The sequence below is a fragment of the Talpa occidentalis genome, unplaced genomic scaffold (genome assembly GCF_014898055.3).
Source record: "Talpa occidentalis isolate TD23 unplaced genomic scaffold, MPIMG_talOcc4v2.1 talOcc4.13, whole genome shotgun sequence".
Lineage (NCBI taxonomy): Eukaryota > Metazoa > Chordata > Mammalia > Eulipotyphla > Talpidae > Talpa > Talpa occidentalis.
In genome coordinates, this window is record NW_023601322.1 from 43668213 (window position 1) to 43736346 (window position 68134).

At 41.1% G+C, this 68134-nt stretch overlaps 1 protein-coding gene and 2 pseudogenes across 2 annotated transcripts in view; all 3 read left to right on the plus strand.

Moving 5' to 3' along the window:
* The window catches only part of LOC119243171 (myosin regulatory light chain 12B), a 22106-nt gene extending 20410 nt beyond the window's left edge, over positions 1–1696 (plus strand). For both annotated transcript variants that reach the window (XM_037508785.2, XM_037508786.2), the window contains exon 4: positions 1168–1696. In XM_037508785.2, coding sequence (XP_037364682.1) covers positions 1168–1340 — 173 coding nt within the window. In that variant the 3' untranslated portion in view covers positions 1341–1696. The remainder of the gene's footprint in view (positions 1–1167) is intronic.
* A 2589-nt stretch (positions 1697–4285) lies between these two features.
* LOC119243919 (U6 spliceosomal RNA) lies at positions 4286–4381 on the plus strand (annotated as a pseudogene).
* Positions 4382–6601: 2220 nt separating this feature from the next.
* On the plus strand, positions 6602–36428 carry LOC119242814 (farnesyl pyrophosphate synthase-like; annotated as a pseudogene).
* Positions 36429–68134: the final 31706 nt, after the last annotated feature.

The following is a 68134-nucleotide window of genomic DNA, read 5'->3' on the forward strand; positions in this document are numbered from 1 at the left end:
CCAAAAAGGATAGATAATATCAACATTGACAATCCTAGTTTTTTCTCATTTTAAAATGTGTAAAGTCTAACTAGTCACTTTTCTTACTTTTTTCCTTTTCTATCAGCCCTCAACTGAGATGCCCACACCACTCCTCAGATATACCTTGCACCCTCCTGTCCCCATCTCTACCTTTAAAATATACCATTCTTCTTGCACAATTGCTCTTGACAACACTACCCTTTTTTGAGTGGGCTGCTTCCCATTCCCTTAAAAATGTCTGAAATTCAGGGTTTTTTTTCTTCCTATGGAAAACGCTTGTGTCAGATTAATTTTGCAAGCATACAATTTATTTATTTATTTATTTTAAAGATTTATTTATTTATGCATACAAGAACTGGAGTGTAAGCCAGAGGAGTGTGGAGAGTAAGAAGATTCACCAGAGAGAGTGGGGAGCAGAACAGTTAGATCTACTAAAAGACACTGCTGAGGGCAGCAGCGAGTGAGTCAGGAGAGGTCTGCTGCGCCATGTGGGTTGCTCCCTGGTGGGGTGGAGATCGAACTCATGCTGCAGTGGCTGGTAATAGCTTGATAGCACTGTCTTTAACCCCTGCGCCACCAGGGAGGCCCAAACGTATAAATTATTAATGAGTTTTTACAAAATGTAATCTAATATTAGTAAAGAACACTAAAAGTAAGTGAACATCATAACACCATTGTTGCATGTTTTCGGGCCTCCCGGTGGCGCAGTGGTTGAGCGCTGGGTTGCGAAGCTGCCCGCGGCCTCTGCGGCGCCGGTTCTATCCCCGGCTGCTCCCCGGCTACCTGAGGAGGGCCCCACATGGCGCGCAGACCTCTCCTGCCTCCCGCTGCTCCCCTCAGCAGTGTACTTCGGTCCTTCTGCCTGCTCTGCTCCCCGCTCTGGCTCTGGTGAATTCTCTCACCCTCCCGCGCTTCTGACTGTACCCAGTGCATGTATAAACAAAACAAACAAACAAACAAATAAATAAATAAAACATGCCTCTATTAAAAAAAAAAAATAGTTGCATGTTTTCTTAGTTTACTCATTTAATTTGTTCATGTGAATATGGATATTCAGAAATATTTTATAAGATTGACCCAGTTTAGAAATGGACCATTAAAATGTCAGGAAATATTCATGACTCCCTTCTCTCTTCTGCCTTCCAGGCACCATTCAGGAAGATTACCTGCGAGAGCTGCTGACAACCATGGGAGATCGATTTACAGACGAGGAAGTGGATGAGCTGTACAGGGAGGCACCGATTGACAAAAAGGGAAATTTCAATTACATCGAGTTCACCCGTATCCTTAAACATGGAGCAAAAGACAAGGACGACTGAAAGAACTTATGCTAAAACCTTCCAGTTACTGTGTCTTAACTGTTTTATCTCCCTCTATCTCCCAGACACTTTCCCCTGCCCTCATAGACCTGTTGCATGCAGCTTAGTTTCACAGCTTTGCCTCTTCTTTTTGATGTATTTATTCTAGATCTTTCTGCTACTTAGCACTTGTATAATCAGACTGCAAATGGGGATGAGGTTGTAAATTGTATTGAAAAAGAGATTTTGAATAAAAATCAACAAATGTGAAAGCCTAGGAAAATATATTTTGGTATTTCTGGTTTTGCTGGATTTTTACACTTTTATATAATAAAAATGCTATTTTTAAATAAAGATTATGCTGGCTCAAATGGAATATAATAGAAAGTTAAACAAGTGGTAGTTGGGGGTAGTTCTTTTTTCAGATTTTCAACTTAATACAATTTAGATTTCAGGGTAGAACTAATTTTTCATATATGGAACAGTGTTCTTCAGAACATTGAAGTACAAGTTAACATAATTATGCAGTAAAAACTAATTATGCCTTAGTTGTTTTTCCTAGTAAGTCAAATTTTTTAACTATTGAATGATAATGGAATGTAGCTGAGAAAACATTCAATGTTTTCTCTAAGATTCTAAGATGAGACAGAATTTTGAAGAAGAATTATTGAACATTTACTGTGTATAAAACATTGCAATATGATTTCATTAATCTTCCTTACAACCTTGTGAGGTAGATTATCATTAGCCTAGTATTTTAAGGGGATTGGGGAACATGGACTCTGCTCCATGAAGTTGAGTAATTAATCAGTACCTATTAGTGAGAATTTTGGCACTGGAACCATTATGCTGTCCTTATGAAAGACCCCAAATGCCTAAAAGATCAAGATTTTCCCTGACATTCTAACATTTCTGTAGTCATTGAAATTGAAGATAATTTGGGGAAATTACTTGAGCAGAATTTTGGAAAATTCTGGGTAAAAATGTAGAAAATACAAGATTGTAAGAAAAATAATCTTTTGAAGGCAGTTAATGTGGTATAAGCTGTAGGAAAGGACTGGACAACAGACAAGGCTGCTATGAGCTCATTTAAAATCCTCAGGCCAACCAATATGAAAAGTAGAAGAGAAAAATCTAAAGAAGAAAAAAATTCACTAAAAATTTACCCTATGCTCAATACCCATTCCTGCTCTTAATGTTGTATTGGTATTTTATCTGCTTAAAATCAGTGTATTTATATTTAATATCTGTGCTTTAAAACAGCGTAAAAAAGAAATCCTGTTACTTGCTATCACTTACATTTTCTAGGCTACATTTTTATCATCTTTAAAATGAGAGCACTGATCCACTCTTGTGGTCTATTGCAATCCTTTGAAGTTTATGAGAGCTTTAACACTTGTTATCCAATCCTTGCTGCCCAAAAGGCAGGTAAGGCAGGTGTTATTCCACTTGAAAAATGAGAGCCGAAATTTAGAAAAGCCAAAACACCTGACCAAGATCCCACAAATACAAGAATCTTCATCTGGTTCTCTTTTCCACTTAAAAGTCACCATGCGGTGTCAAAACCAGGTGAAAAAACAGTATGTTCAGGGATGGAAAAATAGAGTGGGATAATCTTGGTCATCATTAAATCATATTTATCAGTCACTGCTAGTGTTGGGGATGACTAGGGGGCAGGACAGACATAGATGCTGTCCTCTTGGGATCAGAGAGGATTAATAAGCCATCTCAAGTATTAGGCAACGATGAACTGAGCAAGTATAGCAGAAGGCTTCTGAGATGTGACATTAAGCTGAGATCTGAATGACAAGGAGGTTCCCATGTGACAGGCAGGCCATGGCAAGAGCACCCAATGGGAAGGACAAGAGGATGGTAGTTGCTGAGCACTTAAGTGCAGATTTAAGGCTTTGGGCAGGGAAGAAATGAGCTGCTTTTAAAAACTCAACCTTGATGTGTATAAGACAGAGGGCAAGTGTAGAGGCAAGAAGGCTTCCAGTTAGGTTATTTCTTTGTCCAGGTGAAATACAGGGGCAAGTTGGATTTGGGAAATTGTCGCGGTCATAAAATCTCACCTAAGCTCCAACCCTGCCTTTGTTACCATCGCTCTGGCATTATTTTAACAGTTAAAATAATCTGCTCTTAAACCCAGATTTGAAAGACTGGAGGGGGTGGAGCATTTAGATTTTCAAGATTAAAACAACAAAAAACCTCAGTTTCTTTAATGTTTTTTGCTAACCTGACATATCCCAGTAACATACCTGTGTTACCTATATTATCAATAAAGAGCATTGTAGAATTCAGTGCTATAAGGCATGTAGGTTAGGAACTTGTTCCTCTCTGGTGTCCAATAAATATAACAATGTAAACTCGCGACTATTTAATATCTTTCTCTTTTTCAGAACCACATAGTAATGGTCTATGTTGACAATTGATCCTTTGGCCATAGCAGTGGGAGTGTGTGTGTGTGTGTGTGTGTGTGTGTAATCACATCATTTAAAACTGTAGTGAGCATTTACTATGTGCTGAACATGTTCCATTACCACCTTTGGAGGTAGGTATTTTTATTACCCCTTTTCAAAGATGAAATTCCAAGGAGTAAGGAAGTAACTCCCAAGGTTATACAAGTAAGCAATGGGACTATAATTTGAGTCAAGCCCCAGAAACTGTCCTCCCAGGAAAATAATTTTTGCAAATAACACCACTAATTTCATGGACCATCATAGAGCAGTTTAAAAAGAATTATTACATTTCATCCTCAAAATTCTAGGAGATCGCAGGTGAGAATGCCAAGTTTCTGCAATTATCTGCCTAGCTCAACTTTCTATAACTAGTAGTATCGGCACTAGAACAAGCTTCTGAGTTTTTAAAGTGAGATAGGGTGATTCTTATTATATATCTAGAATTTCCTAATTAATACCTGTAGCCTAGTCAAAATTTTTTCTAATTTATAAATTTATGTAGTAATAGCTTCAGCAGCTTGTACTAAAATTGGAATGATACAGAGATTAGCATGACTCCTGTGTGAGGAAGTCATGCAAATTCATGAATCAGCCCATATTTAAAAGAAAATTATATACGATATATAGCATAAGAAATCCATTAATGTTTACAAAAATAAATTATATTTAATTACACATTTAATGAATGATTTCGCTTGATGAAATAATTGTACTAATAAATTCAGTAATATGTGAATAATGAATTTGAATAATGAATTTGAATCATTTGAATAATGAATTTCCTTGATTATAAATTTTTTTACATTTTCATGTTTTTGAAAGCAGAATATTATCAATGTCTATATTTAATATTATTTATTCTAAAAGGTAATTATATTAATGTTGCCTCAAAATTGATAAGTATTAAACGATATGAGACAATCTCTGAAATGCAACAAACTACTGAAACATCTAGTGTGAATAGACTTCATGAATATGTCATCTGGAAAATCTGAATGAATATATGAAAGTTTATAATATACTGACATTTTGAAAAAAGGTTTCTCAGACAGAAAAATACTGAGGCTCACATATTCCACACATCACATTGCACTTGGAAATCTCTTAGGTGAATTTCTTTCATTACAGAACACTTGTTAAATAATTTTAGAGACAAAAAATAGAAGCGCCACTAGATGGCACTATTATTCTTAGCACTGTCATAACTTATTTCATAATGAACTTGAAGGTGATAAAAGCAGCCTGAGAGCTTTGGTCCCAACAAGGCTTTTACTTTGTCAAGGTTGTTTCTTAAAGAGAGAAATGATGACAAAGTCGAGAAAAGTGAAATTCGTACTATTTCATGAATCCCTAAATATAAGGAGTAATCTGTAAGACTTTTTCACAATGTGGTCAATGAATCAATCATTCTTTCACTTACAAATATATATTGAGTATCTGGAAAGTCCCAGAATATTTGTTGTTTTAGGATTTATTTATTTTTATGCATACAAGAACTGGGGTACAGGCCAGAATTGTAGGGGGTGAGAGGATTCAGCAGAGACAGTAGGGAACAGAACAGGCAGATTGAGTGAAATACACTGCTGAGGGAAGCAGTGGGTGAGTCAGGAGAGGTCTGCTGCGCCATGTGGGTAACTCCCTGGCCAGGGATCGAACTCATGCTGCAGTGGCTGCATATAGCTTCATAGTTTGTGTCTTAACCCCCTGCACCACCAGGGAGTCCCCCAGAATCTTTTTGGTGAAAGTAAAATCCTGGGCCTTCCCCTTCTAGGGCCTGACTCCTTCACTTACAGACCAGAACATCTCATTCAAGTCATTACTATTATTATCACTTCTATTTTATTTTTTTTTTTAATTTTTATTTATTTATACAAGCACTGGGTACAGTCAGAAGCGTGGGAGGGTGAGAGAATTCACCAGAGCCAGAGCGGGGAGCAGAGCAGGCAGAAGGACCGAAGTACACTGCTGAGGGGAGCAGCGGGTGGCAGGAGTGGTCTGTGTTCCATGTGGGACCCTCCTCCGGTGGCCGGGGAGCAGCCGGGGATTGAACCAGCGCTGCAGCAGCTGCGGGCAGCTTCGCAACCCAGCGCTCAACCGCTGCGCCACCGGGGAGGCCCTATTTTATTTTTTTTAAGATTGATTTATTTATAGATTTAAGAACTGGGGTATAGGCCATAGTTGCGGGGGGGGGGGGTGAGTGGATTCACCAGAGACAGAGTGGGGAGCAGAACAGGCAGAATGACTGAAATACACTGTTGAGGGGAGCAGCCAGGTGAGTCAGGAGAGGTCTGCGGTTCATATGTGGGTCAGTTCCCTGGCATCAAGCTTGTACTGCAGTGGCTGCTGATAGCTTCATAGTGCTGAGATTCAACCTCTTGTGCCACCAGAGAGGCCCATTTTATGCTTATTTTAGAGAAGTTTACAAAATTAAGTGTGTTATTTATGTCCGGAATCTTCCAGATAGCAAGATGAATGTCCACTTACTGAAAGGCATCTTGAGAGAGAAATTTCCACTTCTCAAAATAGAAGACTAAGACCCCAAAGTCTCCCAAATCTCCCTTTGAGTTATCACAGCTTGTGTGGCAGGAAAAAACCTCCTCATCTAGGCTCCTTCTGAGCATTATGGCTTCAGCCTTCACCATAGTTTGTCAGGCAGCAGAATCTACCCAACTCCAGAATTTCTCTCTTTGTCTTTAAATTGCCCTTGAGTTCAGCTCCAATCTCTCCCTTTCCCCGTTGCAGTGTTTTCATACCTTAGGGGCCCAAACCTTGAATATAAATACAAAAAGACAAGAATCTGTAACCTGAGAAGCAAACGGAACAATGCTTACATTCATGGGAATAAATAGAGCAATCTCAGGAAACAAGGTAATGGCAAATTTTAGTCAGTGATTCTAAGAAAATTTCCCAAGCAAAAGAGATTTTGGGGCCTCCCTGGTGGCGCAAGAGGTTAAGCGTCAGCAATAGGAAGCTGTCAGCAGCTACAGCAGCAATCCCCAACCAGGGAGGTGACCCACATGGCTCAGCAGACCTCTCCTGTCTCTCCTGCTGCTCCCCTCAGCAGTATATTTCAGTGGATCTGCCTGTTCTGCTCCCCATTCTCTCTCTGGTGAATCCTGTCACCCCCCACCTCCCACCTCTGGCCTATACCCCAGCTGTAGTATGCATAAATAAATAAATATTTTTTAAAAAGAGAGAGGGACTGCCTGGTGGCGCAAGTGGTTAAGTATCAGCACTAGGAAGCTATCCACAGCCACTGCAGCTCGAGTTCGATCCCCGGCCAGGGAGGTAACCCACATGGCGCAGCAGACCTCTCCTGTCTTGCCCACTGCTCCCCGTAGCAGTGTATTTCAGTCAGTCTGCCTGTTCTGCTTCCCACTCTGTTTCTGGTGAATCCTCTCACCACCCGCACCTCTGGTCTATACCCCAGTTCTTCTACATAAAAATAAATAAAATCTTTAAAAATAAATAAAAACCAAAACATCTAAGAATCATCATAACAAAATAATATATTCTATAAGAGAGAGTAATCTAAAAGCAGTCCCCTAAAGACTGATAACTGTGCCATCCTTAAATTCTTGATCTGCCTCACTTTATCTTCCCTTCCTAACTATCCACCACTGGACTCCATGCTCCAAGCCTTCCAGAGACCATTTAACTAGTTCCAACAAATGTGTAAGGTCAAATCCCAATAACATAACCTCGTCAGGCCATACATAATTTTGCCAGTGATAATGACCCTGGACAGGGGCTATGCACAAAAGCTTTGAGCCACATGATGTCAACCAAACCTCTGACTGTCCCCTCCCCCCCCGCCCCCGCCCCTTGAGGGAAGAGGGGCTGCAGATTGAGTTAAATCACATGGCCAAGTATTTGGTCAACCATGACTACATAATGAAACCCCAATAAAATCTTTGGACATGGAAGCCTAGGTGAACCTCCTGGTTGGTAATCATATAGCATTATGCCTGGAGGGAGATGGACCCTGAGGTCATGGGTGCCTTACATTTGGGCCTTCCTCACTCCCCTCCCATCGTCCCTCCCCCCTCCCCTTATCTTATGCATCTCTCCATTTGGCTGGTCTTTTTTTTTCTTTTTTTTGAAGATTGATTTATTTATCATACAAGAACTGGGGTGTAAGCCAGAGGTGCATAGTGAAAGGATTCGCCAGAGAGAGTGGGGAGCAGAACAGGTGGATCTACTCAAATACGCTACTGAGGGGAGCAGCGGTGAGACAGGAGAAGTCTGCTGCACCATGTAGTTCACTTCCCTGGCTGGGGATTGAACTCTGAGGATAGCTTCATACTGCTGAACCTTAACCCCTTGCGCCACCAGGGAGGCCCCCCATTTGGCTAGTCTTGATTTGTATCTTTTATAACAAAACTATACTTACAAGTATAATGCTTTCCTGAATTTTGTGAGTCATTCTAGCAAATGGGAGAGGAATAGTCCTTGACTATGTAGCCTGGGAGCTTTATAGCTTTATGGGTAACCCACAAGACTGGGAGCTTGTGGTTAGTGTGTGAAGTGTAGGATGTCTGCTGGTGAACCGTGTCCTTGTATTCCAGGAGTTTGGGGCCTGGCTGCTGGCTGCTCATAAATCATAACTGGAGAGATAAGAGACAGGTTGGTGGAAGGAAATCAGGTTTAATCAGGAGCTAAGAAACCTGAGGACAGGGCAGACTACCCTCATAATACCATCACCCCAGACTGGGGAGAGGCAGGGACTTAGTGCGGTAGGACTAAGGAAGTGGGGAAGCCAAAGGGTCTGCTTCACTGGATTTCAAAGAAATAGATAGGATTTTCCAGGCACTGCAGTCACAAAATTTTATCTTCCAAGTTTGGATTGTCGTGGCGCCCATGGGAGGGCTTTTTACTAGGAAACTGTGGCTTAACTCTTGTCTTGCTCCTGCATCAGTCTTGGTCAAGCTGACCTGGTCTAGAAAGCTTCCAGGTAAGACTGAAGCTGCTGGTCCGCAGACCTCACTCACACCCGCAAGCGAGATTTCCTACAGCCTGAATTTTGATGACTACATCCCCATGTCCTCTGTCCCCTCTCAACTGATGTTTAGATCTTCTACAGTAAGTGAGGGCCCTCTAGATATAAAGAAACCTTCTCTTGTGTAACTTTTAATGTTTATTCCAAATTCTATATTTAAGGAATCTGAAAATTTTATGCTAATTTCTTTACAGTGCTGCCCACTCTTTTCTATATTTCCTCCAATTTAAATTTTAGGCCCAGAGAATTATTCCACACAGGGCTGAGCAGGCACAGAGGTTAGGAATACCCAGCAAATGACAAAGATTGAGAAACACTATCTAGGAACAGATTACTTTATTCCTTCCTCAGAATGAACATAAAGAAATTGAATATTTGCATCCAAATAAACAGGATTTCATCAAGCACTTCTGCCAGATTGTCAAGGTGCTGACTGAGGATGAACTGGGGCACCCAGAGACAGGAGATGCTATTGCCTGACTCAAGAAGGTCCTGGAGTACATCACTACTGGAGGCAAGCAGCACGCGGCTTAGCAGTGCCGACAGCATTCCAGGAGCTGGTGGAGACAGAACACAGGGAGCTGAGAGTCTCTGGTGGACCCTGGCTGCGGGCTGCTGTGTGGAACTGCTCCTAGCTTTCTTCCTGGTGTTAGATGGCATCATGGATTCATCCCTCACCCAAAGTGTGTGGCCCTGCTGGTACCAAATGCTGGGCATAGGTTTAGATCCCATCAATGATGCTGTGCTTCTGGAAGCACGTATCTATAGCCTGCTGAAGCTCAACTGCCAGGAGTAGCGCTGTTACCTGAACTCGATGGAGCTCTTCCTGCAGAGTTCCTACCATACTGAGCTTGGACAGGCCTTGGACTTCATCACAGCCCCCCAGTACAATGTGGATCTTGGCAGATTCACTTTATTTATTTATTTATTTATTTTATAGAGGCATGTTTTTATTTATTTATTTGTTTGTTTGTTTTGTTTATACATGCACTGGGTACAGTCAGAAGCGCCGGAGGGTGAGAGAATTCACCAGAGCCAGAGCGGGGAGCAGAGCAGGCAGAAGGACTGAAGTACACTGCTGAGGGGAGCAGCGGGCTGCAGGAGAGGTCTGCGCGCCATGTGGGACCCTCCTCCAGTGGCCGGGGAGCAGCCGGGGATAGAACTGGCGCCGCAGAGGCCGCAGGCAGCTTCGCAACCCAGTGCTCAACCGCTGCGCCACCGGGGAGGCCCTTAAAGAGATAAAAATCTATTGTCAGGTACAAGACTTCTTTGACCTTACTGTAGCTGCTGCTGTGTATGTGACGGGGCTCACTGGGAGCAGGAGCATGCCAATGCCAGGGAGAGCCTGCAGGAGATGGGAGAATTCTTTTAGATCTTGGATGATGACGTTGACCTCTTTTGGGATCCCAGGAATAGCAGGATTAGCACTGACATCCAGGACAACAAAGGCAGCGGGGTGGTGGGTCAGTGACACCAGTGGGCTTCTCTGGAACAACACGAGATCCCAGAGTAGAATAACCGGCAGAAGGAGATTGGGAATGTGGCCTGGTGATGGCACTATTTGAGATACTGAAGCCGCCAGCTGTTTTCACACAACACGATGAAGACAGTTAAGCTATCCTTTTATTTTTTTTTTTTTAAAGATTTATTTATTTATGCATACAAGAACTGGAGTGTAAGCCAGAGTTGCTGGTGGTGAGAGGATTCACCAGAGGGAGTGGGGGGCAAAACAGGCAGATCTACTGAAATACAATGCTGAGGGGAGCAGCTGGGGAGACAGAAGTCAACCACACCATGTGGGTTGCTCCTTGGCCAACTGGGAATTGAACTTGTGCTGCGTGGCTGGCAATAGTTTGATAGCGCTGTGTCTTTAACCCCTGGGCCACCAGGGAGGCCCAGTTAAGCCACCTTGTGAGTTGCATTGAGCCCTGTGCTATGACCCTGCCCCTGTCTGTCTTCCTGGGCTGTCACATGAGCTCCACAAGCAAAACAAGCGACCTAGAGACTATGAGGGTAGGGAGGAGAAGCTCTCAAACGAGTGCCTAACTTTAAATAAAAAATACGTAAGTAAACTTTGGGCCCAATTTATAACAATTCATTTAGTAAAAATACATTTCTCCAGGGAGAAAGAGCCCTGCAATATGCTTGACATGGCTGTACTTGGTTCTGGTGGACTTGTAGCTTGATATGTGGTATTTCATAATGAAGACATTAAAGCACAGTGTTGAAGCACTCCAGCGAATTCAACCTCTGGGAAAGAGTGTGGTGTTTATGATTTTATACTTGGCAACTTCAAGCATCAATTATGTTGGATCTTCACACTAGATGACCATAGAATTGCCAGGCTCTGAGGGAATTGGACTTTGGACAAGAAAAATGGAAATAAAATGTGTAAATTATTTACAAGCTTCATTACTTTGTTTTCAGTCATAAAGCCAGACTTTACCAAAAAAGGGTGAAAGTGAAAATAGAAGAATTTTCGGCACAGTGGTGAGAGCTTGCTGGGCCACCATGTTCTGTGCCCTTGACCGTCCTCTCTCCTTGTCCCGACTGTCCCTGGTTTGTAACTCTAGTTTGTAGCAAACTTGGTTGTGAATGTTATCTTTATGTGGGCTTTGGCTATTCAGAGGGCAAACATGGGCTTTCAAGGATTTGAGGCAACCTCCTGGTTAAAATGTTTACATTACTTCCTCTTTACAGCCATATAAGCCACTGCGCACCTTGCTTTGTACTCTGCAGATAAGATTCCAGTGCTTCTTCTTGCCTCCATCATTTCCTTCTGATTCTGCCAGCTGGTTCTTTCCTTTTTTTTTTTTTTTTTTTTAAGATTTATTTATTTATGCATACAAGAGCTTGGGTATAGAGTGGGGAGACAGAGTGGGGAGCAGAACAGGCAGATCAACTGAAATACACAGCTGAGGGGAGCAGTGGGAGAGTCAGGAGAGGTCTGCTGAGCCATGTGGGTCAGCTCCCTGGCCGGGAATGGAACTCAGGCTGCCATAGTGGGCTGTCACAGTGATAGCTCTGAAACTTAACCCTCAGGCCACCAGGGTGGTCCCCTAAAACCTAAACAAGTTTTACAGATGCTCTGATGAGTACTGTTTCCCCTTTAAGCCCACATGGCATTGTGTCAGAGATGGAATATTCAATACTCTAAGCCAACGACATTTAGTAACCCAGCAACCCTTGCCCTCCTCCCCGCTCTGTATATACCGGGAAGTCACAGAGTGCATTCCATGCTCCATTTGAAATACTTTCTGAATTGTCCACTCCTTTTTCTCTTCATTGGGTCCAATATTGAGAGCAAGGGGAAGGACTCAAATCAGATTGCTGAGGTTTGAACCTAGGAGTCATTAAGTATACCATTTTGGGCAAAATTGCAAGCCTCTTTCACCTTCGTTTTTATCACCTATAAAATGGGGATGGTATTAGCACTCACTTCAGAGGGATGTTATGAGTATTTATTATAATCCATGGTAAGCTCTTAGTATAGAGTGTGGCTCATTTTAAGTATTAGAGACACTTTCATCATCACTCTTTGTCCAAAGTTTGCTGGTGAATATTCTGCCTTGCAGCAGAATCACGGAATTGGCGCAGGCCATCACAGCTGACATGATACTCTGCCGTGTTAGGGTCTCAAGCTCAAGTTCACAGGGGAGGCGCTCACAGTCCAGCCATCACATCTGCTTTCCTACCAGAAAGAGAGAAGAGGAAATGCTCTCTCTTCATTAGTACTTTATCGCCCGGAGCTTGAAACCTATGGGATCACAGGCAACTAGAAGCGAGGCTTGGAACTTTTTTCCCCCTGGGAAGTGAAGATATTGTTTTTTAACTAAGTAAGAGGAGAAGAAAGACAGGGTGTACAACTACTGGTGTGTGCAGGGAGGGCTGAGCAGACAGCAGAGGTGAAGCAGAGCTTCAGCCACAGGCTCTCGGGATTGCCAGACCTGATGATCGCCCTTCCTGCTCTATTTGGGTTAATGTTCCTGGGTTTTTTCTTTATTTTATGTTTTTAAAATTCCTGCTTTAAATTGCAAAACTCATCACAGTGTACTAACAAGATGTATTTACTCATATTCTAACTTGTCTCCGATTTAGAGAAGCGTCATGAAATCTTTGTTTCTGACCAAGGAAAAACGGAGCGTGTATTTCCTGCTATTCACCTCTGCTTCACCTGCCTTTTGCCTCTCCCTGGCGGTCACACCCTCCCGCCAAGTTGGAGGACAGAAAAGATAAAAGCAGCCGCTGTGTTTTGATAATCTGCATTGGTGGGGGAAGGGCCTTCAGGTATAGCATCGTGTGCGTTTCTTCATTTTTCATTAACTTCACTGGATTTTAAGGGGAGATTTTGTAATCTAGCTTCACAAGTCTTTCATTTTATCCCAAAGTTCTCTTCAAACATGTATTTGTAAATCGAGTGGGAAAATTTGTCAGAATAAGAAAAACTCATCTCTTTAATGGCTCCCACACACCCTGCTGGAAGCTCAGGTTATCCAGGCTGATAGGTAATGATTCTTGCCCAAAGACAGACAAGTATATTCTTTCTTAGGAAACTAATTACCAAATCATTTAGAAAATTAAAATTTTAACAAGAAGTGATAATACACTCCTTTGCTATGTTGTCAGCTATTTGTCAATTTGTCAGCACCTAACTCTGTTGTTTATGTTAATTCGAAGTAGTTTTCCCTCAATATATGGGAGACATTTAAAGACACTTTAAAACAAACCTTCAGGGCAGCTTCATAAACAACCTTACTGATGGGTTTTTCTTGCATGATACTCATCTTTCGTATTTTCCTTCTTAGCCAGAAGTCCCCTAAAAAGACAAATTGGTTTGGGCCTTCCTGATGGAGTAAGGTTAAGTCTCAGCGCTACCACCTCTGCCTGAGTTTCATCCCAGCCAGGGAGCCAACCCACATATGGCACAGCAGACCTCTCCTGTCTCGCCCGCTGCTCCCCTCAGCAGTGTATTTCAGTAGATCTGCCTGTTCTGCTCCCCACTCTGCATCTCTGGCCTTACACCCCAGTTCTTCTATGTAAAAAAAAAAAAGACAAATTGGTTTATAATGATGGTTTGGCTATTTTCAAAGGTATGATTGGGAGTAAATAATAGGAGTGAATAATAGTAATAATCATAGCAAATATTTAGTGAGCTCAGCCAATAATACCTTTGCTTAAGTAAAGAATAGTGTTGCGTAGAAACAGTATTATTTCGAAATTGGACTCCACCACCTTAGTGTGAATTTTTCCCTGTGCTTTAATCGAACGTTTATGATATAGACATTTCCCCCCAAAATTCATTGTGCAGCACAAGGTACACAGAGCTGTCCTACATTTCTTCCTTTCTTCTCCACATTCCTCAGAGGAAGACAAAATGCTGCTTCCCCACTTGGAGTCTCTGTTTCTATTATCTCCACTACTCTTCTGTGTCACCAAATATACTGTAATGGTTGGTGATCACGGCAACTTGATTTTTCAGTAGCACTCTTCAGTAACTATAATTTTTGGGGTGCAAACTTTCACTTTATAAACTCTATTGCAATGTGTAGAAGTAGGCAGGGAATTTTTTTTTTATTCCAGGAAGTATAAACCTTAGAGGGTTGTGTTGGTGGTTGTGGTTTTCATATCAGCCAGGGCCATGAGAGATGAGTTGTAGTCTTTGTTTTTCCCAAGCTTAGAATTCCAATATATAGGAGATTGGCTATAATCAGCAATCTTTGCAAGAGCAGTGATTAATTCAAATCCTGCCATTGTCAAATCTTGATGCTGGGAGCCATCACACCTCTGTGAGAGCAGAAACAAGAAAGGAAACCTGCGTCCCCAGCCCAGCCAGCCCACTACACCTAAGTGCTCACCATGAAAAGATGTGGTATTTCAGTAAAGCCTCTTGTCTCCTAATTTCTTTCTTTTTAATTTTTTTTAAAGATTTATTTTTATTGGGCCTCCCTGGTGTTGCAAGGTGTTAAGCACCTAAGTATGAAGCTATCTGCAGCCTTTGCTACACGAGCCTGCCAGGGAGCTACCCACGTGGTGCAGCAGACCTCCCTATTTCGCCCACTCTCCCCTCAGCAGTGTATTTCAGTCAGTCTGCCTGTTCTGTTTCCCGCTCTGTTTTTGGTGAATCCTCTCACCCACCAGACCTCTGGCCCGTACCTCAGCTCTTGTACGCATAAATAAACAAATCTTTAAAAAAAAAAGATTTATTTTTATTTATTTATTTTTTTTTTAGATTATTTGTAACCTTTTTTTTTTTTTTTATAGAGGCATGCTTTATTTATTTGTTTGTTTGTTTGTTTGTTTTGTTTATACATGCACTGGGCACAGTCAGAAGCGCGGGAGGGTGAGATAACTCCCCAGAGCCAGAGCAGGGAGCAGAGCAGGCAGAAGGACCGAAGTACACTGCTGAGGGGAGCAGCGGGTGGCAGGAGAGGTCTGCGGACCATGTGGGACCCTCCTCTGGTGGCCGGGGAGCAGCCGGAGATCGAACTGGCGCCGCAGAGGCCGCGGGCAGCTTCGCAACCCAGCACTCAACTGCTGCGCCACCGGGGAGGCCCAAAAAGATTTATTTTTAAATCGCAGCCAGCGCTTAACCACTGCGTCACCAGGTAGGCCCTGTTTTGTACTCTTTTCTGTCCAAGTTCTAGCTTTCTGTAAGAGTCTGGGATCAGGGTCACTGTTTGCAGAAGGCATGGTTTTCTTTGCCACAGCCAGCTACAGCCTATTGAAAGTGATTTCTTAGCTTCCTTCAGCATAGCTGCAAGTGTTTTAGAATTGGAGTTTTCCCAATACCCAGGTCCCAACACCCCAGAGGGGTTTGCTCTGGTTGGATGGGACTGCATGAGGTCAACTGACAGCCAGATGACCAAAGTTTGGATCCACTTGTACTTCATCAGGAGCTGCCTGGTCCCTGGTCCACTAGTATCCAGTACCAGACTTTTGGAGCAGGGCCCAATATCAGCATCCTTTAACTCGGCGCTTTGAAATTCCAGAGTAATTACCCCCAAACTTATTTTTTTATAATTTTTCAAGTTAAAAAAATTTCTTCATTCCCAAATTTTCAACAAATTCCATTGTAGGACCTTTCTTCCTAAAGAATTTATGCTCAAACTACAACTTTACTGCAGTTTTTCCTAAGTGTTAAATAAGAAAAATAATGTTTTAAAATGTGTGATCTTAGATACTATACACACATTTTGGTGACTGTAGAAGTATGCATTAATCCTGAGTAAAAGCAGTGAGAAATTGTAGCAAGTATGAAAAGTAGAACTTAAGGCAAAAAAAAAAGCCCCTCAAATTCTTTTCCTCCTTCCGCATTGTTAGTTTCCTCTGATCTTTAGAGCATGCCAAAAGTTCCAGCACATCTAAACTATTAATAAAGGTTAGAAAAATTCTCCTTCTAAAAGAAATGTATTAAATGTAAGATCTTTCACACAATAAGTTTTTACAAGAACACAATGAACAAGGAAGATAAATTGAAATATAAGAGGATTTTTAAAATGGAGTAGATTAGACACTCTTGGCCCCTAACCCAGCCCACTACCTTAAATTATCAGCTGATTTTTTTTTTTTTTTAATAGCCAAGGCTTTCCAATTAGTCTTTGGTGTTAGAAGCCAGAACTGTCATTACTTTTGTGAGGTATTGATGGGAGGTAGGAGAAATGCCTGATCTGCATGGTGGCTCTGGGGTGCCGTGTGTGTGTGTGTGTGTGTGTGTGTGTGTGTGTGTGTGTGTGTGTGTTTGCGTTTGTGTGTGTGTGAGAGAGAGAGAGAGAGAAAATTCATCAAGCTAAATACTTATGACTTGGGAACTTACCAAATGTAAGTTACATCTCCAAAATTTTTTTTTAATGAATGAAGACCTAAACTAGTTTATTACAAGGTCCTCAGAACATTTCTAGTCACCTTGGTGCAATGCTCTGTGCTGATACCATCCCCTGCACCATACTTTGCTTGTGTATCCTGGTGCCAGTGAATCAGGTGAGTACCTGGCCTGAGCAGTGACCTCCTTTGTGAGGAAATAATAGTTTGTTACAATGCATTTAGTCCACTTCAAAGTTATTTTTTAAAAATGTAATAACTAGGGGCCTTCCTGGTGGTACAAGGGGTTAAGATACAGCACTATGATGCTATCTGCAGCCACTGTAGCACGAGTTCGATCCCCGGCCAGGGAGGTGACCCACATGGCACAGCAGACCTCTCCTGTCTTATCCACTGTTCCCCTCAGCAGTGTGTTTCAGTCAGTCTGCCTGTTCTGCTTCCCACTCTATATCTGATGAATCCTATCACCCCCCCCCACACACCTCTGGCCTATACCCCAGTTCTTGCATGCATAAATAAACAAATCTTTAAAAAAGTGCAATAACTATGAGGCCATTTGCTTAAATATGTCATATATGGTATCTTTCAGGAAATGGTTATTTAACAATTAGATCTAAATTAACTGAAATTTCAGGTTTCCCAGAGACTTCGAAGTCAAAGTAAAAAAGTTAGTAGATTGACCAGAGATCAAGGGCCTGATTTCTCATCCTGGCCTGTTACCAGCTTACACAATGAATTTTCCCAAGTCAGCTGAACATACTGGCCCTCAGTTTTTTTATTTAGGAGATAAGATAAAATATTTTGTTTACATCATAATTTATTACATCAGTCTCCTACTAGTAGATGATTGAGTTTTTCCAAGACTTTTGTCATTACAATTAATGCAGCAATAAATAGGTATGTTTTTGCAAATACCATGAGGCAAATTTCCAGTAGTAGAATTATTTAAATTTCCAGTAGTAGGATTATTGGATCAAATAATACATGCATTTTAAATTTTGGTAGACAAAAGTACTCTTTCAAAAGATTTATTCTCTGACCAGCCACATGCTTATTTCCTCCCACCCTTTCCAACTCTGAGAATTACCAACAGTTTGCATTTTTTGTCAACGATACATAAAAATATGGTGAGATTGGGGGTGGGGGGCGGGAGGGGAAGGATTGGGGTCAGAATGGGGCGTTTGCAATTGTACGGGGGAATATAAAAATAAAATTTAATATTTAAAAAAAAAAAATATGGTGAGAGGTAGATTTTAAGATCAGAATTAGATGATATGAAATTATCAATCTTTTTTTTAAGATTTATTTATTTATGCATACAAGAGCTGGGGTGTAGGCCAGAGGTGTGGAGGGTGAGAGGATTCACCAGAGACAAAGTGGGGAGCAGAACAGGCAGATCTGAAATTGAGGGGAGCAGTGGGTGAGACAGGAGAGGTCTGCTGTGCTATGTGGATCACCTTCCAGGCAGGCCTGAGGGAATCAAATTCATGCTGCAGTGGCTTGTGATAGTTTGATAGCGTTGTCTTTAACCCCTGCACCACCAGGGAGGCCCCTAAAATTATCAATCTTAATATATTTCCTTTTATTCGGCCCAATAGAGAAATCCCTTTTATCTTCAAGTGTTTCATCTTTTGCATTATCAGTCTGCCAATTTAATCTATGATAACTTTGGAAGTTTAACAATTAACCAGATTTGCTTATGCTACTAAAGACTATCAAAATTCACTTCATGTTTATATTCTTTCAGCCTCTCATTTAGTTTCAGAAAATGTTCTTTAATGGGCACATCTTCTACAGTTTAACTGATAGAGATGAAAATACGATTTCCACTTCACTTGACTACACTGTGTCCTGAGACTTGAACAGTGAGTGATATGGTGGGTCCCAGAACAACCAGGTTAAAAGGAAAAACAGATTATGCTTTGAAGAACATGCCCCATTTTTGTCTCAGGTTAATTCAATGTAGATTTTCTCTGATCTAGTAGGGTTCATCTAACCGCTTCCGCCTAATCCTTTAAGAAGGGCAGAGTATAATATCCTATCTTGCTTTTGCTTCAGGCAAAAATATTGTTGTCAAATATCAACTATGTTCTATTTTACATCTGACTTCCCAGACATCTGTGAACATTCCGTGTCTATTTACAGAAAGGAAAAACGATACTCAGATTATGAGCAATGACTTTAAAGTCATTAGACTGGGACACACCTAAAATATAATTTCAGGTTTGAAAATTTTTAGTGCTTTGGAAATTGTCACGCAGAACTAACTTCCACTGTTCACTTAAGAAAATCTAACAATCTCGGGCCTCTCTGGTGGCACAGGAGGTTGAATGCAGCGCTGTGAAGCTATCTGCAGCCTTTGCAGCACAGGTTCGATCCCAGCAAGCCATAGAGATACCCACATGGCACAGCAGACTTCTCCTGTCTTGCCCGCTGCTCCCCTCAGCAGTGTATCTCAGTCATTCTGCCTGTTCTGTTCCCCACTCTGTGTCTGGTGAATACTCTCACCCTCCGCACCCCTGGCCTGTACCCCGGTTCTTATATGCATGAATAAATAAAAATCTTAAAAAAAAAAAAAGAAACGAAAAGAAAAGAAAATCTACATACTCTAGGAATCACTACTAAAATAAGCTTCTATCTGCTATGAATAAATCACTGAAGTTCATGTAGAAATGTTTTTGTTTTGGGGCCTCCCCTGGTGGCGCAGCAGTTGAGCGCTGGGTTACGAAGCTGCCCGCAGCCTCTGCAGTGCCGGTTCAATCCCCGGCTGCTCCCCGGCCACCAGAGGAGGGTCCCACATGGCACGCAGACCTCTCCTGCTGCCCGCTGCTCCCCTCAGCTGTGTACTTCGGTCCTTCTGCCTGCTCTGCTCCCTGCTCTGGCTCTGGTGAATTCTCTCACCATCCCACGCTTCTGACTGTGCCCAGTGCTTATATAAATAAATAAATAAATCTTTAAAAAAGATAAATAAATAAATGGGCAGAAGACTTGAATGGACATTTTGCCACAGAGGATATACAGATGGTTCACAAAGGTATGAAAAGTGTTCACCATCAGTTCTTATTGTGAAAAGACAAATATAAAACACAAAGGGTTATGATCTTACACCTGCAAAAATCACTTATATCAAAAGATTGCTAACAAGTGATGGGAAGGAGGTAGAGAAAGAGTAGCTCTATACACGGTTGGTGGGAATGTAAATTGGTGCAGCCATTTTCAAAAGCAGTATCGACCATCTTCAAAAAACTAAAATTAGAACTATCATGTGATCCAGTGAACTCACTTGTGGGTATCTAGCCAAAGAATATGAAATCATCAACTTGAACAGTTATATGTACCACAATATGTATTGCAACATTATTTACAGTAACTAAGATATGGCAACAATCTAAGTGTCCACTGACAGATGATTGGAAAAACAAGATGTAGTATATCCTACACAAGATGTAGTATATACTATACATACACAATGGAATATTATTCACCTATTTTTAAAAAAAGATGAAATTTTGCCATTTGTTACAAAATACAAGGAACTTGAGGAGATTATGCAAAGTGAAATTAGTCAGAAAGATAAAGACATATATTGGATGATTTCACCTATCTGTGCAATATAGGGAAATAAGGCAGAGAACAGCCAAAACAAAATAAAATAAAAATTGCATTGATAAGAGAACTGACGTTATCAAAGGTGAAGAAAGAAAGGGCCTCCCCAGTGGTGCAGCAGTTGAGCACTGGGTTGCGAAGCTGCCCGTAGCCTCTGCAGTGCCGGTTCGATCCCCGGCTGCTCCCCGACCACCGGAGGAGGGTCCCACTTGGCTCGCAGACATCTCCTGCCGCCCGCTGCTCCCCTCAGCAGTGTACTTCGGTTCTTCTGCCTGCTCTGCTCCCTGCTCTGGCTCTGGTGAATTCTCTCACCATCCCGCGCTTCTGACTGTACCCAGTGCTTATATAAATAAATAAATAAATCTTTCAAAAAAATTTAAAATAAATTTAAAAAAAAAGAAAGAAAACTGCTTGATGTAATGAACTACTTTAGACTGAGTGGCAAGGGAAGTTCATCTAGAAGGTAACATTAAGTCTGAGACCTGCATGACAAGAAGAAACTTAAGTCAAGGAGATGGGAGTCTGAGGAAAGGGATATTTGAGTGTAAGGGCTCTGATGTGGAATTCATTTGACTTATTTCAAACATTACTACACAAGTGGGATTATGCTTAGTGCAGGTGAGTGATAAAAATAGGCAGGGTTCTGGATCTGTGTGCCAAGTAAAGAGTTAAATGTCATAAAGCAAAAAAACAAAGGAGGTGCTGAGTTTCCTGGGCTTCGTTTTTTTGTTGTTATTGTTTTGCCTCAAGCAGCCAAGTCATGGAGCAGAAGAAACCATCAACCCATTAAGCACAGAAAAACAACAAAAGCCTGTTGTCATTAGTCAAAAGATCAGGTAAGGGGCTATCTAGCAAGACTTTTAGACTATAGCTACTCTGGTTAGGCCAAACATTATATGCACAACATGTACAGTGTTCATGAATTAGAATTCTCAACATAGTGCAAATCTTAGTTCTTAGCCAACTGATACAGTCATGTATCACTTAGTGATGAAGATATGTTCTGAGAAATGCATATTTAGGCGATTTCATCAGTGTGCAAATGGTGTCACTCATACAGGCTTTGTAGCATAGACCTATTGGGACAACTGTTGTATGTGTGGCTGGCATTGACAGTAAGATTGTCAAGCAACATTTGACTGTACAGGCTCAATGACACAATTCTTATCAAATTCTCAGTGAGGTTTTTGTAGATATCATTAATATTAGTCTAAAATTTGTTTAGGAAGGCAAAGGAGCTAGAACTGCTAAAAGAATTTTGAAAAAGATTGATAAGGCAGAAGGAATCAGTATACCAAAATTCTAACTGTAGAACATATAAATAAGTGCACATATTCTTACAGTGGAATATTATACAGCAATGACCACTTGTTAACTACAAGTTCCGGTTGTTAACTCCATGTTCATGTATTCATGAACAACACAGTGAATACATGAACAAAAAAGGGAATGTTTTCTATAAAACTCAAGAGAGTATTTGCTTCTGACGAGAGGGAGAGGAAAGGGGGATGACTGGGAAGAAATGAGGGGGAGTCTAGTGTCCTAGCAAGATTTTACTTCTTGTAACTATAGGAAAACAGCTTTAAAATAATGTCTTAAGGGCCTTCCCGGTGGCGCAGCGGTTGAGCGCTGGGTTGTGAAGCTGCCCGCAGCCCCTGAAGCGCCAGTTCGATCCCCGGCTGCTCCCTGGCCACTGGAGGAGGGTCCCACATGGCGCGCAGACCTCTCCTGCCACCCGCTGCTCCCCTCAGCAGTGCACTTCGGTCCTTCTGCCTGCTCTGCTCCCCGCTCTGGCTCTGGTGAATTCTCTCACCCTCCCGCGCTTCTGACTGTACCCAGTGCATGTATAAACAAAACAAGCAAATAAATAAATAAATAAATAAAACATGCCTCTATAAAAAAAAATTAAAATTAAAAAAAAAAAATAAAATAAAATAAAATAAAATAATGTCTTAAGTGGTACATTTGTATTTTATGGACCTATCTATATAAGTAGCATTTCTCAACATAAAGTCCACAAAGAAAAGATCACTTTATCAACTTTGGGAAAGATATATTGTATGACCTGAAGGGAGAGTCATTGAGATGGATGAGAGAAGGTTGTGATTGTGATATTTCATGTATGAGATGACAAAAAAAAAAAAAGACTGGAACATTAGTGGTTGTTAAGTGGAGAAATTAGAGAAGTATTAGAAAGGAAATGAATGAGAGGGAAAAGTCACGATGGGGAACTAGTCTCTAAAGATAGCCCCCACTGGACCTCACTCCCATAGTGGTCTCACATTGACTCTGGTATATTTTTTTAAAATATGGATGGAATAGACAGAAATGCCAGGACATGACTTTTGAAGTCGAGGAAGATTTGCCTGGGTCTCTTGGAATGAGAACCCAGCACTCACCCTGTGGGAAATCCAGACCTCCAGCTGAGTTCTCAGCTAGCAGCCAGCGCCACCTGCCAGTCACCCAGTCACGTAAGTGGGTTGTTGGGCCTCTCTTCCAACCAAGGCATCAGATGACCACAGTTCCATACAACATTTGACATTGCCCGAGAGAATTCAACAAGAAGTTCTCACATGAGCTCAGTTAACAAACTCATGAAAGAGAACAAATTATTATGTCTCTAAGTTTCAGAAAATTTTATTACATAGCAATAGAAAACCAGAAAACAAAATCACTCTCCAGTGCTGAGCTTCAGTAGTAACTGGCTGGATGACACACCTAACTGATACAAGGATAGACAGTCATGGATTGTTGGGAAAAATTAGGTCGGGTGATAAAAATAAGTTTACTTTTGGACTTTGAGATGCTTGTTGAATATCTTGATGTAGTTAGCCAGCAGGCATTTGTATTTACAAATCTGAAGCCCAGGAAAGAGATCTGGGCTAGAGATAGAGACTTGGAAGACATCAGTATGAAGCCATGAATGCATGACTCACCCAAGAAGTAGGACCTGCTTTTATCGCGAAGACATTCAAAGACCATCTCCATGAAAAGCCCGCCAGAGGATTCTAGTTTCCAAATGCTAATTTTACTCTTTCCCCAGCAATTTGGTAGTTCTTGGGAAATTTCTTTGTTTTAGCCTTTACCACACTGTCCTGTAGTTGTTTATTTACATATCTGTCTTCTCTACTAAATTGTGAGGTGATCCAAGATAGGACTGTAACCTAATCAAGTTTCATAGACCCAGAAAGCCAGGAAATCTGCCATGAATGAATGAACAAATGAATAAGTGAATGACTACAGCTTATATAAATATGAAACAAACAAATTAGGAAATGTTAATGTAAAAATTAATAGGTTTTAGTAAATATCTTATTGAACAATCTAATTTCTTACGGAGCTAAAATTATAAGACAGTACAGAATGATGAAGATAGGATGGAAAAAGAAGTGAAGATAATGCACACCTTTTTGGGACTCACTCTTTTCTAGAGATTGCTTCTAGTTAAATTTATCTTCTATCTGGTATTAATTAGGAGAAATTCTCCCAGTAGGTCTTCAGGTCTTATACTTTTCTAGGAAATTGTTAAGACAATCCTACTCTAAAACCTTTGCTTTTTACAAAATGGGGTGCAATGTTTTTTATTTAACCTAATTAAAATATAGTTAATTTATTCAGATTTTAGAAGAGTCAGTATAATAATTTAAACTCTATCCGTAGGCTACCCAATAATTTTAGTCCCCTATGTTTTCCGTGAGTAAAGAGAAAGCTGAGTTTATCCATTCATGGCTGACAAAATCCATTAGTTGGTATTGTACCATCAAATGCAAAATCTGGCAGCATTTTAATTTTGAGGGAATACTGCAGGTAATAAAATATTCATCAGAAAGGAATATCTGCAAGCAATTCAACCAATTGCTTACTCAAATTACACACCAGCAGGGAAGATTCAGGGAATTTTAAAAAATGATATTAGTTACCCAAATATTTTTGTTTGAAATCTGAACTGCTGAAATTGGGAGCACCTGTTGCCTCTTCCAAGGTTAGAGATTGATGAGAAAATGCCCTACCAGAAAAAGCAAACTTTACACTGTCACTGCAAAGCTGGCCAGACTTTTGGTTTGGAAAGTGCAAGAACAGAGAAACTGGTAAGGAGTCTAAAGAAACCCTTAAAATAATCTAACCCATAGAGACTAGGCTTCTGGATTAATCATTCATTCAAAAATAAAGAAATTTCCACTAGAGTTGCCACATTAGTTCTTTTTTTTTTAAAAGATTTATTTATTTATGCATACAAGAGCTGGGTACAGGCCAGAGATGCTGGGGGTGAGAGGATTCACCAGAGATAGAGTAGGGAGCAGAGAAGTGAGCAGCAGGTGAGACAGGAGAGGTCTGCTGTGCCATATGGGTCACCTCCCCTGCCAGGGATCCAACTCGTGCTGTAGTGGCTGCAGATTGCTTCATAGTGCTGTGTCTTAACCCCTTGCGCCACCAGGGAGACCCCACTACATTTGTTCTGTTCATCAATTCCACTATATAGAGGTATATGTGTGTGTGTGTGGGGGGGGGTGTATGTGAAAGAGAGAGAGAGGTGTGTATGTGTGCGTTTCCTACACCAAGGAGCAATTCCCTGTACACCAGCTGGGTGTCTACATTTCAATGAATTCTGACACTGTCTACTCAGAGATAGTATCAGATCCCATTGGTTAAAGACTCACTCCCACAAGATTGCCCCGACCCCCACCTCAGCTGCCAGCCAAAAGCTCAGGTGCCCATAATCTCCTCCTCAGGTTTGATTAATTTGTTGGAGTGGCACACACAACTCAGAGAAATATTTTACTTACTAGATTGCCAGTTTACTATGAAAAGATGTAACTTAAAAAAAAAAAAAAAAGATGTAACTTAGGAAGAGCCAGATGGAAGAGATATACAGGGCACAGCATGGGGAAAGGGTGCAGAACTTCCAGGCCATCTCTGAGGGCGCACACCACTTTCCCCAAATCTTTGAATATTAAACCCAGAAGCTCTCTGAATCCCCCCCTTTTTTTATGGAGGTTTTATGATATAGGCAAGATTGGTTTAATTATTGACATTGGAGATTGATTCAAACTATAGGTTTTCTTCTCTCCTGGGATTGGGGGGGGTTAAGGATGGGGTTGAGAGGTTGGGAAAAAGGGGGAATGGGGGTGAGAGGTGGTGAAACTGAAAATTTTAACCTTCAAAATCGCATGGTTGGCTCCCCTACCAACTGCTCTCATCTCCTGCTTTTCAAGTCTCCTCATTATCATTAACCCAGTCTTGGGAAAAGATTTGTGAATAACAACACACCCATTTCACCTGTATGACTCTGAGGTGATTTCAGGAACTCTGAGGACAAGAAACTTCAAGACAAGAGACTAGAGATGCTGTCTTTATTCTTAGTACTCAGGAATTTCCAAGGGTTTGGGGACCTGCGAACCAGAAACTATGGAGGAAGACCAGAAATATTTCACCACAATTGCATGGGCGCTATGCTGCCATCTCCAGGAAAGCAGCCCCTTTGTGGTCATTGGCATGTCACTTAAAAAAAATCAGGAACAGGGGCCTCTCTGGTGGCATAAGGGATTAAGTCTCAGCACTATGAAGCCATCTGTAGTCTCTGCAACACCAGTTCAATTCCTGGCAGGGGAGCTCACCCACATGATGCAGCAGACCTCTCCTGTCTCGCCCGCTGCTCCTGTCAACAGTGTTCTTCAGTCAGTCTGCCTGTTCTGCTGGCCACACTGTCTCTGGTGAATCCTCTCACCTCCTGCACCTCAGTTCTTGTATGCATAAATAAATAAATCTTAAAAAAAAATCAGGAACAAAATCACCTGCACACCATGTTTTGTTTTATTGTGTCCATGATGTGACTTCTGCCAGTCTTGCCCACCGAAACCCACATCCTCTTCAACCTCACACTTTCCTTTTAGATTATTGGTTCTTGATCTAAGTGGCAAGTTTGAAATATGTGAAAACATATTTAAATATATAACCCCCCCACTCCCCCCAACCCACCTTAGAGATTCTAATTTAACTATTGTGGGGTGAGACCATAACACTAATATGTTTTAGAATTTCCCTAGGTGATTCTAATGTACAGAAAGCATTGACCTCAAACAAAAATCAATCAGTTATTCTACCAACAAAATGGGTTTATTCAGAAACAATTAATAAATGTAGTTTAGTAAGCATACTTGCAGAGTGAGACACATGTGAACTTCCCCAAAACCAAAGCTCTACACCCCCTTTTATGGCCATTGGAAGAACTGCTGGTAAGAGGGACTCCTTTGTTCCGCTGGTGTGGGCAAGCAACGTCACTTCCTATGAGAGATGCAAGGCATATGTAGTTTACTGACCACACTTGTGTGGGCACTGTCTTTTAAACTGATGACCTCAGTTTAAAAAGGTGTTCAGTAATTTTTTTTTTTAAGATCCATTCATCCATGCATTCAAAAGCTAGGGTACAGGCCAGAGATATGGGGGGTGAGAGGACTCACCAGAGACAGAGTGGGGAACAGAACAGGCAGACTGAAATACACTGTTGAGGGGAGCAGCAGGTGAGACAGGAGAGGTCTGCTGCACCATGTGGGTTGCTCCCTGGCCAACTGGGGATCAGACTCAGAGTCTGCGAGTTGCTTCGTAGTGCGGTGCTTAACCCCTTGCGCCACCAGGGAGGCCCAGGTGTTCAGTATATTTAAGTTGGCAAAAGTCTTGCCTTAAAATTACATCTCTTCTACCAAAGCTTTTCCTCTTCCGCTCCTCCTCTCTGAATCAAATAGATCTCAGGGGCCTCCCCTGGTGCCGCAGGCAGTTGAGTGCAGTGCTGTGAAGCTGTCCGCAGCCTCTGCAGCACGGGTTCGATCCTAGCCAGCCGGCGAGGGTCCCACATGGCACAGTGGACCTCTCCTGTCTCACATACTGCTCCCCTCACATACCTCCCTGGCCAGGGATCAAACTTGTGCTGCAGTGGCTGTGGATGGCTTCACAGTGCTGAGATTTAAACACTTGCACCATCAGGGAAGCCCAAGAAGCTTTTCATTTCATCCTCATAACAACTGTATTTGCTAAATTCTAATATTTTCATCTTACAATTAAAGAATTTGCATTAAAACTGTACCTATTTTATTTCATATGTGCAACAACCCTGTAGGTCGGTGCAGGGGGCCAGCCTGGTGAGGGCCCCGGCTGTGGGACAAGGAGGGGCCTTGAAACTGCAGAGGGAATTCCACCTTTGCCTCAGCTCCTGGAAACAGAGGCCTCCACCCGACACAAACAGGACCTGATAGGGATCAACCAAAATCTGCCAACAAATAAAAAATAACTTTGGTTCCGCATACCCAGTTTCCCGCCTAACCTTTCCTGACCCTATAAAAGGACATCTTGCCCCCACAACGGGTACAACTTCATTGACCCCCGCGGAACATCCGCGAACCTCGCCCCTGAGCGCAATAAATTTCCTGCCTGTAAGAAACAGCCTGGCTTTGCTTTTCTTTATCGCGCCAGTCCTTACAGGGATGGGACTGCCATGATCACTGGAAGAGTAGAATGGGTCCTGAGAAGTCTGCAGCTTTCTCTAGCAGACCTCAGATTAACAGAGCATGTTTGTAGAATATTTTCATGTTAGTGATCACTTTTAAACAACATGTGTGAAATTTGAGTATTGGATTGTGTTTTGTGGTATTTTTTGTTCAGGAAAAAATAACTTTATTTAAATATTAATATTAACATACAATATATTAAAGTACAAATCTCTTAATCTAACGCTTCCTTAGGTTTCTAAACCTAGTTTACAAATTCTATTTTTATAACTCTAACAGTTTTGGCATGTACTTTAAAGAGACCTTTAATTAAAACAGTTCTATTTATAAACATAATAAAATATTCTAGGACCATGACATATACTGCACTTATAAATGTGATATATATTTAACTTCATCAAATAAATGTCTGACAATAAATAAAACATTCCTGAGCACTAATAATCCTTATAAATTTTATATGTTAAATTAAACTTACAACTTGTTGAATGTGAAGTTGTCTTAAATAATTTAGTTTTGGATCTTAATCATATGTGAATCATATGTGAATATGATTAATTAAACTTAATCATATGTGAATCAATTATGCATTGCACATTTTGAATTAGTCTTATAAGGCAGTTACTCTAATACTTCAATTATCTTACAACATGACAAGTATATAGTACAACAAATATGTAGAAATTCCTAATGATAAAAATACAAATACCATGAATTTGATTCTTTCAAATCTTTTTCAGGATTACAAGCTATAATTTTCCTCACGTAATTTTGCCCGTAGTTGCATAATCACCAAATATTTCTGCCAGGATACTTACTGAATTCTTGTTTATGAGGAACTGAGTTCTAGTGCAGTTGCTATGTAGATTCCCTTAACTGCAGAAGAACATGGGTCAAATAGCATATGACCAAGACTTCTGATTCTTGCCTATTCAGCAATCAAAAAAGATAAACTCATGCCATTCGCAGCAACATGGATGGAACTAGAAGGAATTATGCTCAGTGAAATAAGCCAGAAGGAAAAAAGAAAAATAGCAGGAATATAGGGGAAGCAAATAAGACATCAGTGTAAAAAAATAATAACAGTACAATACATAACAAAGCAAAAACGGACAATTATAAATCAGAGACATCCTGCAGGGGAGGAGGAGGGAGAGGGATCTGAGGGAGGGAGGGAGGAGCACAGGGGACTGAGGTGATGGTGCACAGGTGCACTGGTGAAGGAAGCTCTATGGGGACTACACCTGAGGGGGTGGGAGGAAGCAAATATTGTTTAATAATGAGCAATGATGTTAAAAATAAAAAAATTAATATATAAAAAAGAAACAGTCTGCTCTTCCCACATCAATTAGCTGCATTTTGCTTTTTTTTTTTTAAGTTATGTAACTGTATTTTCCATGACACTCCAAAGAACTTTCAATTTGCTTGATTCTGACATTCTTTCTTATTCTTAGGATCTCATAGCTCTTGTGAAGTATTAAAATGATACCCATTTGAATTCTGTCTGACTATTGGCTTTCAACTTCTAAAGTAATGCAGTTGACATGCTTTATGTTACTAAACAAGTTGCCTGAAAATGATGTGATTGGACTCTCCACCCTATGGGGTACTTTTTTCTTAAAGCAAACTTTCTGTGGCGGCCCATGACAGCTTCCTCCAGGTTAGAGAGTAGTCACTTACCCAACTCACAGTGAAGGGATTAGTACCTCATCAGAGTGGTATGAAAATCACTTTAAACTTAAAACATCTGAATAATCAGCAGTCACAGAAACATCTAAATTTAACAGAGCCTTCTGAGCTCCTATTGACCCCACTCTGAGGGAGTTTCCTGTTTGGGCAAAGATTGACCCTTAGCAGACCAGAAGTGCAAATTCAGTTACTATTAGCATCAAAAAGTAGAACAGCACCTTCCATACTTTCCCACTAGGAAGCCACCCGCCTCCCCCTTTGTTAAGTTATTTCTATATCCATAGATATAGGTATATAAACCTTTACTTTTAGCTGTTCAGTAAATTACTCATTGGAAGTACTCCAATGAGCACATGTAAATAAATCTTTTCTTTTCTCTTGTTAATTTCTTTTCTCTGTCTTTTGTCAATTTATTCTCAAGCCCAGGGCCCTTTGAACTTAAGTGGTAAAGGAAAGTTTTCTTTGCAACAGTTTTAGTGGTTAGAATGGGGTGGTTGGAACTCTGCTTGCTCTAGAGACTGTGGCTCAGATCCTAGGACCTCTGATGAAACTGGCAAAGATGAAATTTTAACCAGACTCCTCGTTCTCTGCTTGGGGTCTGGTTGAGTGAGGGTGGAAATGTTATGGAGGCATCTCCATGAAATATACCACTGCAGTCAACCAATGCAATATACCATTGCAGAGCACTGAGTGGGCACCATTTTTCCAGTCCCCACTTCCATTCAGTTGCTTTGGATAACAAGTCCCAGTGTGGCCTGAACCAGACTTGCTGAGTGGAGGGCAGCTGGAAAGGACAAGGTGGATTTATAAAGGGGTGTGTAACAAAGGGGGAAGGAGACAACATGTGGAGGAGAGATATGTAGGGATACTTGGAAGAGATACATGGACGAGTGATAGGTGAGGAGGCTGCTCCTATCCTGATAATTGCAACTGTTACCTTAACGTGGCATATTTAAAAAGTTGAATCTCTCCTTCTAACCCAGCAATCTGGAACCTGCCTAACCCTTTCTTGTGGTTCTCCACCAGAAGGAACCTTAGACTTGTAGCAAGCTTTCAGGTCTGAGCATCCCCACTTGGGGTCAAGACTGTTTGGCTGGGCATTTACCAAGTTCCATCCCTGGCCGGGGATCAAACTGGCCATCCTGGTAGGCCATGCTGTGATAGTGCTGAGATTAAGTCTCCCCTGGGCCACCAGGGAGGTCCCTTCCTCAGTTTTATTTATACGAACAGGTGCTATTTACATAATATTTCAGGAATTATATAAAATTCCTAGAAATTTGTCAGTGCGCTCACTGTCTATTAAATGCTCTAATTCTGCTTGACTGATAGTAGATAATAATATATTATTATCAGCCATAATTCTAGTCATTATTTGGAACATTGTGTGGCACAAAAGCAAAAAAAAATTCCTCATTAAAATGTATTATTTTCATAATGAACTCTTAACAAATTTTTACCTACAGCCACTTAATGTCTTTTGTCATCTTCAAATGGTTATTGTTTCACTCTTATGCTATTTGAAAGCCTTGGCATCAGTTATAGGCCAGGATGTTTATTTTCAACAAAAGGAGACTAGAGGCGCTCCCTCCCTGGTGGTGCAAGGGGTTAAGCATCAGCAATATGAAGCAAGCCTCAGCTACTGCAGCACAAGTTCGATCCTTGGCCAGGCCATGGACGTGACCCACATGGTGCAGCAGACCTCTCCTGTCTCACCCGCTGCTCCTCTCAGCAGTGTGTTTCAGTCAATCTGCCTGTTCTGCTCCCCACTCTGTCTCTGGTGAATCCTCTCACCCCCAGAACCTCTGGCTGTGTATGCCCAACTCTTGTATGCAAAAATAAATAAAATAAATCTTCCCCAAAAATGAGGTGGAGAGGGAATTTGCTCAGAGATCAATGAGAAGGTCTATACCAGAGACTCTAATGCACAGGCTTTCTGACTGCATTGCCAAATAACTTTGAGATCACACCACTAACCTGAATAAAGATTGCCAGCGCTCTATTATAGAAGGTGATGAGTTTATAAAACCACCAAGCCAAGATCAAGCAGAACAAGAAACAATTATATAGGACTAAATGAAGTGAGGAAGGATAATTAAGACTTTTGTTTGGGGTGTTGCTGTTTCTTTAAGGTGATATTTTCTGGATTTAAGGAATTCATTTTTCTTTTCTCTTAAGTTATCTATAACTCATAATTTATATGCTCATAAACACAAATGAAACATTTATCTTTTTTCTGCCTGATTCCTTCCAGAATTCAGGAAGTTTTATTTCATATTCTTATTTCATGGAAATAGGATTACTTGTATAAGTTCACTAAGAATCGTTCCTGCATAGAGGTCTCCCTGGTGGCACAGGGGTTAAAAGACAGTGCTCTCAAGCTATCTGTAACCACTGCAGCATGAGTTCAATCGCTGGTCAGGGAGCAACCCACATGACAGAGCAGACCTCTCCTGTCTGGCCAGCTGCTCCCCTCAGCAGTGCATTCCAGTAGATATGCCTCTTCTGCTCCCCACTCTCCTTGGTAATCCTCTCACCACCTCCTCACCTCTGGCTTATGCCCCAGTTCTTGTATGCATAAATAAATAAATCTTAAAAAAAAAATCTTTCCTGCATAAAAGGTTATAAATGGAAACTTTGGTTATATAACCAAGACTTTGATTGGAATGTCTTCTTTGAGAATGATGTGCATTGAATCAGATATGACCAGAGAATGTTAAGAAACTAAGATGATGTTTTGGAGCCAACACTTACAAATCCTTTTTAGAAAAACCAGCTTGGCTTATAGGGTTCCCAGTCTTACAAATTTATAAGGAAAGTTACTTCCTGGTAGGTCCAGGAAGCTTTGGATATTTTGTGAACCTCAAGAAGAGAGAATTCAGCCAAATCTATAAGTACTGTAGGCAAAGAATGTGTTGAGTTCTTGGCATTCTCCCCTTGAGCAGCTTTTATTTTTTAAATTTTTTTAAAGATATATTTATTTATGCATACAAGAACTGGGGTGAAGGCTAACAGTGCGGGAGGTGAGAGGATTCACAGACAGAGTAGGGGAGCAGAACAGGCGGATCTACTGAAATACACTGCTGCAGGGAGCCGTGGGCGAGACAGGAAAGGTCTGCTGCACTATGTGAGTTAGCTCCCTGGCCAGGGATTGAACTCATGCTGCAGTGGCTGGTGATAGCTTGATAGCACTGTATCCTTAACCCCCACACCACCAGGGAGGCCCCCTTGAGCAGCTTTTAAAAGCCCAACCTGAGATTCATTTTAGGTGCCAGCCAAGTAAACTTAAATAAGAGTATGTGGTCAATTACCATTTTTACTACATTTATGTATATAATTAGACCAACCTTAACAAAATTAGATTTATTTCCTTTTTTAAAGATTTATTTATTTATACAAGAACTGGTGTACAGGCCAGAGGCACAGGAGTGTGAGAAGACTCACCAGAGGCAGAGTGGGGAGCAGAACAGGCAGATGGACTGAAAACACTGCTGAGGGGAGCAGCGGGTGAGACAGGAGAGGTCTGCTGTGCCATGTGGGTGTCTCCCTGGCCGCAGAGAATCAAACCCGTGCTGCAGAGGCTGCAGACAGCTTCACAGCACTGGGCTCAACCCACTGACTCAACCCGCTGCGCCACCGGGGAGGCCCCGGATTAGATTTATTTTACAAACAAAAATAATCTTCATCTTTGATCTAAAGGGGGATTACTAGAAATATATTTTTTTGTTTCAATGGAAACACGAGATTGCCTTTTAGGTTTTATTATCTTCGCTTGAGATTTTGCACTCTGCTTGTATCCCCTCCCTGGAACATTCTGTCAGTCATTGCTAAATTCTCAATTTTTTAATTTCCTTCAGAATCAGGCTATAACCTTCTAAATTAAAATCTCCAAATTTTCTTTCACTGTCCTGATTTGACATGACCTAAAAATTAAAAGTTGACTGCCCAGATCCTTATTGGTATTCCAGTTTGCCTTACAGCTGCCCTGTCCCTCAGAGTCCTGAAAGCTGACACTGAATGACCTGATGTAAACTTGAAAGTACTCATCACCACAATAATTTGGGCTGTGGTTTCCATGTGCTACCTTGGGAAATAATCATGACTGGATTCTGATATTTATAGTCTCAGAAAAAAAAAATTGACCTGTCACCCAGGAAAGCACCAGGTTGTCATTGTATCCCTATTCCACCATGTAAAGGTGCTTTGGCTATCTGCATTTTGGACACAGAAAGTGGTTTATAGCCTATTCCAAACATTTATCTTTATTTTTATTTCTGTTTTCATAGACTGGCCTTTATTAAATGCTCAGGGCTGGTAGATTAGTTCAACAAAATATGAGGCAATGTGTTTAAATTTGTTATTTTCTACTTGGTCATCTATTGCATGTTTTTTCCCTTTGCAACCTCTTAGCTCACAACTTCTAATCAGAATCTTCTCTCCACAGCAATCAGGCAATCAGGGTAGCTCCTTGTTTGTTAACATTCCTATGGAAAGGAAAGGTATCAACCCCCCCTCCTTACCCCCAACTCCACATGCCTTTCACATCTCATTTCCTGCCTTCCTTCTTCTCCATCTTGCATCATCCCCTGGATCTCTTTGTTGTTCTTCTTCTCTGTCTTGCATCATCAAGCCTGCCAAACAAACCCCTGCCTCAGGGCCTTTGCACTAACTGTTCCCACTGCTTGGGATCTGCTTCCCTCAGACATGCCAGGACTTAGTCCCTGGCATTCTCCAACTCTTTACTCCGATGCTCAAAGTTCACCTTATTTAAAAAAAAAACAAAACTTCACTTATATTAAAAAAAGTCATACTTATATAAAAAAATCCCTGTGGCAAGTTGGATCATCTGGAAGTAGAAACTGAGACATAGTTTGAGTTATAGGATGTTCATCAGGTTTCGGCATTTGTGAAAGGAAGAAATGGAAGAGGCAGAATTGGGCAGAGGGAGAAGTTGAATTGAGACACATCCATGAAAAATCATTGGCCAAATTGACAGGGAAATTTTTAGCATAATTTTCCTGTATTGACTGAAATGATCCCAAACTTATACCCCCATGGATCTCAGCTATTGGCTATGGGCCACCCTGAGAATGGTGTGACCTTGAGAAAAACAGAGGGACTGCAGCTGAGACTGACCTTGAAGGAGCTGACAACTGGAGGCTGCAACTGAGTAGTCCCCACTGTAGAGCAGCAAGTTCTTTTTTGAAGGCGCATGGGGGTGGGGGGGTGTCTCTGCTTCCACTACCCATCCTCTGTTGTAATGAAGTTCCATGAGGGTAGAGGCTCATTCTCTAATATTACTGATAGATCAGCAACACTTAGAACTCCCTGGTGGCTAAAGGGGTTAAGTCGCAGCACTGTGAAGTTATCTTCAGCCGCTGCTGCACGAGTTTAATCCCCAGCCGGGGAGGTGACCCACATGGCACAGCAGACCTCTCCTCACTCGCCTGCTGCTCCCCTCAGCAGTGTATTTCAGTACATCTGCCTGTTCTTCCCTCTACTCTCTGGTGAGTCTTCTTACCCACCACACATCTGGCCTGTACCCCAGTTCTTGTCTGTATAAATAAATAAATCTTTTAAAAAAATACAAAAAGAAGAACACTACTCACAGGAAGGCTCAGTATGTGTCAAATGATTGAATGAATAAAAGAAATTACTAGATTGGAGGCTTTCTTAAGATTTTGCATGAAATGCTTTAAAAATTTATACCAATGAATAATAGAACTCTTTCAATCTTGCATCATGAAAATGTTGTAATTGGTTTTCCACATACCTGTTATGATATGGAACCAAAGAATAACAGAGTGATGATGCATCTAACAACCAAAAAAAGAAACATTTTCTGTCTTCTCTACAGTTAGATTTTTTTTTTTAAAGATTTATTTATTTATGCATACAAGAACTGGGGTACAGGTCAGAGGTGCAGGTGAGAGGGCATGAGAGGATTCACCAGAGACAGAGCAGGGATCATAACAGGCAGATTGACCAAAGTACACTGGTGAGGGAAGCAACAGGCAAGTCAGGAGAGGTCTGCTGTGCCGTGTGGGTTGCTCCCTGGCTGGCCGGGGATCGAACTTGTGCTGCAGAGGCTGAGGATTGCTTCATAGGTTGCGTCTTAACCCTTGTGTCACCAGGGAGGCCTCTTCAGTTAGATTTTTAGAGAATAGCTTAGTCTGCTTGGGCTTCCATAACAAAATACCATGGGCGGGTGTCTTAAATAACCCACATTTAATTTTTACAGTTCTGGAGGTTAAAAGTCCAAGATTAGGGTGCTGACTTATTCAGGTACTGGGGAGAGCACTCTTTCTGGCTTACAAATGGTTATCTTCTTCCTATGACTTCATAAAGTTTTTCCTTAGTGTATACATGTGGAACAGGGGAAGAGGCAGGGAGAGTAACATCTTATAAGGCCACTATTCCCATCATGAGGATCTCACTGTCATGAACTTATTTAACCCTAATGCTTCCTAAAGGTCCCACCTCCAAATATTATCACATCTAGGGTTAGCGCTCCAACACATGAGTGGGGCTGGGGTACATGCACTTAGTCCATAAGAGAAGGGCTGTGGGAACTTGTACCAGAGTGCTGGACAGGGGTGTGAAGACCCAGCTCTTTAGTTTCTGATTTGTTGTCAAATGACAGTCTTTGAACAGATCACAGCTTTCTTGCATCTCGGTTACTTCCCAGGAAAATAAATGAGTTGATAAAGATAATTTCCATGATTTCTAACAGCTGTACCATCCTGTAGTTTCCTTTATTCAGACCCTTGAACTATATACATTTTTGTGAAATTTGCCCAGTTTATATATTTTGTTGCAGAATAAAAAACTACAGGTCTGTTTCATGAATGTGAGTAATGAGCACCATGAGGAAGGGGTTGAAAGAGATAGAAGGCGAAACTGCATCAGCAAGGCTGACAGCAGCATCTGTGCGGAAAAGCTATTCCGAGAGAGCATGAGTCACAGCCAGGCCTTCTCGAAGGCCAAGCACAATCCAGGACAGTGGGACCTGATGAGCACATCTGAAGCTAGATCTGCATAGAGAGAGATGGTCATCAGAAGTATCAGGAATGGAAGAGAACCAGTTGGTACCATTATTTGTTTATAGCCTGCTTTTATCTCTCCCTGAGCCCTTCCCCCCCATTATAGTCTCTGAGAATACTGACTGGTACAGAGTAGGCACCATTTTATTTATTTATTTTTTATTTTTTAAAGATTTATTTATTCAAGCACTGGGTATAATCAGAAGCGAGGGAGGGTGAGAGAATTCACCAGAGCCAGAGAAGGGAACAGAACAGGCAGACCGACGAAATACACTGCTAAGGGGAGCAGTAGGCGAGACAGGAGAGGTCAGCCACACCATATGGGACCCTCTCCAGTGACCAGGGATGGAACAAGCGCTGCAGAGGCCGCGGGCAGCCTCACAGCCCAGCGCTCAACCGCTGCGCCACCAGGGGAGGACTGGCACCGTTTTATTGAGACATCAGAGTCTCAATAAAAGCAAAGTTCATACATTATTTGTAAAGTAATCACTGTAAGAAACACTTTTTTTTACATTGAACAAAGTACTCATTCTCTCTCTCTCTCTCTTCCCATCTACCCATCATCAAAACACGTTTCATGAATAAATATTACTCTTCTATTTACATTTTTAAAATTTTCTTACATCGTTGCTCATTTTTGTACAGTAATTCATTTCTCCCCTCAGATTATTTACATTTTCATCTGTTATTTCCCTTTTTTATTTTTTTTTAAAGATTTATTTATTTATTTATACAAGAACCAGGGTACAGGCCAGATGCGTGAGAGGGTGAGAGGATGCACCAGAGACAGAGCGGGGAACAGAACAGGTAGACTGACGAAATACACTGCTGAGGAGAGCAGTGGGTGAGACAGGAGAGGTCTGCTCGCCATGTCGGACCCTCACCTGTCGGCTGGGATTGAACCGGAGCTGCAGAGGAGCGGACAGCTGCACAGCGCTGCGCTCAACTGCCTGTGCCCCCAGGGGAGGCCATATTTCCCTTTTTTAAAAAAATTTTTTAATATATTTTTTACATCATTTTTCATTTTTACACAATGTATGCATTTTCTTCTTGGTTATAGTCCCCAAACAATTCCCACCCCCTATTTCCCATTTTTTTAAAGATTTATTTATTTATGCATACAAGAGCTGGGGTGTAGGCCAGAGGTGCAGGGGGTGAGAGGATTTATCAGAGACAGAGTGGGGAGCAGAACAGGCAGACTGACTGAAATACACTGCTGAGGGGAGCAGCGGGCAAGGCAGGAGAGGTCTGCTGTGCCATGTGGGTCACCTCCCTGGCCAGGGATCAAACTTGTGCTTCAGTGGCTGCAGATAGCTTCATAGTGCTGACACTTAACCCCTTGCACCACCAGAGAGGCCCTGCTATTTCCTTTAAAAAAAAAAATATCTGCCTCTGACTTACTCTAATCATTTAGCAACCTCACAGGGAGGACAAGAGTGGGTGCCCACTGGTGGATGGGATGAGGTCACTCTGAGCTGGAATAGATGTCACTTGCCTACCCTCTTTCATTATGATTCTGTGCTCTGCAGAGAACTGATTATCTTAATGAGGTTTCTTCATGGGCTTGCCTTCAGAGAACGAATGTATTGATCAGTACAGAGAACCTACCTCATTGATATTTATATCAAATTGATATATATTTAAATTAATCAGCTGATATTAAATAATGCATGCCCTACTGAATACACTTACCACTTGTGCATTTGATTAGCCTAAGTCAGAATCTCAAAAACATTTCATGTTTTTTGCCCTAACCCTGTCCTAATTCTATAAAGAACAGACCCCAGGATTGACAGAGGGCAGTAAATTCTGGGATGCTGTGAGAACATGCCAATGCTTCCAACAGTTTGTAAAGACAACAAAAATCTTCTTGGATGCTGGCACTGACTTTATTGTGAAATCCTTTGTAAACATGTGTAAGCCTCTCTATTTACCCAAATAAGAATGTTTTATAGCGATGACAGGATTAAAGTTTGTCTTACAAAATCCATGTATATCACTTGTCCTTTGGCGGTTACAATCCAGAACCTTTTCAATTAACTCATACAGAGCACATAGGCGTGTCCTGTGGAAGACAAAGAGTCTTTGCCCTAGGAGACTATATGTGTCCAGGGCACGCGACACCTAAACAAACCTAAACTTTGGCATTTAGACAGGGCTTAAAGTTTCTAAGTGTGTGGGCTCACTTGTTCCTTGACAAAGTTAGGAAAGATGGTTCTATAACTTACTCTGAAGACTTAATCCAAGTTATCATACTCAATACATGGAAAAAACAGACTTTGAATTCTAACCTGCTCACCAACAGGTTTGCTTTTTCTATGGTTTCTCCTTCTCTTTCATGCACAATGACATTTGAATATGGTGATCTTCTTCTTGAGTGTCCTCAAACTCTGTGATGCCTGGCATGCTCATCAACTGCCTCAACAAGTTACAGATCTATGCCTAAGCCTACCCCCACTCTAACCATATACCTCTTGTGCTACCCATCAAAAAAAGTAAAGCTAACTAAACAGGATGTAAAGGAACTGCTTACACCTCCCAGTCTTAACACCAGCCTCTTGATTCTCATAGGTAGAGAAAGCTATAAGATGCAAGGAATTACTTTACTTGGATGGAAAATCCAGAGGGGACTGGGTGTGAGAACAATATGTATGTTTTCTATTATTTCACAGTGTCCTACTAGCCACTCTTGAAAAAGTGTTTCCTTAGATCCCCAACTCTCCATCTCTGTGTACAACAGCTCAAAGTATAGATTTTCAATGAGGTTTCATAAACTATACTGGTGAAGATTTTGTAAAACACACATATTCCTTACTACCTGCCCAGGAACTGACCAGTCTCTGTTTCCTGCCCTGTAGCTCCTGGGCCTTCCTTGAGCTCTATCCCAAAAGAAAATGCAATAGAGTTTCTAAGACTTCCTGATTTGGGGAGATGTGCCTAGATAGTTAAAAATCTTCCTCTATTGAGGAAATGGTTAAAAATGCCTCCCCTGGTGGCACAGCGGTTGAGCGCTGGGCTGTGAAGCTGCCTGCAGCCTCTGCAGCGCCGGTTTGATCCCCGGCTGCTCCCCGGCCACCTGAGGGAGGATCCCACATGGCGCTCAGTCCTCTCCTGCCGCCCGCTGCTCCCCTCAGCAGTGTACTTCGGTCCTTCTGCCTGCTCTACTCCCCGCTCTGGCTCTGGTGAATTCTCTCACCCACCTGCGCTTCTGACTATACCCAGTGCTTGTAGAAATAAAGAAATAAAATAAAAAATTAAAAAAAAAAAAAGCAAATGGTTAAAAAGCATCCTTTATTGATTCAAAAGAATACCTGTACCCCTATGTTTATTGCAGCACTATTTATAATAGGTTAAAACTGGAAACAACCGATTAAAAAAGTGAATAGGGAGGAAAAGCGGCAGGTCCCAGTGAGAACTGGGCCACGGAAGATAAACGGGTGACGCCAGCGAACTGCCCGAAGAAGAAACTGGCCATAAAAGAGGACTAGAAGGGAGGGAAGCGCAGAACCCTGCTCCCCTCCCCCGCCCACAGAGGCGGCACTCTCCGACCCCGCAGAGAGGAGGAAACAACAAACCAAAACGGCCCACAAGAACAAACGAGGCAGCAAGCGGGACTGGGAGCGGAAAGGAACTATTGCAGCCACCACACCCCGTGAATGGGAGCTGAGGCGAACCCTGCAGGATCCGCCGCGGCGGTGAGCGAACGGCTCCGGGCGCCATTAGAGAAGAACAAAGACCCCGGGAGACGCGCACACAGCCCGGGCTGCCGGTAAGCTGGCGCGGAAACGCGGAGTGCTCGGCGCGCTTGAAAAGCAAGTGCAGACCTGGATCGCGGCTGCCAGGTCCCCGCGCCTGCGACCTAGGCTTGCGGGGAGACTACCTAGGCTTGCGGGGAGACGCACGGAGGTCCTCACTGAGGTGAAGGTCCCTCCCTGAGTAAGCAGGATCCAGGCGCCCAGGCACGGGAGCGGTGCAAAAGGCGCCATTCCCGCGCCACTGAACTGGGCTACAGCCCGCATCCTGGAACTGAGGGCTTTGAACTGAGACCCGGGGCACGAAAATTCGGGGCGTGGTTTCTCCACGACGGTGGGGCACAAGGCAGACACAGCACCCCAAAGCTGTTGAGGTGTACCCTACCATTCCCGCTCTGTTCTCTGTCCCACGGGGTGGGGGGAGGCGAAAACAGCCCCCCAAGGACAATAGGAGAGATCTCTGGCGCCACCTAGCGACCAGGAAAAAAAAAAGTCACTAACACCCTATAAAACAGGACATTTCTTAAGACTGCTTGAAAAGGGCAGAAGGTTTCTGGAGGACCCACTGGCCAGCCGGGAAGTTATTCCACGCCAGGCCCCTTCCGACCAGCAGTCTGAGCCCACAGAGGGAGCAGGCACCCACGTCCGGGGCAGACCGGGTGCGCAGAAGAGTGTGCCTGAAACCGGAGGCGCAGGGACTGCATCCCGCTTCGCCATTTGAGAACAGGGACATTTCTTCAGTAAAAACTGCCTAAAACCAGCAGAAAGCTCCCCCAGAAGACAGAGATGGCTCCTGGAAGAGCCAGAGGGGAGCGGAGAAGTTCACCCAAGATGTCAGTCAGTCCGAGCAACACAGTGTCCCAACGCATACGACAAATTAGAAAACAGACAGTAGGGAGTAGAAGAACCACACGCAACCTAAAAACTCCTCAGGAAAGAAGCACACCACAAAAAGAATACCACTCCCCAGATTGCAACGACAGCAACTTGGAAGAACTTCTGAGCCTTCCAGAAAGAGAATTTAAAATTGCCATGATTAAAAAGTGATAGATCAGAAGAAGGAAATTGAGTCCCTAAAGAGGGAAGTAAGAGAAATGCAGGAGATCAAAGAATTAATGGAGGAACTAAAGAACTCTGGGAAAGCAATGAAAGCAGAATAGATGAAATGGAAGAACGAATAAGTAATCTTGAAGACACAGAAATAAAAAGAACCAAAACAGAAAAGGAAAGAGAAGTACGAAGGAAAAAGAATGAAGAAAGACTTCGGGAACTATCTGACTCCATGAGAAAGGAAATATAAGAGTTATAGGAATTCCAGAAGGAGAGGAGAGAGATGTAGGAACAGAGAAAATTTCATGGATATAATTGAAGAGAACTTCCCAAATGAGAAGAAGGAGCTGAAAATTGATATACAAGAAGCAAGAAGAACACCAAACTTCCACGACGAAAGGAAAAACACAGCAAGACACATAATAGTAAAGCTCCCAAGAATCCAGGACAAGGAAAAAATAATGAAGCTGACAAGAGGGAAGAAACAGATAATTCAAAGGAAAACCAATCAGGCTGACATCAGACTTCTCTGAAGAAACACTACGGGCAAGGAGAGAGTGGAGGGACATAGTCAACAGACTCCAAGAAAACAGATGCCAACCAAGAATACTCTATCCCGCAAAGCTCTCTTTCCTCCATGAAGAAAGAATATGGACCTTCCCAGACAAAGAGAAACTCCGGAATTTCATTGCGACTAAACCCCCCTCCAAAAAATACTACAAGGAATCCTAAAGCCAGAACCTCAGAGGGACGAATAACAACGAAAGAAGACCAAAAAAAAAAAAAAGTTATTAAAAGAATAATAAATAAAATCAAAGGAAAGACAAACATAATGGCAAATACAGATGCTAACATATCAATATTAACTCTAAATGTAAATGGACTAAACTCTTCAATAAAAAGACACAGAGTTGCAGCCTGGATTAAGAAACAAAACCCAACCTTTTGCTGTCTCCAGGAAACACATTTAACTACAAAAGATAAAAATAGGCTCAAAGTCAAAGGATGGAAAACAATCCTACAAGCAAATGGGCCAAAAAAGAAAGCAGGAACAGCTATACTTATATCAGATAAAACAGACTTCAAACTCAAAAAAATAAAAGAGACCCCAATGGTCACTACATTATGATTAAGGGGACAATACTTCAAGAAGAAATAACACTCATTAACATATACTCACCAAACGAAAGAGCACCAAATATATCAGACAACTGTTGTCCTCTCTGAAAACAGACATCAGAGAAAACACATATGTAGTGGGAGACTTCAACACACCACTATCAACAATGGATAGATCAACAAGACAAAAAATAAGTAAAGAAACTAAAGCTCTAAATAAGGACCTAGAGCATTTGGGCTTAACAGACATCTATAGAACACTAAACCCAAAAAAAACGGAGTACACATTTTTCTCAAGCGCACACGGATCATTCTCCAGGATCGATCACATACTGGGGCACAAGACAAACATCAACAGATACACCAAGATTGAAATCATACCAACCATCTTTTCTGACCACGAAGGCATCAAACTAGAAATAAATCATAAAAGAAGGCAAGGAACTATCCTACCTCATGGAGATTAAAAGCCACACTACTGGAAGACCACTGGACTAACGAGGAGATCAAAGAAGAAATTAAAAAATTCTTTGAATTGAATGACAAGGAGGACACCAATATCCTAAATGTATGGGATGCAGCAAAAGCAGTAATAAGAGGAAAATATATAGCAATAGAAGCTCACATCAAAAAACAAGAAAGAACTCAAAGAAACAACCTAATCTCGAAGCTCAAAGATCTAGAAAAAGAACAACAAAAAAACCCAGAACCAGTAGAAGAAAAGAAATAATAAAAACCAAAGCAGAAATAAATGAAATTGAAACTAAAAAAACAATCCAAAAGATCAATGAAACCAAGAGCTGGTTCTTTGAAAAAATAAATAAAATAGACAGCCCCTAGCCAGGCTCACAAAGGAAAAAAGGGAGAAAGCACAAATACACAGAATCATAAATGAAAGAGGAGAAATCACAACGGACACAGCAGAAATCAAAAGAATAATCAGTAACTACTATGAACAGTTATATGGAAACAAGTTCAACAATCTAGAGGAGATGGACAAATTCCTACAACTCTACAATCACCCAAAGCTAGATAAAGAAGAAATAGAACACCTAAACAGACCAATTACAAGCAGCGAAATTGAAATGGTAATTAAAAACCTCCCCAAAACAAAAGCCCAGGACCTGATGGATTTACAAATGAATTCTACCAAACATTCAGAGACGAATTAGTGCCTATCCTTCACAAACTCTTCCAAAAAATTGAGAAGGAAGGGACAATACCAAACACGTTCTATGAAGCCAATATTACACTAATACCAAAACCGAATAAGGACAACACAAAAAAGGAAAACTATAGGCCAATCTCCCTAATGAACACTGATGCAAAAATCCTCAATAAAATTTTAGCTATCAGAATCCAACAATGTATCCATAAGATAATTCACCACGACCAAGTTGGATTCATTCCAGGGCACAAGGATGGTTTAACATCCGAAAATCAATCAACGTTATCCAACACATCAACAAAAAGAAATATAAAAACCATATGATAATATCAATAGATGCTGAGAAAGCTTTCGACAAAGTGCAACACCCATTCATGATAAAAGCCCTTGAAATTCTTGGGATACAAGGAACATACCTCAACATCATAAAGGCCATCTATGACAAGCCAACAGCCAGTATCATTCTCAATGGTGAAAAGCTGAAAGCAATTCCATTAAGATCTGGAACAAGACAAGGATGTCCACTCTCACCACTGCTTTTCAATATAATACTGGAAGTCCTAGCCAGAGCAATAAGACAAGAGAAAGACATCCAAGGAATCCAAATAGGAAAAGAAGAAGTCAAACTATCACTATTTGCAGATGATATGATAATATACATAGAGAACCCCAAAATCTCCACAGAAAAACTAATTCAACTCATCAATCAATTCAGTAAAGTGGCAGGATACAAAATCAACACGCAAAAGTCAGTGGCCTTCCTATACACAAACAATAAATCTGAAGAAGAAGAAATCAAAAAAACCACCCCTTTTATTATCGAAACAAAAAAAATCAAATATTTGGGAATATCTAACAAAAGAGGTAAAGGACCTATACAAAGAAAACTATAAAACACTGTTAAAAGAAATAGAAGAAGACACAAAGAAATGGAAGACATCCCCTGCTCATGGATTGGAAGAATAACATTATTAAAATGGCCATCCTACCAAAAGCAATATACAGATTCAATGCTATTCCAATCAAAATCTCAATGGCATTCTTCAAAGAAATAGAACAATTATTGATGAAATTCATATGGAATCACCAAAAACCCGAATAGCCAAAGCTCTACTGAAAAAAAAAGAAGGAAATGGAGGCATCACACTCCCAGACTTCAAACTATACTACAAAGCCATAATCATCAAAACTGCATGGTATTGGAACAAGAACAGACATACAGACCAATGGAATCGAATAGAAAATCCAGAAATAAACCCACAGATTTATGGTCAACTAATCTTTGACAAAGGAGCAAAGACTATGCATTGGAGCAAAGAAAGTTTGTTCAATAAATGGTGCTGGGAAAACTGGGTCGCTACATGCAAAAGAATGAAGCTTGACCACTACCTCACACCATACACAAAAATCAACTCAAAATGGATTAAAGAACTAGACATAAGACCTGAAACCATAAAATACATAGAAGGAAATATAGGCGAAACACTACGGGATTTGCACATCAAAGACATCTTTACAGACACATCACCCAAAGCAGTGATAGTGAAGAGAAAGATAAACAGCTGGGACTACATCAAATTAAAGAGCTTCTGCACAGCAAAAGAGACAATAACAAAAACAAGAGAAACCCCACCAACTGGGAGAACATTTTTGCACCCAACACTAATGATAAAGGACTGATCACAAAAATCTGCAAAGAGCTGATGAGACTCAGCAACAACAAAGAAAATAATCCAGTCAAAAAATGGGCAGAAGAGCTAAAAAGAAACTTCTCTGAAGAGGAAATGCAAATGGCCAACAGACATATGAAAAAATGTTCAACATCACTTGTAATCAGGGAAATGCAAATCAAAACTACCATGAGATACCATCTCACACCAGTGAGAATGGCACATATTAAAAAAACTAGCAACAACAAATGTTGGCGAGGATGTGGAGAAAAAGGAACTCTTGTGCACTGTTGGTGGGAGTGCAAACTGGTCCAACCACTATGGAGAGCTGTGTGGAGATTTCTGGACCTACTAAACATAGAGCTTCCATATGATCCAGCAATTCCACTCCTAGGTATTTACCCAAAGGACACAGAAACATCAATTCCAAAGAGCACCTGCACTCCTATGTTTATAGCAGCACTGTTTACAATAGCTAAGCTTTGGAAACAACCCAAATGCCCAAAAATAGATGACTGGATCAAGAAGATGTGGTACATATATACCATGGAATATTACTCAGCATTCAAAAAAGATAAACACATGCAATTTGCAGCAACATGGATGGCACTGGAAGGGATCATGCTCAGCGAAATAAGCCAAAAAGAAAAAGAAAAATACCGGATGGTCTCACTCATAGCAGGAATCTAGAAAACTTAAATAAGGGACCAGGAAAATGAATATAAGAAAGTGAAAATCAAAATCAACAAAAAAACTATGAACCAGAGACACTTTTTGGGGGTGGGGGGACGGGAGGGGAAGGATTGGGGTCAGAATGGGGCGTTTGCAATTGTATGGGGGAATATAAAAATAAAATTTAATATTTAAAAAAAAAAAAAAAAAAAAAAAAAAAAACTGGAAACAACCCATGCCCAAAAGTCAAGAAGATGGATTGGATCAAGATGATGTAGTATATATACACAATGGAATACTATTCAGCAATCAAAAAGATAAACTCATGCCATTCGCAGAAACATGGATGGAGCTAGAAGGAATTATGCTCAGTGAAATAAGTCAGAAGGAAATGGAAAAATGTTGATGGTTTCACTTATAGGAGGAATATAGGGAAACCAATCCATCTTCTTGACTTTTGGGCACTTGGGTTGTTTCCAGTTTTTACCTATTATAAATAGTGCTGCAATAAACATAGGGGTACAGGTATTCTAATGTCTTATTTAAGACATTAGGGGAAAAATAATAACAATACAAGCACAACAAAATAAAACAAAGACAAACAGAATTATAAACCAGAGACATCCTTCAGGGGAGGAGGAAGGAGAGGGGCAGGAGGGAGGGAGGAGCACAGGGAACTATGGTGATGGTGCATGGGTGAACTGGTGGAGGAAATTCTATGGGGACTACACTTGAGGAAAAACAAAAAGCAAACATTGTTGTTTTTTTCTTTAAAGATTTATTTATGCATACAATAACTGGGGTATAGTAGGCCAGCGGTGCGGGGGGATGAGAGGATTCACCAGAGATAAAGTGGGGAACAGAGTAGGCAGACTGACTGAAATACACTGCTGAGGGGAGCAGCGGGAGAGTCAGGAGAGGTCTGCTGCACCATGTGGGTTGCTCCCTAGTCCGGGGATCGAACTCGTGCTGCAGTGGCGGCAGCTAGCTTCATAGTGCTGTGTCTTAACCCCTTGCACCACCAGAGAGACCCCACAAACATTGTTTAAAAAGGAACAATGGGGGGCCTCCCTGGTGGTGCAAGGGGTTAAGATGCAACCTATGAAGCTATCTGCAGCCACTGCAGCACAAGTTCAATCCCCAGCCAGGGAGCTACCCACATGGCACAGCAGACCTCTCCTGACCTGCCCACTGCTCCCCTCAGCAGTGTATTTCACTCAATCTGCCTGTTCTGTTCCCCACTCTGTCTCTGGTGAGCCCTCTCACCCCCACATCTCTGGCCTGCACCCAGCTCTTGTATGCATAAATAAATAAATCTTAAAACAAAATAAAATAAAACAAAAAGGAACAGTGATGTAAAATATATATATAAATAAATAAATTTAAAATTAAAAAACGAAAGCAAACTGTAAAAAAATGAACAATGATGCAAAATATATATGAATAAATAAAATAAATTAGAAAAAAGTAAAAATAAATAAAAAGCTTCCTCCACCACACAGCCAAATTTGCCTGCATATTTCCTCTGCATTCACTAATGGAACCCTGCTGCCCCAACTGGAGAGGGCCTGTTTACTCTTTTGTCTTGAGTATCATGTTGAGAGCATACCAATCTTTTTCCTGGAGCAAAACTGGGCTGGGGAAGTGGGAAATCCATGGATTTCATGTCATCATCTCAAAGGAATCTCTTGGGGCAGGAATATGTTGACCTCAAATGAAAAACAACCAGTTAATCTAACAGCAAGTAAGATTTATTCAGAAACAACAGAGGGAGGACAGGTTGGAGAGAGCAGTCACATGCACTTTCCACGAACATTTCCCCAAATCCAAGGCTAACAAACTCAAACATAACCTCTGAAAGACCTCCCCCTCAGTTACGCCATAGGGAGAAATAATGGCTTTTCTCATGGAAGTTGCATGATTTTTGGGGTCCTGTAGTTTGCAGATTTATGGGCACTCTTTGTAATCTCCTGACCTCAGTTAAATAAGGTTCTACATATTAATGTTCACAAATCCATTGGTGAATATGATAATCCACATTTTGCTTGGTTTCTTAAGGCTTGGATAGGGAGGAGAGCTTTGTGAAGCTGAGAGGGGAAGTGACTGTGCTCTGCTCCCAGCACCGGCTCACTGGCTTCTGGAGCAAGGAACACCATGGAGATAACCAGGAAGATTTTACCTCTACCTGCAGAGATACACCGAGTCCCACTTTCTCTCTCTCTTTCTCTCTCTCTCTCTCTCTGTGTGTGTGTGTGTGTGTGTGAGAGAGAGAGACAGAGACAGAGACAGAGACAGAGACAGAGACAGAGATTGAAAGAGTCTGTCCCTCATCTCTTGCCCACCCAGAAGAAAAAATATTAGACAATGAGTTTTTTTAAAAAGATGTATTTATTCATGCAAACAAGAACTGGGCTCTTAGGCCAGAGGTACAGGGGGTGTGAGAGGACTTACCAGAGACAGAGTGGGGAGCAGAACAGGGGAGATCTACTGAAATACACAACTGAGGGGAGCAGCAGGCCAGACAGGAGAGGTCTGCTGCACCATGTGGGTTAGCTCCTTGGCCTAATGATATCTTGATAGTGCTGAGACTTTAACCCCTGCACCAGCAGGGAGGAAGACAATGAATGTTTAATGTAACTAAATAACTGAATATCTGATTAAACACTACTTCAGAGAATGATAATGTAGTAGTAATGGATATGCAAAACAGAATTTTTAAATAAGGAAGTCGAGTGACCTTATACCAATGATCCCCTTTCCAAGAATGAAAGAAAGTGGAGGGGGAGAAAAGATTTAGAATGCTTATTTAACAGTTTCTAGAAAGCAGTATCTGATTGCCACTTCCTCTTGTTGTCTTGGTAAGTGGATTCCTGCACAAAAGAGAAAGAGAAGGTCATCAAATCCAAATAACTTCAAACCAACTCCCAAGGCAAAGCTGGCAAATAACTCTGGCAGAAGCTGAGAGATGCTGGGAGCTCCCGGGAGAGAAGCTCAGTTGGGACCCTCCTACCTGGGGCTGCCAGAAGCAGCCAGTAGAAATACAGGACAGCAGTGAAATTTGCATTTTGGATAAACAATGAATACTTTTTTTTTTCCAGGAAAAAAGTATCTCTTTTTATCAATTCAAATTTGACCTGGTGACCTGTATTTTATCTGGCAGTTCTATTCCCAAGACTAAAATATGTATACATAAAGTCATTTCCCCTAGGTGTATCAGCTTTCCTGCCTCCTTATAACCCAAAGAGTTAAACTTCCTTTACAAAAGAGAAAAATTGCATGTGAAAGGATGGAGGGACTTTAAACATGTCTGATATAAATCAAATCAGGATACCAGGGCTGTAAAGTAGATTTCATTACTGTTTGTTGTTCTTCCCTAGTGGAAGAAGCAATTGAAAGTTGTGTAAAAACTAAGGTCCTGGAATGAGGAGAAACGAGTTTTAGTGGTTGAACAGCCCATCAGCCCAGCAACTCCCAGGGCTCCTGCCTCCCCCTCTGGTTCTCAGGTCCTGGGAAGCGCTGAATTCCCTTCATTTGGCAGCAGGTGTCTGTGGGTAATGGAGGCTGGAAGGAGGAGGTAGAACTGGGTGCACTTGTGCAACTTGCAGATTAGGAACCAACTCTGGCTTAATGCTTTAAAGTACACATTTATTTAATTAATATAATTAGTGATTTATTTACCATACCCACAATGTATGTGGCTGTTGATTCAGTTAACAGTAAAAATTATACATTTCTGTCCCTGAAGAGAGAGCGAAAGAGAAATGGGTGTCAACCCAGATCTACTACTAGTTAATTCAGATAACTTTCTGAGTGCAGGGGTCTTTGTGTGTGACATGGAAGAGCGGCACTGAAGATCTTCGAGGTCTTTTCCCTGGTCTAGAACTCTTTGATGTGACAATTCCTCAGTGGGCTTGTGTAGGTTGTAGATATTTTGTCACTCAGAAAAGGGAATTAATATTACTCCTTATGTAGTTTCAGTTGAGGCATACAGTAGCTCCAGCTTCCCTACTGAATAACAATCAGGCTCCCCCAAACCAACCCCATATTAAATAATAATAGCATTCGTTCTCTTGTACTAGTAAAACTTGCCAAAGGAGCAGTTGTTCAAGGGCAATTGCCTCTGGATGCTTGTTTACCAGCTTTCTTTTTTTTTTTTTTAAAGATTTATTTATTTATGCATATAAGAGCTGGGGTATAAGTCAGAAGTGGAGTGGGGTGAGAGGATTCACCAGAGACAGAATGGGGAGCAGAACAGGCAGATCCACTAAAATACATTGCTGAGGGGAGCAGCAGGCGAGACAGGAGAGGTCTGCTGCACCATGTGGGTCACCTTTCTGGCTGGGAATGGAACTCATGCTGCAGTGGCTGCTGATAGCTTCATAGTCTGACACCTAACGCCTTGCACTACCAGGGAGGTGCCCCCACCCCAGCTTTCTTTTAAAAGAAAATTTACTCCTTTTGGTAATTGACACAGCACATTCACATGACAATTCAGAAAGGTCTAAGACTCTATACTCATACACTTTCCACCACCAACTGTCTAGGCAGATTTGGAGGATGTGAAAATTGCTTTATTGGGGTACCATTTCCCAAGTGTGAAAAGACCTCCATACAATCACTATGCTACCTTTTATGCTACTGGCAATTACACATGTTCTCCAGACTGCCATGAAAAATGCTTAGATCTCTAGTACTTGAGCAGGTAATAATTCTCCTAGTGAAAATAGGCAAACCCCAGGTAACCAGGGTTGATTCATTGGTGGGTCCAACTCACACACACTCATGAATGCAGAACATGAACCAAATGCAGGCACACAGGGGGAAACAATAACAGGATTTATTTACACAGGGAGCAAGATAAGGGAAAGGAGAGGAGTAAGTGAGAGAGTGAGTGAGAGTTTACAGGTGCTTGTGGCCAGATGCCGTCTGTTCAACCCCGGAGAGTGTCTGCTGGGCAGAGACTGAGGTCCAAACTGAAGCAGCACTATTGAGTTGCCTATGAGTGCTGCCTACTGATTGCTCCTCAGTATTATCTTACACTAGTAGATGGCTGAAAATGGTGGAAATCCTAACTTTCATTTATTGCACACTGTGAGTGACAGAAAACATCATGGGTACATAAATATGCTCGGTTGAATTATATGTATATGAAGTCCTAGTGAATCTAAGCTTGGAGTTTTCTCTCAAAATTCCAAATCTTTGAAAAGCCTATTTTAAGCAGTAGTTTAAATAGCTATTAAATGACAAATGAAAAACTTCAAGCTAGAGAAGTTGCATTATTTTAAAGTGACATAAATAATAACAAAAATTGTTATAATTATTATTATTAAGCACAATGTTTGGTCCTTAATGCATTCTTTTTCTCCAGATAACCTGAAGTACTCAACAATATTGCTTATCCATCTGTCCTCATGATAATAAGAGTTGTGGGAGTGAAATTAATTATAAAGGAACAAAGAGACTTTTGGATTGCTCCAGCTACAAATCAGTGCACAAACAAAAGAGAAGACATTCTCTATTTTCTTTTTGAATCAATATGGATAACTAATCAAGATATATTAGGTCTAAGCAGATCTAAGGCTGCTTTCTTTCCAGCTTAAACTAGATAATTGACAGCTCTCCCATATTATTTTTCAACTCACTTAGGCTTAACTCACTTAGGATAAAAATATCGATAAAAAGTGAGAATAAGCTCAGTGTCTTCTCTGGAGATCCGGGAGGGAGAAAAGTCTTCATGACCTTCTTTCCTCTGTGGGAATAAGCCTTGGGTTGCCATTATGAAGTTATGCTCCTGAGCTGCTACCTCTGGACCATGTGAGAGAGAACTAATTTCTGCTTTGTTCAAGGTATTGATATTTTGGACTTTTTCTGGGTTTAATCTTAAAATATACTAATGTGAGATGGTTTTGCCTACAACAAAATCAGTCACAGCAAATAGCAGTAGTCCTTGGAAAATGCTTTGTGGTAATGTTCTCCCCAGTGTCTTATCTTACCATGGCCTGTCCTCTGGCGATGTTTTCAGTGTCTACGACACACAAAGAGCCTTTGACTCACTGAAAAATCCTAAGAAGGGAATTTTCTTATAGCTGGTTAACAGTCTTACTGAGAAAGAAAACGTTTGAGTTACCCAAAACTTCCCTGTGCTAATTGGGTGGAAAATGTTAGTTATATAGATTATCATTTCATACTGTATTTCATGATGAAAAATAAAATGATGCACAGAGTTTCATTCACTGCCTCATTCAAAATAAAAAGTACTTCTTAAAATACCTTGGAACCTCTGTCTTTGAATGGGAGGCGCTCTACATGTGATTCCAATCAAATATTGTAAGATAAAGGGCAGCAAGTAAAGCTGTGTGAAAATGAGTCCGAGAGAACCCCTGGATCACATGGACAATGAAATCTGGGGGCCAGAACTCTCCTTTTGTGAGAGAGGCTGAATCCAAACTTAACTTCCACAGGACCTGTGGCTTCCTTCTCTGGCAAGGGGATAACTTACCAGGACACACCAGGGACTGATTGGCACATGGTGACCATTAAGAGATCCACCTTACAGAACTAAAGAAAAAAACTAAAATAAAAAAAATACACTTACCTCATTCACCTTGGGAAAACGTCTGGCAGTTTCTTTATAAACTAAGCATACACCTACCCTATGACCCAGCACTTCCACTCCTAGGAATTTGCCCAAGATTATTGAAAACATATGTCTACACAAAGTCTTGTACAAGAATGTTTGCAGCAGCTTTATTCATTATAGCCCCAAACTGGAAACAGCTCAGTTGTCCACGAGTGTGGAACTGGCTAAACAAACTGTAGGGTATTCATTCAACTCAATTCTACTAAGCAATAAAAAGCAATGAATTGACCATACATTCAATATTGTGGATGAAATTCAAAACAATTATTTGGAGTGAAAGAAGCCTTACATAAGAATTGGTGCCGTATGATTCCATTTATATGAAATTTTAGAATGAGCAAAGCTAAGCTGTGGTGGAAAAGATTAGAACCATGACTGTCTGTGGGGGTTGGGACAAAGATTGAATGGGAAGGGGCAGGAAATGATATATATTGTATATCTAGATTCTGTAACATAGGTGTGCACACTTGCCAAACTCATTGAATGGTGCTCTTAAGATTTGTGTATTTCATTGAAATTTTTTTTATTGTGGTAAAATATGCATAGCATAAAATTTACCTTTTAAACCTTTTTCAAATGTACAATTCAGCAACATTAAATACATTCATATTCTTGTGCAGCCATCACCACTATCCATCTCCAGCACTTTTTCATCATTCCAAATTGAAATTCCATACCCACTAACAATGAGTGCCCTAACTCAATCCCCAGGACTTGGTTACACTATTCTATTTTCTGTCTCCACGAATTCGATTATTCCAAGTTCCTTATACAAGTGGAATCATGTACTATTTATCCTTTTGAATCCCACTTATTTAATCATTTTCAAGGTCCATCCATACTGGGTTATATATCAGAATTTCACTCCTTTTAAAGGTTGAATAGTTTTCCATTATATGCAAATACCACATTGTATATATTTATTCATCCTTTGGTGGACATTTAAGTTGTTTTTAACTTTTGGTTACTGTGAATAATGCCTCTATGAACATTGTATACAAATATTTGTTCAAGTTCCTGTTTTCCATCTTTTTGTTTATGTATTTCTTATGGAGAAATTGCAGAATCATAGAGTAATTCTATGTTTGATTTTTTGAGGACTTGCTGTAGTTTTTCCACTTAGCTTTACCATTTTACATTCCCACCAGTGGTGTACAGGTTCCAGTTTCTCTTTATTGCCAACATTAGTTATTTTGGTTTGGGAATAGCCATCCCAGTAGAGGTGAATAGTATCTCACTGTGGGTTTGACTTATATTTACCTAATGATTAGGGATGTTGAACATCTTTTTATTTGTTTATTTATTTATTTTTAATTTAAATTTTATTTTTATATTCCCCATACAATTACAACCCCCTTATTTTTACCCCAATCCCTCCTTTCCCTGCCCCCCACCCCCACAGAGTGTCTCTGGTTCATAGTTGTTTGTTGATTTTGATATTTTCTTTCATATAGTTATTCTTTTTCCTGGTCCCTTAAGTTTTCTAGATTCCTGCTATGAGTGAGACCATCCGGTATTTTTCTTTTTCTTTCTAGCTTATTTTGCTGAGCATGATCCCTTCCAGCGCCATCCATGTGGCTGCAAATTGCATGTGTGTATCTTTTTTGAATGCTGAGTAATATTCCATGGTGTATATGTAACACATTTCTTAATCCAGTCATCTATTTTTGGGCATTTGGGTTGTTTCCAGAGCTTAGCTATTGTAAATAGTGCTGCTATAAACATAGGGGTGCAGGTACTCTTTGGAATTGATGTTTCTGTGTCCTTTGGGTAAATATCTAGGAGTGGAATTGCTGGATCATATGGAAGCTCTATGTTTAGTAGGTCCAGAAATCTCCACACAGCTCTCCATAGTGGTTGGACCAGTTTGCACTCCCACCAGCAGTGCAAAAGAGTTCCTTTTTCTCCACAACCTCACCAACAATTATTGTTGCTAGTTTTTTTAATATGTGCCATTCTGTGCTTATTGGCTATCTTCATACCTTTTCTATAAAAATGTCTATGCATGTTTTTTGCTCAGATTAAGATTTATTTGTTTATGCATACAAGAACTGGGGTCTAGACCAGAGGTGTGAGGAGTGAGAGGATTTACCAAAGACAGAGTGGGGAGCAGAACATGCGGATCTACTGAAATACACTGTTGAGGGGAGCAGCAGGTGAGACAACAGCTATCTGCCGCACCATGTGGGTCAGTTCCCTGGCTGGAGATCAAACTCATGCCACAGTGACTGTTGATAGCTTGATAGTGCTGAGACTATAACACCTGTGCCATCAGGGAGGCCCTCAGATCTCTCTATGTAAGATTTTTTTTTCTCCAGTGAGGGTAAAAAAATTACCAACAAAACTCCCTCACCACCTTGACTTTGCTATGTATTCTGCCTTTGAACTTGACCATATGAAGCTATGGTGCCTGGCACTTTAGCGCACATCTTAAGTTCATGAGACTTCTTTTCACCTAGGGACAAATGCCAGCACGATGATGGAGAGAATGACGCAGAGCTCCCGGGTCCCCCATGTGTCACGCGGTTGCTCAAGCCACAGTGACACCTTCTGCCTCCGACTTCATACTCTGTGGAATAGCTGAACATTTTGAATTAAAGTTGTTGATAGATGAATATTTGGTTTGCAACAAAAGCATTCTAGAAAAAGATGCAACTTTTAAGAACTATGGTAGCTAACTACATCTTAGTTTCCTAGATTAGATGGGATACAGAAATTATCCTGAGCTTTTCGACTGGTGGTGCTTGAACCAGCTATTTTAATGCTTTCAGGGGTAAAAGGATCATTGTTTTTCTGGCTTTTATTCATATCCTCTAATTGTGACAGAATTCTTCTAATATGTTCAACCAAAATATACCTCTTTTCTACCTTTATCCTTGTATTCCTTGGAACAATCTACACTAAGTTACTCCCTTCCTCTCTTTTCAATTATGTGAAAATTGCTCTGAGGTACTGCATTTGTATCATTTCTTAAGGATTCAACATTTAGCTCTATGATTATTTATTATAGGACATTGTTTTTAAATATTCTGCTATCCTAGTCAGCCTTATATTTATACTATTTTTTTTTTTTGGTCTCTAGAAATGAACCCATGACCTTAGTTAAATATAGTTATGTCAGGGCAAACTGGGATTTCTTAGCTTAATGTGGGAATTTCATCAAACATCTAAATCACACTTTTTGAGTTGATAATCTTGTCAGTTCTGTTCACTCATGTGTACTTGAAATAGATACCTTTTAACCTAAGTGCAATTTTTCTAGTTAAAATTCATCTTATTTTATTCATGTTCTAGCCCCTCAAACCTATGTAAGCCTCGCTCTGTTAGCCATCATATAAGCTATCCCGCATGGGTTTTTGGCACCTATTAATTTTTAAGAAGTGGGGTACAGGCCAGAGTTGTGGGGGGTGAGACAATTCACCAGCGAGAGCAGGGGGCAGAACAGGCAGATGTACCAAAATACACTGCTGAGGGGAGCAGCAGACGAATCAGGAGAGATCTGCTGCGCCATGTGGGTTGCTCCCTGGCTGGCCGGGGATTGAACGCTCGCTGCAAAGGCCTCAGATGGCCTCACAGCACTGCGCTCAACTCCCTGAGCCACCAGGGAGGCCCTTGACACCAATTAAGTGAGCATGTCTAATAAATCTTCATCAAATTAAGCATTAAAGTGCCAAACATTAAAATATAAAACAAGAATCCCAAGGTACATCAACAAAAACTTATGTTGTGTTTGTCACTAGTAAATTAATATTCTTTGAGTGTGGTTGTTTAATCACTGAAAAAGTATAGAGGATCATTAGGTATAATTAATACTGAAAATAAAGCCACTTAACCATTTAAAACAGAAAAAGTCTATTAAATATAGAAAAGAATTGTTTATTGGAAATAATCTTAAAAATAAAACCAAAAAGTTTGCAAATGATTTCATTTAACCTCAAAATTAACAAAATTTCAGGGCCTCCCTGGTGGCGCAGGGGTTAAAAACAGTGCTATCAAACTATAGCCAGCCACTGCAGCACAAGTTCCATCCCAGGCCAGGCAAGGGAGCAACCCACATGGCCCAGCAGACCTCTCCTGCCTTGCCCACTGCTCCCCTCAGCAGTGTATTTCAGGAGATCTGCCTGTTCTGTTCCCCATTCTGTCTCTGGTGAATCCTCTCACCGCCCCGCCCCCCCACCTCTGGCTCACACCCCAGTTCTTGAATGCATAAATAAACTAACCTTTAAAAAAGTTAACAGGGCCTCCCCTGGTGGTGCTTCGGTTGAGCGCTGGGCTGCGAAGTTGCCCGCAGCCTCTGCAGCGCCGGCTGGATCTCCGGCGCCCGGGGAGGGTCCCACATGGCGCGTAGACCTCTCCGTACGTCTGACTGTTCTGTTCCCCGCTCTGGCTCTGGTGAATTCTCTCACCCTCCCCCGCTTCTGACTGTACCCATTGCTTGTATAAATAAATAAATAAATCTTAAAAAAAAAGTTAACAAAATGTCAGTTATGAGTTAAATTGTAGAGCAGTTCTAAAAATGAAAAAATAGTGGATCAAGTTCTGTTATTTTAGGGGGGTTATTTTAGGCCATTTTAGGGGTTATTTTAGGTTATTTTAGTGGGTGAGGAATTTTCTGACAAAACTCATGATCCTAAAGACTGACATTTCTGCAAAAGTATTAGAAGACTTTATTAATTTTCCCAAGTTCCTTTCTTTTCCTCTTATATTCAAATAAATCACTTTCGTGGTCCTTTGACATATTCATCAAGTTCTCCCTCATTAACAATTCTAACTCTTCCAAATCCTCTTTTGTTTTTGATGTTGAGTCTTATTCAAGCAATTTTATTGAAGACTTGAAATCGTTCATCTTTTGTAAGATTCATAATTTCACTTTGTTGCTGGTTGAATTCCTGCAAATAAAATTGCTATTGAAACAGATTCCCCTAGGCAGGTAAGTAGACAGATAAGTAAATAAATAAGTGGATTCTGGATCCAGCTCATCCAGGTTGAATCTTATTCTGCCACTCACTCAATCTGGAACTTCAATTTCCTCATGTGTAAAATGGTGTAATAATATTTGTTTCATAGGATGTTGATGAGTATTAAATGGGGTAGTCCAGGTGAAACACACAAAACAGGCTCTGGAACATATGAGGATTCTATCATATAGTGACTATTTTTATGATTATATTATGCCAAAAAAACAGCAAGCAATCAACAATACACTGATGTCTTGGTCTGGGATAGATGCCGATATTAAGGAACATGATAGGCTGAATTATGTTCCCTAGAATTCACATGTTAATGTCCTAACCTCCAGTACCTCAGATAATGTCTATACTTGAAGATAGGTAATGTTTCCTGTAAGTTAAAAAGAGGTCATTAGGGTGACCCCTATCGAATGTAATTGGTGTTCTTATCAAAAGAAGAATTTAGTACACACAGACATAAGACCATGTGAAGTCACAAGAAGATGGTTATCCACAAGTCAAGGCGAGAGGACTTAGGAGAAACCAACCCTGTTGATACCTCAATCTTAAACTTCAAGTCTCCAGAACCATAAGAAAATAAATTTTGTTGTTTCGGTTACCCTTTCTGTTTCAGTTGCCCTGTCTGTTATGGCAGCCCAAGCAAACTAATCCAAGTAAGGAGGGATGGTTGAGTGTGATCATCGCACTTTAAATAGTCATCAGTTTGAAAGGAGTGCACTAGTATTTCTGTTGTGATCACTGTACGTCCCTTGCACCCTTGTTATGAAGTTTCCTGTAGAAAACTAGTATGTAGGGGGCTCCCTGGTGGCGCAGCGGTTGAGCGCTGGGTTGCGAAGCTGCCCGCGGCCTCTGCGGCGCCGGTTCGATCCCCGGCTGCTCCCCGGCCACCAGAGGAGGGTCCCACATGGCGCGCAGACCTCCCCTGCCGCCCGCTGCTCCTCTCAGCAGTGTACTTCGGTCCTTCTGCCTGCTATGCTCCCGCTCTGGCTCTGGTGAATTCTCTCACCCTCCCGCGCTTCTGACTGTACCCAGTGCATGTACAAACAAACAAACAAATAAATAAATAAATAAATAAAACATGCCTCTAAAAAAAAAAAAAAAAAAAAAAAAAAGAAAACTAGTATGTAGAGGACCCTGCCAGTTCACACTCTTCTGTCTATGAGTATGTCATGAGATATTGCTGGCAAGTGTGCTGTGAAAAGAAGTACTTTCTGACTAGATATGTTCTGTTCCTCTAGTCCATAGCTACAAAATGAATCAAGTTTGGTTTTCTTGAGCCTAGATTTCAGGGAACTTGGGAAATTGACTAGCAGTCATTACCTAACTTACAAATACACACTAAGGGGCCTTCCTGGTGGCACAAGGGCTTAAGACACAGTACTATGAAGCTGTCCTCAGCCACTGCAGCATGAGTTCGATCCCCAGTCAGGGAGGTGACACACATGGTGCAGCAGACCTCTCCTGACACTACCACTGCTCCCCTCAGCAATGTATTTCAATCTGCCTGTTCTGTTCCCCACCCTGTCTCTGGTGAATCCTCTTACCCCCCGCATCTCTGGCCTGTACCCCAGTTCATGTATGCATAAATAAATCAATTAAAAAAAAAGAAATACACACTAAGTCCCTTTAATTATCCATTCTGTGACAAAGGAGCAAAGACTATGCATTGGAGCAAAGAAAGTTTGTTCAATAAATGGTGCTGGGAAAACTGGGTCGCTACATGCAAAAGAATGAAGCTTGACCACTACCTCACACCATACACAAAAATCAACTCAAAATGGATTAAAGAACTAGACATAAGACCTGAAACCATAAAATATATAGAAGGAAATATAGGCGAAACACTACGTGATTTGCACATCAAAGACATCTTTACAGACACATCACCCAAAGCAGTGATAGTGAAGGCAAAGATAAACAGCTGGGACTATATCAAATTAAAGAGCTTTTGCACAGCAAAAGAGACAATAACAAAAACAAAGAGAAACCCACCAACTGGGAGAACATTTTTGCACCCAACACTAATGATAAAGGACTGATCACAAAAATCTGCAAAGAGCTGATGAGACTCAACAACAACAAAGAAAATAATCCAGTCAAAAAATGGGCAGAAGAGCTTAAAAGAAACTTCTCTGAAGAGGAAATGCAAATGGCCAACAGGCATATGAAAAAATGTTCAACATCACTTGTCATCAGGGAAATGCAAATCAAAACTACCATGAGATACCATCTTACACCAGTGAGAATGGCACATATTAAAAAAACTAGCAACAACAAATGTTGGCGAGGGTGTGGAGAAAAAGGAACTCTTCTGCACTGTTGGTGGGAGTGCAAACTGGTCCAACCACTGTGGAAAGCTGTGTGGAGATTTCTGGACCTACTAAACATAGAGCTTCCATATGACCCAGCAATTCCACTCCTAGGTATTTACCCAAAGGACACAGAAACATCAATTCCAAAGAACACCTGCACCCCTATGTTTATAGCAGCACTGTTTACAATAGCTAAGCTTTGGAAACAACCCAAATGCCCAAAAATAGATGACTGGATCAAGAAGATGTGGTACATATATACCATGGAATATTACTCAGCATTCAAAAAAGATAAACACATGCAATTTGCTGCAACATGGATGGCGCTGGAAGGGATCATGCTCAGCGAAATAAGCCAAAAAGAAAAAGAAAAATACCGGATGGTCTCACTCATAGCAGGAATCTAGAAAACTTAAATAAGGGACCAGGAAAATGAATAACTATAAGAAAGTGAAAATCAAAATCAACAAAAAACTATGAACCAGAGACACTTTTAGGGGGGCGGGGCGGGAGGGGAGGGATTGGGGTCAGAATGGGGGGCTGCAATTGTATGGGGAATATAACAATAAAATTTATAAAAAAAAAAAAAAAAAAAAAAAAATAATTATCCATTCTGGAGTTTTGCTGACTCTCAACATAAAACTTACATAGTGAACAGATCCTTAAGTCACCTTTCCTGTTGTATTGGAAAATCTGGAACTCATTTGCCCATTTCCGGTCTTTTCCCATCTCTGTTCCCCCATTCCTCATGTCTGGATTGTACCGTGACCACATCTGCAAGTTTTTTCAGGACTCTGGGGTGTAACTGATCTAAGCCAACAGCTATGCTCTCATTTTAAGCAGCTAGATGCTCTCCTAGCAGCTGTCTTGGGTTGAAGATCATTCTACTTGAGAGAGAAGACAAAAGCTTTATCACTTGTGCTCTTTTATCATAAACATTTCCCTTTTTTTCATTTACATTGATCATCTTTCTTTTTGTCTTTCCTGGTTCTACCAGCACAAAATTTCATTTGCTGTTACAAATATTCTTTATATTGCAAAAATTACATCAAGCAGATATCAGTAATTTAAGTATATAGTAATTTAAGATATACTAACCAATGATTATGCTGCTAACTACAAGATTCATTGATATAATAATTGTATTATTATACATATACTAAAGGATTAAAATACAGGTTTATTGTTTTCCCCGCTCTTGTAAGTTTTGAGCTAATGTTGAATCCTTGTCATATGTCACAAATAATATTTTAAAAGTGTAGGTATCAGAAGTGACAGATAGCACCTACTAAACCAAATCAAACTATTGTTCATTACATGATGTCAGCTTAGGTAGGTACATACTTATTTCCCTCCATGCTTTCTGTATAACGAACATGTTTACACATTAGTATTACCTAGATCCCAGTAAGTGACTCATCAGATACTTAGATACAGACAAGACACTCAAACCACACACACTGCCCCCTCCACGGTGGAGTCAGCTGAAAACCTGAACTGCCCATCCAAGCCCCAATTCCTCAGGGCATTAGGTCCTGCCACCTGGCTCAGGTTCCATGGCCTTCTTCAGGGGAGGCCTCTGCTAATTCCAAAGTTGGTCAACACTTCCTATAACATTTCTGCTGAAGGACATGACAGAACCTTCTTGAGGTGTCTGCTGAAATAATCCACCTCCTTTTAAATAGAAGTTGCTACATGCTTTTCAGCAAATTTTCACATTTGGCTGTGATGCCTCAGGCCATTTCAGGAAAAGGGTAGTGAAGAGAGGTCTGACAGGAAAGAGGCTCCCTTTCCTGCTTCAACTTGATCAGATTCAATGCTTTCTTCTAAGATTTTTGTTTCACAAAATTCTTGAAACTTGATGGTATCTCTGGAGGTTACTAACATCCATCCTCACTGAAGGTTGACCCGTTTAGCAAATAAAAATATATGATATCCAATTACATTTGAATTTCAGATAAACAGCAAAAAATTTTTGATGTAGGTATATCTCACACGTGTATGAGACATATTTATACTAAAGAATGGCCAGCTGTTTCTTTATGATTTAAATTTAACTGAGTGCCCTGTGTTTTATCTGGCAGTCCTCTTTTTGTTTGTTATTTATTTATTTTTTATTTTTTAAAGATTTATTTATTTATGCATACAAGAGCTGGGGTGCAGACCAGAGGTGTGGAGTGGGGTGTGTGTGTGTGTGTGTGTGTGTGTGTGTGTGTGAGAGAGGATTCACCAGAGGCAGAGCGGGGAGCAAGCAGAACAGGCAGACTCACGAAATACACTGCTGAGGGGAGCAGTGGGCTCGGCAGGAGAGGTCTGCTGTGCCATGTGGGTCAGCTCCCTGGCTGGGGATCGAACTCAGTTTTCAGTGGCTGCAGACAGCTTCATAGTGCTGACACTCAACCCCTTGTGCCACCAGGAAGGCCCCTGGCAGTCATCTTTTTGTTCCCAATAACTGACAGGACTTTCCTCAAACCAGAGCCTGAGAGAGGGGCAGTCCCACCCCTTCAAAGTGAGACTGCCCAATAGAGACCTTTGGTGATTGGTCCTTTAGCTTTGCCAGCAACCCTTCCCTATTCAGATGGCATTCCATGTCACATTCCACTCCCAACCAACTCATGAGGACAGTCTGGCTCCCAGTCCCACTGACCAGGCTCACCTTGCCTTTGATAATAATGTGGAATGTCTCTCTCTGAATCTTCCTGTTGGGGCTGACTCTCACCTGTGTCTGCCACTGGGAATAACTACATATCAACATTTCCATTCTCATTTGGAAAACAGAACCCAAAAGAGCTTTCCAACACACAGGGTCTTGATGGATAGATTAGTGATTTACAATTGGTTGGTGTTAAGTTTGGGGAGATGGGTGGTAGGGGCTGGCAGAAGTCCTGGGGGATATCCCCAGGTTGAGGGAAGTGAAAAGAAGGAATATTTTTCTACCACAGCTGTGAAGTGAAAGGAAAGATCTAGAAACCAACTTGAAGAAAAATACTGTCTAAGATACCCAAGATATTTGAGAATGTGCTTCTATTAGTTCTCACTCCATGATGTTGTGAAGCTTCTCAGCATAAAGTGATAGAAAGAATGAGGAGTGTCAGAGTTTGAATTTCTCCAAGATGTGACTAATGAAGCTTTGAGCCAGGTATGTGACCTCTCTGCCCTTTCTCTCCCATGTAATAGGATTCGTGAGCCTGTCTTGCTGGGTTTCAGTGGGAATTAAATTAATTTCCACTTAAAGTTGGATTCTTTTCCTTTTCCATCTCCCCTTTCTCCAATTAGATTATTATTTTCTCTGCTCTAGACAAACAAGTAAAAATAAAATAAAATAAAATGATTATTGTCTGGAGAGAATAAAATGAGGAGAAAGAGAAAAACATCGAGAAATAATGACATTAGAGAAAATTATATAACTTAATTTAAAAATATTCCATTTAGGCAGGAGAATATGGTAAGATTTTGTTTAAAGGCAGAACACAAATATTTACTGCTTTTACTTTCAGAAAACAAAGTGGGAAATCATAAGCCTGGAGTTACCTTTAAAAAATCCCAAATATGTTTTATTTAAGAGATACTAAGACTGCTATGCCACTGGACCTGTGGGTGCAAGGATTTCCTGCATGCTAAATCACTAATACAAGCTGCATTAGCCCACAGCTCTAGGAGTTCCAGATTTCTTGGCACCAAAGGGTTATGAGTGACTATTGGAGATAGTCACTCCTATTGGAGATCTTTCAAAACAGCCCCTAGCCCTCGCCCCTCCTGCCCTTTGATCTCATTAGGGAGAATGCATCAAGTTGTTTACACCCTACACTTGCTACAGTTTCTCCAACTTGACTATATATTGCAATCACTCAATGCAGGTGCTCAGGCTACTCTAATATTGACAAGAGGCAATATAGACAATCCATCATACCGTGAAAATTCATGGCAGAGTGTACTTGATTATAAATGATGAAGAAAATGACTTTTTATACAGAAGATTGAATTAAAAGATGATATGAAGCAAAGCTATGAGCAAGATGAAATGTGATAATGTTTCACCCACTCATGTATTAAACTTAATTTTCTCTTTACAAATGAATCATTTAAGGGCCTCCCCGGTGGCTCAGTGGTTGAGCCCTGGGTTGCGAAGCTGCCTGCAGCCTCTGCAGTGCCTGTTCGATGCCCGGCTGCTCCCCGGCCACCAGAGGAGGGTCCCACATGGCGCGCAGACCTCCCCTGCCGCCCGCTGCTCCCCTCAGCAGTGTACTTCGGTCCTTCTGCCTGCTCTGCTCCCTGCTCTGGCTCTGGTGAATTCTCTCACCCTCCCAAGCTTCTGAATGTACCCAGTGCTTGTATAAATAAATAAATCCTTTTAAAAAAAGAAAAGAAAATACACTAAAAAAAAAAATGAATCATTTAAGAGTGGCAATCTAGAATTGTCCAGTTATTTTCACCTGTGAAGTATGGAATTGATATTGTATTTCAGTTAGCCTAACTGGGACAAAATGCAGCAGAATCCCCTAGTGCTTTTCTCCTAGTGGTAAGTATTTGCATCATTGAAGCGCAAAGACTGATTTCTATTTAATGTGTCAATGAGTAAGAGAGAAGAAATGGGTTGTACGAACACATTTGCTTGGCTTAGATGGATTGTGACTACTTGGGAAAGTATAAGGAGCTAGTTGCATTTGAAAGCTGAGCATTATGCTTTCAAATAGACCTTTTTATTACTCCAACCTGGTTCATATTTCCCTTTCTAAACAGAATTCCTCTTAGCATCACATTTACCTGCAAACTTGGCCATTTATTGTTTTTCCAAGCACAGGTCTTTCATCCTCAGCAGGACTGTGAGTTCTAGACAGAGCAAATTTTTTTTTTAAAGATTTATTTGTTTGTTTGTTTGTTTGTTTATTTATTTATACAAGCACTGGGTACAGTCAGAAGCATGGGAGGGTGAGAGAATTCACCAGAGCCAGAGCATGGAGCAGCAGGAGAGGTCTGCGCGCCATGTGGGACCCTCCTCTGGTGGCCGGGGAGCAACCAGGGATTGAAACAGCGCTGCAGAGGCTGCGGGCAGCTTCGCAACCCGGCGATCAACCGCTGCCCCACCGGGGAGGCCCTAGACAGAGCAAAATTATACCACTCTCCTACAGAGTTTTACATACAGTAACTGCTTGACAAATATTTGTTGTATGAATTCATGAATAAGTAAATGCAGATGAGCCACCAATCAAACCATCTTCCCTGAATAAAACAGCTCCAAAGATGAAGGGAAGTATACTAGAAAGAGCACTTTATTTAGGCTCAGCCGAACTCATCTCCGCTTTCTCAATCTCTAACCTGTAGCCGGTGTGAGTCAATAGAAATATAGTGCAACTTACTAACGGAAGCTACCTATGTAATTTGAAACTTTGTAGTAGCTCTATTTTTAAAAGTAAAATTAATTTTAATAATATCTTTTATGTAACCCTGTGTGTCTAAAATATTATTAGCCTATCATCTAATCATCTATAAACTATCAATGAGATTTTTTTAAAGATTTATTTTACTTATTTATGCATACAGGAACTGGGGTATAGTCCAGAGGTGTGGAAGAGTGAGAGGATTCACCAGAGTCAGAATGGGAGCAGAACAGGAGGATTTACTGAAATACACTGCTGAGGGGAGCAGCTGGCGAGATGGGAGAGGTCTGCTGCACCATGTGGGTTGCTTCCTGACTGGCCAGGGATCGAACTTGTGCTGCAGAGGCTGCAGATAGCTTCACAGTGCTGTGTTTAACCCTGTACGTGACCAGGGAGGCCCTGATGAACTCATTTTTGTACTCCACACTATCACCTGAGATGATATTTTAAGCACAGTATTTCTCCCAGGGCATTTGTGTAGGAGGTTAAGGGTGGGTCACATCAGAAATTGAAGGCACATATTCCAGAGGTTGTAAAATTGTTGTGTCTTTGCAAATGCTTATATTACCTGGAAGAATCTTCACTGGTCAAAAGTCAAGCCAAATGCTATTTATGGTGTTCATTTTTTAGTCAGTCCTCTCCCATGTGCCAGGCACAGTACTAGGACCTGGGAATAGACAATGAACAAACGGATTGCAACTCTGCACTTGTGGGGCTTCCTCTCCTGATTTCCTCTATAGAGCAAGGTCTCTCCCTGCCCAGGGGCATGCTACAGGACAGTTGCCCATTGAGCTGTCCCCATCTCTCACTTCTGTGGAGTAGGCTGAGAGTCTTATTCATCTTAGGGTACTTGGTAAAAAAACAAAGTATTTTATTATTATTGAAATGATTGTTAATAGGAACTACTAAATCATTATTTCAATAATTACAAAACATGGCTATTACAATTTCAGACTATTACCTTAATTATTATTGATACTGGCAACTGTCTTCTATACTATGTGTTGAACAGGTCAAGCTCCTTTGGCTGAAGGTACTAAGCTAGGTTAGTTTGAATTGGTTTATATGCTCCTCTGGTCACCAAATTGGAGGAAAGTCAGTCTGAGGAGATTGACAGCTATCTTTCTAGCCACAGGATGAAACTCTGTCTACAGAAGAAAGCCAGTAATAGGAAGCACTGGAAAAAAAAAAAAGCAAAACAATTCTCTGATGATATTATCAGGGTCCAGATGACCAGACTGGCCTAAAGTTAGAGATACCTTTGGACATCCAACTTCCAGGAAACTTTTTTTTTTTTTTTGGGCAAACTTTGTGCTACTTTGAACTGGGGTTTTAATCCATGTCACCAATTTGCTGTCATTAGCATGCTGCACAGGGGTCAGCTGCCTGTGGCAATGTGCCTGCCTAGTGTCCATGCTCAGGCTGTTTCTTCATTACTCAGCTCTCCTGGAGGACACAAGTAAACTTTTTTTTAGGAGTTTTTCCATTGCTGCCTGTGCTGTTGGTGCTTTTTTGCCAAAACAATGCTTGATATATGACAAAGATCAATGTGTTTTTGTTCTTTTGTTATTCACATACTATCATCATCATCATTATATTTTATGTATTGTCTGTATCATTTGCCCATTCACATACAATTTTTTTTCTAAGATTTATTTTCATTTTTATTTATGCATACAAGAGCAGGGGTGTAAGCCAGAGGTGCAGGGGGGTTGAGAGGCTTCACCAGAGACGGAGTGTGGAGCAGAACAGGTGGATCCACTGAAATACACTGCTTAGGGGAGCAGTGGGCGAGTCAGAAGAGGTCGGTTGTGTCATGTGTGGGATCGAACTCATGCCATAGCAGCTGGTGATAGCTTGATAGTATTGAGACTTTAATCCCTGAGCCACCAGGGAGGCTCCATGTACTATTTTCAAAATACTATTTTCACATACTATTTTTTTTTATAGAGACATGTTTTTATTTATTTGTTTGTTTGTTTGTTTGTTTTTATACATGCACTGGGTACAGTCAGAAGCGCGGGAGGGTGAGAGAATTCACCAGAGCCAGAGCGGGGAGCAGAGCAGGCAGAAGGACCAAAGTACACTGCCAAGGGTAGCAGCGGGCGGCAGGAGAGGCCTGCGCGCCATGTGGGACCCTCTTCCGGTGGCTGGGGAGCAGCCGGGAATGGAACCGGCGCCGCAGAGGCTGCGGGCAGCTTCGCAACCCAGCGCTCAACCACTGCACCACCGGGGAGGCCCTTCACATACTATTTTGTTATTTATTTTCATGTGAATTTACATAATAAAAAGTTACTTCTATTTAAGGCTTTTTCATTTTATATATGTAATATTCTCACTAAAACAGTACCCACCAGTTAAAATGGCATGGTATGCACTGTCTCTGCTCCGCATGGACTATAAGAAATATTCAAACAACCTTCCCTTTGGGATTGACACAATCCAAACAGAACTGAATAAGGAAGGTCCACCTTTTCCATTGCCCACCAGTGGGAATTCACTTACTGCCACTGAACTGTACACCTAAAAATGGCTGCAAAGGTATATTTTGCTATGATTATTTTATCTCAATAAAACAAGTAAACAAAAACACACCTTTTTCAAACTCAAATGGACCTTAAAAGAACAGGAGTCTAGAAAGATAAACATCTCTAACAAAGATAAATCTTTCAAAAAGCCAAAATATGTTTTTACTGAAAAGCTGTCTCAATTATGTGTTTTCAGTAATGATGTCATTAAAGTTGAACCTTCTTGAAGAGAGAGACAAAAGAACTGAGAAATTATTCAAGGAGATAATTGAACAAAACTTCCCAAGCATGATAAAGGAGATGAATATAGACACACAGGAAGCGAGAAGAACTCCCAATTACCATAAGGAAAAGAAAACTACGGCAAGACACCTAATAGTAAAGCTTGCAAGAGTCCAAGACAAGGAAAAAATAATTAAACTGGCAAGAGGGAGGAAACAGAAAAC